Source organism: Dendropsophus ebraccatus, chromosome 11 (assembly GCF_027789765.1).
Source record: "Dendropsophus ebraccatus isolate aDenEbr1 chromosome 11, aDenEbr1.pat, whole genome shotgun sequence".
Lineage (NCBI taxonomy): Eukaryota > Metazoa > Chordata > Amphibia > Anura > Hylidae > Dendropsophus > Dendropsophus ebraccatus.
In genome coordinates, this window is record NC_091464.1 from 10,227,266 (window position 1) to 10,299,354 (window position 72,089).

General features: G+C 49.0%; 1 protein-coding gene across 3 annotated transcripts; it reads left to right on the forward strand.

Moving 5' to 3' along the window:
- Positions 1-3,816: 3,816 nt before the first annotated feature.
- On the forward strand, positions 3,817-36,357 carry PIGR (polymeric immunoglobulin receptor). 3 transcript variants are annotated; one of them, XM_069944439.1, is made up of 12 exons: positions 3,841-3,921; positions 4,082-4,130; positions 15,183-15,277; positions 20,285-20,629; positions 21,259-21,582; positions 23,122-23,448; positions 23,908-24,219; positions 25,634-25,721; positions 27,316-27,431; positions 29,682-29,801; positions 30,633-30,655; positions 32,981-36,357. In XM_069944439.1, exons 3-12 carry the CDS (start codon positions 15,196-15,198, stop codon positions 33,056-33,058), a joined length of 1,815 nt encoding a protein of 604 aa, XP_069800540.1. In that variant the 5' UTR covers positions 3,841-3,921; positions 4,082-4,130; positions 15,183-15,195; the 3' UTR covers positions 33,059-36,357. The 3 variants fall into 3 exon arrangements, with proteins under 3 accessions (XP_069800539.1, XP_069800540.1, XP_069800538.1); XM_069944438.1 differs by lacking the exon at positions 4,082-4,130 and having other exon boundaries at positions 3,817-3,921; XM_069944437.1 differs by lacking the exons at positions 3,841-3,921; positions 4,082-4,130 and adding an exon at positions 7,387-7,565.
- The last annotated feature ends 35,732 nt before the right edge of the window (positions 36,358-72,089 follow it).

Consider the following 72,089-nt stretch of genomic DNA (forward strand, 5'->3'; position numbering starts at 1 on the left):
CCATTATAAAAATACAAAAAAATAAAATAAACTAAACATGTTATTTATCATAGCGTGCGGAATAGTCCGATTTATAAAAATATAACATTATTGTTCCCACACGGAACAATATATATTAAATTATATATTAGTAAAAAAATTTATAAAAAGCAATCAAAATTTTTCTGTTCCAATATGATATTAAAAACTAGAGATTATGGCGCAAAAAATTACCCCCCAAGCAGCCCTGTAGGTAGAAAAATAAAAGCGCTATGGCTCTTAGAAGGCGAGGAGGAACATTGCATTGATGGGCTTGGTCTTCAAGAGGTTAATGGCTGCCATACATTACTGTGTCTATAACTACCATGCAGCATGTTTTGTTTTTTTTTTTTTTTATTGTTTTCTAGAAAGTTCTCCTAGTCTTGTCAGCATAATCACTAGCAAAGTACTATATTAGAAAGCAGAAGTTTCTGCATGCTGCGATCACTTCTGTATCACATGTAGTCTGCCCAAAAACCAGGTGAAAATATATACTGACATCATTAACCCCTTCATGACCAAAGATCATTGATACTCGGACGTCCAGGTCACACTGAAGCAATGTTCCTTCTCGCCTTCTAAGGCTCCGTACACATGGAGCCTCCCTGTCATTATGGGAGTCTATGGGGGCTCGCGTGCCTCCTCTCTCCGTGCTGAAGAATGGACATGTTAATCCTTCAGCACGGAGAGAGGAGGTGCGCAAGCCTCCCGTGGACTGTCATTATGACAGGGAGGCTGGCGGGATTCTGCGGCGAAGGAATCCGATGCAGAATTCCACCACTTTTGCTCCGTGCTGGGTTCACACTGTGTTTTTTCAATCGTTTTTTTTTATCCGTTTTGTGCCAAAAACAGATGAAAAAAACAATGCATTTGTGTGCATCTATTTTGATCCATTTTTCAGTTGACTTCCATTATAAAAAAAGATTTAAAAAAACTGATTAACAAGCATCCTTTTCTTTTTTACGTACACAAAAATGTGGTCAACCATGTTTTTGTGTACGCTAAAAAAAGTATGCATTTTGATCCGTTTTTTTTTTTTTTTTTTTATATAACGTAAGTCAATGGAAAAGCGAATCAAAACACATGCACACAAATGCAAAAAATGGATTTTAAACACGCAGTGTGAACCCAGCCTAAGAGCCATAATGCTTTTATTTTTTCACCTACAGGGTTGGGCTAATTTTTTTCACCATGATCTCTAGTTTTTATTTCAATCATATTGGTGTAAAAGTTCCTGTTTTATTATTTCCCCTCTTTTTGTTTACCCTGCTCACCATGCGGAAACCATGCGCACTTTGATATCAAATGTTTATTTAAAGTTATTTTTACATATTTTTATTTGTATAATGGAAAAAGGGGTGATTTAAAGAGGTAGTAAGGCATAGGGGTAGGCGTTTAACATTTTCACTATATAACACACATTATAATAAGTTATACAACTTTGTAATGTGTGTTATTTAAGTGAATGGCCCCTTTCCCTGTGTTCCCCTCACCCCGGAAGCGTGGTGCATTATACTTACTCAATTGCTGTCGACCCAGGCCGCCGTCTTAGGTCGACCGCTCCAGCCCTCCCTCATGCCGCCCCCCCCCCCTCTGCCGCGTCATCAGCTGCTCAGCCGCGATTGGCTGAGCATAGTTAATAAATGTTAAATGCCGCACTACCCCGTTAATATTTATTGGGGGAGGTTTTTTTTTCCATTTACACTTTGTTTTCCCCTAGGGGACTTATAAAGGCAAACATTAGATTACATATACTGATCAGTTTTATCTGCGCTCTTCTCATAGAGTCTGCCTGAGGAGGCAGACTGTATGAGATCACCGATCCGACACAACAGACTTATTATAGCCCCATCTGTCAGGGAAAGTGATCAGGATCACAATTGCTATATATTCTGGAGTTAATGTAATTAAAAATACCACACCAAAATAAATCTTTGTCTTTTTATAGTAACTATTAACTTTTTATAACATAATAACACAATAATATAACATAAAGTTAGAATATAAAGTACAAACCCCAATGTTGTGAAGATGGGGAGCATTGCTTCATAGCATGTGTGGCTTACATAATCAGGAATCATATCACCACATGACAACATTACACATGACACATAACCCCTAACGACCGTGGGCGTAAATGTACGCCTCCCACAGCCCGTGCCTTATTAGCCCTCTTTAGCCCCTTTGAACCCTGATTTACCTGATCGCTGTGTGTACCCACACAGCGATCAGGTAATGATGGCCTGCTATATACATAGGCCATCTCTCCCTGTTAACCCCCCCCCCCCCCGATCGCTGCTATTGGCTGATTAGTTCAGAACAGCCAATAACAACGATCTTCAGCTTTCCGGGTCATTGGTGACCTGGTGACCCGGAAGGCAATGGCGGTCGGTGCTGTCTGAGACAGCACCGACCACCATTACTGTTAAAAGTAATGGTGGCCACGGTGCCACGTCCCAATCGCCGTCATCGTCCGGACCCAGGCGGCTGATCACGGCAATAAATGTCCCCAAAAAGTGTAAAATACCTGCTCTGGACACCCCAGCTAGGTACTGGGATGATCTTTTCTGAGACCAGAAAGGTTGGTCTATAAAATGAGGATGCTGGGATTGGTTACAAGGGGGGTACCCCAGGGTTCCGTATTGGGGCCATTTCTATTTAATATTTTTATTAACGACCTTGAGGGGCTACAGAGTAGAATCTCCATTTTGCTGATTACAGTAAACTGGGTGAAGTAATCACCACAGAGGAGGATAATATATTACAGAAAGAGATTTAGAGAAGCTGGAGGCTTGGGCAGATAAATGGCAAATTAAGTTTAATGTGGATAATGTAAGGTAAGGCAATAGAAATAATAAGTACAGATATCTGCTAAAAATAAAACATTGGGTAAAAAAGGACACAGCTGAACTGGAGCAGGTGCAGAGGAGTTGACCAAGGTCTTTAAGGGAATGGGTGGGTTTCAGGAGCAAGACAGATTATCAAGCTTGGGGTTATTTATTTTAGAAAAACAGATGTCTTAGGGGCGATCTGATCACAATTTACAAATATATGACTGGACAGTACAGAGATCTTTGTGGTGATCACCTTACACCTAGGCCGGTAACCATGACAAGTGGACATCCTCTACGCATAGAGGAAAGAAGGTTTCACCACAAGCACAGATGTTAATTCTATACTGTAAGAGCAGTGAGATTATTGAAGTCTCTATATTCTTTAGTGTAAGAGCAGTGAGACTATGGAATCCTCTATATTCTTTAGTGTAAGAGCAGTGAGACTATGGAATCCTCTATATTCTTTAGTGTAAGAGCAGTGACACTATGGAACTCTGTATCTTCTTTACTGTAAGAGCAGTGACACTATGGAACCTTCTATATTCTGTTCTGTAAGAGCAGTGACACTACCGAACTCTATTCTTTACTGTAAGAGTAGTGAGACTATGGGACTCTCTGCCACATAATGGTGCCATGGTTAATTTATTATGAAAGTACAGGGGAGGCCTGGATGCTTGTCTCTATAAATATAATATGACAAGTTATGTGCACTAGATTACATAGGATGATAGGACGCTGATCCAGGGATTTATCCAGGGAGGTTTTTTTTTAACCATATAAGTACTGACCAACTTTATGTCGAATGGCATACCTGTCTCCAGTGTTCCTTATATTATAAACCAGGAATTTTTAAACAATTGTGGAGTTGGGTGAAGGGCAGAGAAAGTCGTTGGTCTTTGTTATACCTGTGAGTGGCATCATGAGGAGGGCGTACCTGGGCACACTTAAGACAAGAGAAGGACTTAATGCACTTTCACTTTATAGAGAAGCCAGAAGAGTGCAGGGTGCAGAGATAGGAGGAGAGGAATAATCTCTGATCTTCTGGGGAAACAGAAAACAAGGGTCCCTTGTAAGTAAATCTGCGTCTTTGAGGGATTATTATGCATTCATCATCATATGATATATATATAGCTTTGGATTCCCTGTTAGTGTCATTCTTTATGTACTTTTCACTTTCTTTTTTTTACATTATTACCATATGTTGTCCCTGGCATTGTGTTTTTTTCTAGAATTTATTCTTGCGGGTGGTTTCACATACAGGCAAAAACTGCATTGTCCGTAAGTAGCCTATACTTATAGGTATAGATTTACAGGCTGCAGTATCAGTAATCATTTGTTCTAGCAGCTTGTGCATGGATTTCTGAAGGCCCCATTCACATAAATGGGACGGCCGCAGACATATCAGCAACTAATCTGCTGAGTGTGAATTTACCTCAAGGCCACATGTTTTTTTTGGTGCTTTTTTCAGCATGGAAAAACATAAAGTATGTTACTGTATACAGAGATGTGTCATATTACACTGGGAATATCAACCAGGTCACACTATGATTTGCATTTTTTTGGAGGGGTACTTGTTCCGAACACATGTACAATAAGTGACCGTATTGTAGAATATTTCAGAAATTACAATTCATAGCAAGCCTGTGAATTTTGGTAAAATATAATAGTATTTATTCAGTGCAATGAGAATAATCCACTATACAGTCTGAGGCAAGATCTGAGAATGTGGGAAAATGTGGAATATGCTGCAGTTTTAGAAAACGTTCACATAGGAATCAAAAGAATCAATTTATAATTTGGATATTACAATTCCCAGCACACAGTAAGTGATGGACACCAGTGATCATGCTGATGTCTGCTATTATCTCCTTAAAGTGGATCCATAACAATCGCAGCATCATTGACAGGGGGGGCTCCTGCGACCAATCAGAAAGCCCCACAACATGACTGCAAGGCAGTGGCGTAGCTACCATAGAGGCAGGGTAGGCAGCTGCTATGGGGCCCGTGCAGCAGGGGGGCCCCGGGAGAGAAGGTAAAAGTCGCCCTGTGTCCTTCTGCTTAACCCCTTATGTACTCCAGTGTGTAAGTGACCTAGTGTTCACTTACATGCTGCAACACAAAAAAAGAGTTAGCATGCAGAAAGCAAAGAGATCTCTGCTTCAGTGCTCTGATAACCGCTGACCTCTGTTCTTCACCTGTCAAGTAGGAAAATGTGCATAGCTCAGGGGTTATCAGTGCACCAGCAGTAAAGCAGATATCTTATTGTCTTCTGAACTTTGGGTCACTTACACACTGCAGTACATAAGGGGTTAAACTGAAGGTAGTCTGCTCCTGCACCTATGTATTTAACCATAAGGGCTTCTATGGGGTTATGGTCGGTTTCCCTGACAGACAGAGGTCTCTTGTATACATCTGTGCTGTCCGATCACCAACTTGTTACTAGAGTCTGTCTCAAAGGAAAACATATAAAGGAGCACCCTGAATCAATAATCTCACAAATGTTTCCAGAAAAAGAAATATATTTTATGGAAGTCACAAAAATCTTCCAAACAGCAAAATTACAAAAGACCACTAGACAATAAAAACACTTTAAAAAAAACCCAAGAGGGGTGACACCAACACAGGCAGATGGGTGATAATACACACATATCCCACCAGAGAGCCGCCCAGTGTAAGTCTTTATATCAGAGCCCACATCACTGTCAGTATGTTAATGGATATACCAAAGCTCCCCCCTCTCCTATGCAAAGTGCAAATGCAAAAAAAAAAAATAATGATAACCATAGAATTTACTAAATTAAATGCAAAAATACAAAGGGGGACATAAAATGTGTAAAAAAAAAAATTACGTTTTTTTTTAAATTACAAAGCCCCCCAAAAACTTTTCAAGAAATGTTAAAAGCACTTCCATTTTACAAATAAAAATATGTAAAAACAAATAAATAAAATAAATGACAGATTTAGTATTGTGGTGAATCTGTGTCTCCATATAGTAATAGTGCCCCCTGTGTAGCTATAAAGTAAAAATGGCCTACATGACCCCATACATTAATATTGCCCACTGTGCCTCCATACAGTGATAATGTCCCCTGTGCCTCCATATTATAATAGTGCACCCTGTGCCTTTATACAATCATAATGTCCCCATAGATCACCATAGTAATAGTGTCCCCATGTAACCTTTAATGTTTCTTTAATAATAATAATGTCCCCCTGTGCCCCATATAGTATTAATGTACCCCTATGTCCCTGTACTAATAATGTCCCCCTGTGTCCCTGTACTAAAAATGTCCCCCTGTGTCCCTGTACTAATAATGTCCCCCTGTGTTTCTGTACTAATAATGTCCTCCTGTGTTCCTGTACTAATAATGTCCTCCTGTGTCCCTGTACTAATAATGTTCCCCTGTGTCCCTGTACTAATAACGTCCCCCTGTGTCTCTGTACTAATAATGTCCTCCTGTGTTCCTGTACTAATAATGTTCCCCTGTGTCTCTGTACTAATAATGTCCCCCTGTGTCTCTGTACTAATAATGTCCCCCTGTGTCCCTGTACTAATAATGTCCCCCTGTGTCCCTGTACTAATAATGTTCCCCTGTGTGTCTGTATTAATAATGTTCCCCTGTGTGTCTGTATTAATAATGTTCCCCTGTGACCAGTACAGGGCCGCAGCCATGATGACCTCATATTATTTGCCTGATAGACCTATGTCCCTCCTGCTCAAAGATTGTAGGCCTGAAGTGCCCGCAGCTTGTACATAAAAGGCAGAGCAAGGAACTGATTACAGTCCCAGACTGAGGCGGGAAGAGGGGACTGGGACTCAGTAGCCTGACAGTTGACTCTCCCGTGACAGCTGATATCAAGGTAGAGAGGGCTGACTCCACTAGCCATGTGTATGAGACAGTTTAAAGGGAATGTGTCATCAGAAAATGACTTATTGTATAAATAATGTTTTTATGTTATCGTGATATCTTGCAGTTTTCATTCTCACCACTGGGGCTAAAACTAAGATGAGACTTCCTGTTATGTCTGTGGTGATAAGAGGAGGCTGCTGTAAAGCGATCTGTACAGCATTGCAGCATCATGTGACACCAGTAGATAGAGGAGACAATAGCAGCTCCCTGTGGAATGACCTCTTCACAGGTCACAGAGCGCGCTCAGTAATGTCTCACATTCATCTCAAGGGGACACAGTCTTGCTGTAAAGCATGTCAATAAATGCTGTTAAAAATAGCTCAGGCAAGATCTATTGAGGGTGTATACGAGTGTATTATTGTGTGATATTGTGATGGCGTACGTGCAAGAAACGACCTGTATACAAGCATATTAGATGTCAGTAGTGAGAGATTGGAATCCTCTTATTCTCAAGAAATCGGTTTCTTATCACAATCTTACTACTCCAACTTATCAAGGTTAATGTTCGGCAATTTCCATGTCAGCAGAGTAAATAGGAGTGAAAAGATAGGACTGTGCTGGAGCTGCAGAACAGGTATGGCAGTGATCACACCAGCACCGTTTGTTTTAGTCTTTTTGGCTGCAAACATAATCATTGCCATGAGTACCGGTGTAACCAGGAAGGACGGACATTCTGCCAATGCAAATATAAATGATTATTCTCATGGACTGGAATGATGGAGTATGTGGCGGAACATGAAAGTCCTCGACTCGGCTACAATGAGGCCATTAAACATAGTAAAAGTGGGTTACAAGACACCAAGTAAGATTACAAAACCTTTCTGTTCTATGGACTTTGCCTCATATCTGCAAGTTAAAGGGATATATCTTGCGTATTTTATATTTGAGCAATATGTAACTGTCATCTCATGTTGTAATGTTTGATTCATTTTTGGGATAAAATTACTGCAGGGAAACATGAAGCACTTTCTAGTGTCTTCCTCCCTGTATGCACCAATGGCATGGTAGAGAGGATAACTTAAAGGGGTACTCTGGATATTTTTTCTTTCAAATCAAATGCCAAAAAGTTATATAGATTTTTTATTTACTTCTATTTAAAAGTCTCCAGTCTTCTAGTACTTATGAGCTGCTGTATGTCCTGCAGGAAGTGGTGTATTCTCTCCAGTCTGACACAGGGCTCTCTGCTGCCACCTCTGTCTATGTCAGGAACCGTCCAGAACAGCAGCAAATCCTCATAGAAAACCTCTCCTGCTCTGGACAGTTCCTGACATGGACAGAGGTGGCAGCAGAGAGCACTGTGTCAGACTGGAGAGAATACACCACTTCCTGCAGGACATGCAGCAGCTCATAAGTACTGGAAGACTGGAGATTTTTAAACAGAAGTAGATGACAAATCTGTATAACTTTCTGACACCATGCGCACTTCATCAGACACTGATGAAATAAAGTTTACACATCAACACGGTGAGTGCCCTTTCAACTTTTTTCTCCGCACAGGATTTATCTATGAACTTTTCTTATATCACAAGAAGCACCCCGTGGTTTGATTTTGTTGTATGCAACCTCACCCCACCACCTATTTAGTGCCTGAGAAGTAGTGCCTGTACTTTGTTCTCTGCTAAGATATCTATAAAATAGACACCATGTTAACCTATAAGTGACAGACGGCAATGCATAGTGTTCTTTCACAATAACCTTTGTCTGCTATAATATAGATACATATGTACAGACAGACAGGTAGATGTGTGAGAGCAGTGGCATAGCTACCATGGAGGCAGACCACGCAACTGCTATGGGGCCCCATTAAATCCTTGTTACGAGATTATGAGAGTGTAACCGAACTTGTCAGGTGGGAATTTGGCAGGTATCAAGAGAATTCCTATCAGACATCTGTATTTTTACACATTGATCGAAAAAGCAAGGAAATGCCACATTCATCTGGGCTGAATAAATATCTATGTAATCTATGGCCCATATCGGACCCTGGCAGGACCTTAGTCTGGAGCGAGCAGTAATAAAAAGGATGAGGTGTTATTACTTGGACATTGTACAAGGAAATAACGTGTTCCCGGGAATTACCCAACAAGCAAATTACTGCAAGACAACTTATTTGCTTTGTTAACTTGGCTCAGATTTCACAACCTTCTTCTATTCATGACATTTTTATTAATCCCGGGGATGTTTCCTGATGGGCAAATATTTGGGTCACTGACTTTGTTTTTTTCATTGCATTGTTTATTCATTAAAGGGGTATTCCCGTCACCTAATGCATAAGAAAGCATTGCTTTAGCAAAATTGCCCTTCTGGCCCCTTTGGCCCTTCTGTCTCACTGTCCTGTGGACAGCGGTTGCCTAGGATCCCGACCACCGCTATCAGTGCAGTGCTGTTTTTTTTTACTACTTTTACATCTCCCTCTGACATCCTACATTACTCCAAGGCTTGGCTTGGTCCAAGAGACACCCCCAACCAGGGCCGGCCTTAGGGTAGATGGAGCCCTGTACAGAATATTCTTTCGGCTGATTGTAGCCCATCCCAAGCCTATCTCTTGGAGACACACACTGTATATACTGCTTACACAGATAGATATACACATACAGACACACAGGGGGAGATTTATCAAACATGGTGTAAAGTGAAGCTGGCTCAGTCGCCCCCAGCAACCAATCAGATTCCACCTTCATTCCTCACAGACTCTTTGGTTGCTAGGGGCGACTGAGCCAGTTTCACTTTACACCATGTTAATAAGATAAATCTCTCCCACAGTGTATATACTGCTTACACAGACACATACAGACATTCAGTGTATATACTGCTTACACAGACACATACAGACATTCAGTGTATATACTGCTTACACAGACACATACAGACATTCAGTGTATATACTGTTTACACAGACACATACAGACACAGAGTATATATATCCTGCAAACACAGACACACATACAGTCACATATACACATACACACCACACAGGAGCATGCTGGGAGTTGTTGTTGTTATCCACACACAGCCGCACAGGAGCATGCTGGGAGTTGTTGTATTCCACACACAGCCACACAGGAGCATGCTGGGAGTTGTAGTTGTCCACACACAGCCACACGGGAGCATGCTGGGAGTTGTATTCCACATACAGACACACAGGAGCATGCTGGGAGTTGTTGTCCTACCACACACACAGGAGCATGCTGGGAGTTGTTTTCCTACCCCCCCCCCCCCACACACACACAGCCACACAGGAGTATGCTGGGAGTTGTTGTCCTACCACACACAGCCACACAGGAGCATGCTGGGAGTTGTTGTCCTACCACACACAGCCACACAGGAGCATGCTGGGAGTTGTTGTCCTACCACACAGAGCATGCTGGGAGTTGTTGTCCTACCACACACAGCCACACAGGAGCATGCTGGGAATTGTTGTCCTACCACACACAGCCCCCACAGGAGCATGCTGGGAGTTGTTGTCCTACCACACAGGGGCATGCTGGGAGTTGTCCTACCATACAGAGCCCTAACACACACAGAGCACACACAAACTCCACTAACACACAGACATACACACAGACAGAGACAGACATATATACTCACAGTCACACAGAAGGATCAGTGGAGGATGTCTCTGCCCATGAGGAGGTAGAGCGGAGGATCACACTGCTGGTGTCTCCATGGGGAGAGGGGGCGGGGTTATGGGCATCTGTGAGCTGGGAGACGCTGTGGGGGGCGGGGGATGGGGCCAGGCTGCAGTCACATGTCCGGGGGAGAAGGGCTTCTTCCTTGCTGTCTCTCAGCCAGGCTGCTGTGCAGAGGCAGGGACGGATTTATGGGCTCAGGGGGACGTAGGTGGCGCCCCCTCCTGCTGGGAGTGCACAGCGCCCTGTGCGGCCGCATTGCCGGCCCTGCCCCCAACAAAAGTCCTGCCAAAAATGTCCTATAGTGCAACACATAAACCAAAAAACAACAAAAGAAATTGCACACATAGAAATATAACAAAAGTCTTTATTTGGGAATATGAATTTATAAAATTACACAGAATGGAATATGGGATAAAAACACAGAGGTCAAAACCAAGCGGGGAGGAAGATATCAGTGTGGTAAGTAACAAACAAAGTATGACGAGGCTGAAGTTGGTTTCTTATTCAGCAGTTTCTTATTCAAAGGACTTTTTCCTGTTTTAGCCATTATTCTTACAGAAAATTGATAACATTCATTACCTGCCCATAACTGAGGGGCCCTGAGGGGACTGATGATAAAAATGGCCAAAAGGACCCCAAGGTTGGCATAAAAATGGGCATCAAAGTGAAAACACAAAATTATGATATAAAATTAAAATTGACTTCGGGCCACAGATCTCACACTGAAAATACACAGAGAGGGATGCCCGCATCATACCCAAAAGAGTCCAGCCTGGCCCAAAGTGGTTCTGGCTATAAAAACTGGCATCAAAGTGGGCACATAGGCATTTTTTCCTATTTTGAATAAGTAACAGTTGTTTTCAAAGGGTTAAATGAGTTCGGGCCACTGATCTCACACTGATAATACACAGAGAGGGATGCCCCGCATCATACCCAAGAGAGTCCAGCCTGGCCCAAAGTGGTTCTGGGTATAAAAACTGGCATCAAAGTGGGCAGATGGGCATTTTTGTCCTATTTTGAATAAGTAACAGGTGTTTTCAAAGGGTTAAATGAGTTCGGGCCACTGATCTTACACTGATAATACACAGAGAGGGGCCCCGCATCACACTGATAATACACAGAGAGGGGCCCCGCATCACAGTGATACTACACAGAGAGTAGCTCCAGTGCTCCTAAGGGTCTAACTATACAGTGGAGCAAATGCCAAACTGCACCACAACGGCATCGAGGATGAAGATAAGAGACATCACTTCATCCATGGCGTTTCCGCTGCAATAGGGACATATCAGCAGGTTAAATTACTCTCACCTCCAGAGAGTTCCCCTTTAAGGCCAGTTAACACAGAGTAAAATTGGCGCAATTCGGAGTCGGAACTCTCCGCTGCTGAATCCCGCCTGATATACAGTCTGTCTATGGGAGGGATCGCGTGCCTCCGTTCTCCGCGTCTCTCTGCTCAAACAATCTGTGTGAACTGGCCTTAAAGGGGAACTCTCTGGAGGTGAGAGTAATGTAACCTGCTGATATGTCCCTATTGCAGCGGAAACGCCATGGATGAAGTGATGTCTCTTATCTTCATCCTCAATGCCGTTGTGGTGCAGTTTGGCATTTGCTCCACTGTATAGTTAGACCCTTAGGAGCACTGGAGCTACTCCTATCAGTGTGATGCGGGGCCCCTCTCTGTGTATTATCAGTGTAAGATCAGTGGCCCGAACTCATTTAACCCTTTGAAAACACCTGTTACTTATTCAAAATAGGAAAAAATGCCTATGTGCCCACTTTGATGCCAGTTTTTATAGCCAGAACCACTTTGGGCCAGGCTGGACTCTCTTGGGTATGATGCGGGGCATCCCTTTCTGTGTATTATCAGTGTGAGATCAGTGGCCCGAAGTCAATTTTATTTTTAAATCATAATTTTGTGTTTTTACTTTGATGCCTATTTTTACGCCAACCGTGGGGTCTTTTTGGCCATTGTTATCACCAATCCCCTCAGGGCCCCTCAGTTATGGGCAGGTAATGAATGTTATCAATTTTATGTAAGAATAATGGCTAAAACAGGAAAAAGAAAAATCCTCTGAATAAGAAACTGCTGAATAAGAAACCAACTTCAGCCTCGTCAAAGTATGTGAGTAATATTAAATGAGGTAGATGTTAATACAACATCACCATCTAGTGGTCACTATTAGTATGGAAACCTGTACTTAAAGGGAACCTGTCACCCCCCGTGCCGGGGTGACAGGCTCCCGACCCCCCGCTACAGCCCCCTATACTCACCTGATCCTGCCGGGTCCCGCTTCTGTATCCGGTCGGGTCACGGAGATATCAGCCGCTGCAGCCCGGCGCGCGCTGAGAGATGAGTCCAACGCTCATAGAGAATGACGGAGCGCTGGACTCTCCTGTCATTCTCTATAAGCATTGGACTCATCTCTCAGCGCGTGCGCCGGGCTGCAGCGGCTGATATCTCCGTGACCCGACTGGATCCAGAAGTGGGACCGGGCGGGATCAGGTGAGTATAGGGGGCTGTAGCGGGGTGTCGGGAGCCTGTCACCCCGGCACGGGGGGGGGGGGGAGGTTCCCTTTAAAGAGGATGTACCACCTGGGGATGTACCAACGGGGGCAGAGAAGTTGGTCCACCTACGATCAGATCACTCTCCGGGGGAGAAGACGAACTCGGGAGCACCGGAGCAATCGGGTCCCGGTGAGACACTGGCATCGGAGACAGGCCCTTCGTCAGGATCGGCAGGAGCCGGGGTGGAAGCCCGACTGAGACTTTCGCTGTTTGATGGTGTGGAGCCCCAACTAGTGTCGCTGTCGGAGGGTAGCGGCACTAGCAGACATGCGGGATCAAGAGGAGGCAAGCTCTCAGGTAGCTCAGGCATCACAGGCGCTGTGGCCGCAGACAGGTGCCCTGCGTAGCTCGCCATCTTGCTGCGCACTGGCGGGCTTTTCTGGAAGAGGAAAGAGGAGCGAGAGGGCAGGGAGCTCGGTTCTCTAATCTGCCCAGCAACTGTGACGTCAGCGAGCTCGGCTGGCCAATAAGAGTGAGCGGCAGCAAAGTCTATGGTGCCTGGCGGTTCCCGCGCTTTGGTGGCGCAGCCGTAATAGTAATAGTTCATGTTGGTTGATCGATAAAGTCGTTTGTCTTTCAACATGTTGAAAAACAAACGACTTATATAGCAACAATCTGCTGCTATCACTCTGCGGAACAGGAGCGTCGGGAGCAGACCGACGCTATATCCTCTATAGGCTGCCCGGACGATCAGCTATCACCCAGGCAGCCGCCCCGCAGCTCCCCCTGGCCCTCCCTACACTCACCCACTTGCTGCTGCCGTGTGGAGTAGCGGCAGCAGCGAGCGGGTAACGAGGAGCAAACAAGCGCTGACAGCTCTCGTTTGCGCCTTACTGTCGGCCCGTGGAATACGGCCTTTAGATGTATGGGGACCTCCTGGCTCTCCCTGATGTCAGGGAAGAGAAAGGTGGTGTATGATATATTACAACTGCCAGACCCTTTTGTTTTTAGAGAGATAAGCTGCCTGGGAGTGGCTTACCCTCTGTGCCACATTCATGTGTATGGGAGAGTTAGGGAGAGATAGCTGTTGTTGGCCGACATCTGTGGAAGGTGTATGGTTGCCTTTTAGAGTAAGAGGTTATTTTCTACTTTTTTCAGGGGAGATAATTAGCATATTTTATCCCCTTAAAGGGGTACTGCGGGCAGGAAGGCTTTTTTAACTATGGCCACAAAGGGGGTGGGTAAAAGCAGCGACATCCACTCACCCCCCCCCCTCCGCGTTTTGGCGCTGGGTCCTGCATCGTACTGCTCCAGTCTCTGGTCTCCGGCCACTTCCTGGTGTATAAAGCGGCTTGAGACGTGATGTTTTTATACCCACTCAGTCACTGAAGTCCCACCTCTGCCGCAGTTCTTTTTTTGTCACCAGTGTGATGCATTTTGAGAGATTAGATGACATAAAAGAGAAAACAATCAATTTGATAAGGGCTGAAACTGGCGATAATCAGCCAAAGTAAAAAGAGCCAAGGATCGGCCAATGAACAAGAAATTGCTCGTTCTTCAGCTGATCCCATCTTTTAAGCAGGTTATTTAGCCACCATACTAATGGTGCCTGGTCCCCACTAATGGTGCCTGGTCCCCACTGACGGTGCTTGGTCCCCACTGACGGTGCCTGGTCACCACTGACGGTGCCTGGTCCCCACTGAGGGTGCCTGGTCCCCACTGACGGTGCTTGGTCACCACTGACGGTGCCTGGTCCCCACTGACAGTGCCTGGTCCCCACTGACGGTGCTTGGTCACCACTGACGGTGCCTGGTCCCCACTGATGGTGCTTGGTCCCACTGACGGTGCCTGGTCCCCACTGACAGCGCCTGGTCCCCACTGATGGTGCTTGGTCACCACTGACGGTGCTTGGTCCCCACTGACAGTACCCTGGTCCCCACTGCTCACTAATTCCTGGTCTCAATGCAAGAATATGGCTGCTCTGGCAGGTTACCTCTCATCATGCTTTTTATGATGGATTCTATACAAATCAGACTGAAAAAAAGTCGTAGCATGTTCCATGAGATGCTGCATTACATACTGTGGGGATCCTCTCGTAAAATGTTTGCGTTTGCATTTCGGAGTGAATACTTCTGCAATATCCCCATGCATGCACCCAGTAATGCTCTCACGTGTCCAGGATGCAAGGTTTACTGCGAGTATCTGTCATTTCGTTGAATGTATGTATTCACCATTGAAAACACCAACCTGTCACCAACCTGTTTTATTCTTCTTGCTACAGATGTGATTACCTGATGCAGAAGAAACAACCACTTTCCACAATGGCTCCTACAGTTTTCTTGTTCGGTCTAGCTTGTGCCTTAATTCAGAATGTTGGTAAGTCATCCAGAATGATCCAGCCAAGGGAAAGTTCTAAGAGGAAGTAGACACGGTGCAGACTCGTGATAAGCAACTACTAAGAGTCACTTCGACAATTAGACCAAAGTAAAGGTATCGTTGGTCAAGGTCCTAGAGGGTAACACCAAGGGGTAGTCCAAAAATTTGGGAACCGGAAAAGTGCGAACCACGAATATACGCACGTAGTTTTGAGGTTGATGCGTTCGCTTGAAAGTATACGATATACGCCCGCACAGTGCACACTACGTTTGAGCTTACGGCCGGATCGTATGCGGCGCCGTGAAAAATGAACAAGACCATTGTTTGAGGACGGAAATGTTGAAACTCACGGCCGTGGATTTCCATGTGGTCCCGTACGGAGTACTTATTTCAGCCAAATTGAACTTGATTTTTCGATCCAAAAGGTTCTGTGTGGTTTACAGGGCTGGGCGAAGATTTCCAAGTAAATGACCTGTTTCAGATCGCTTCGAATCAAGCTAGGGAAGCATAACTGTACTATGGGCGTTTGTTCGCGGTTCGCCCATATGTTCGCAATCTGCCCGTATGTCGTTTTTTTCCACGCCCGTAGTTTCAGCCGCACATGTACGGCGGTGTACGAAATGCGGCCGGACTCATACGCAGTGTGAACATAGCCTAAAGGGGTATTTCAATCTCTTAATTCCCCTCCAACCAATTTTTGTCCTTTGAAAGCAGCCTAAGCAGAAGTTATAAAAATTTGCCTATCTCCCACTGAGTTTAATGTTATGAGGCTATACCGTATGGAAGTGCTAAAAAATTTTTTTGAATAGTAAATTAATTATAATATATTGATTATGTAAAAATTTTTTGCATGGACATAGTCAGACACTGTGCACTTAAAATTGATCTCTGAGGGTCTCATATTTAATCATCCGTTTTCATCATCTTTGAGATGATTTTATTGATTGAAGTCACCTGTGGTAACTTCATTTGATTGGACTTGACAGGATGAGGTATGGTCCGTTTACATGAAGCGATAATTCGCCCAATTGATCGTTTAACGGATTTTGAAGCAACAATTTTGTTTTTATAAGCATCAGCGTTTAGATGAATATATCGTTAGAAAAATCGTTATTGTGATCGTTTTTAAGATGTAAGTTATTGCAAAAATTCAAACGATAATCGTTCCGTATAAATGCACATTAGGCTCTGTTCATACATAGAATTTAACGCGCATTTAATTAGCCCTATTATGCCGGGCATTATGCAATTCACAATAAAATCTCAATATTTTTGCTGCGATTCCGTCAAAATCGCAGCAAAAATTGCAAATTTGTGGCAAAATAGAACTAATTAATTCATGTTTGATCATAACCTAATCTATGTCTATGCCTTTACACAGAGATTTATCTGACAGATTTTTGAAGCCAAAGCCAGTAATGGATTTGAAAAGAGGAGAAATCTCAGTCTTTCCTTTATGACCTGTTCTCTGTTATAGTCTGCTCTTGGCTTTGGCTTAAAAAAATCTGACAGAAAAATCTCTGTGTAAAAGTACTCTTATGCTAAATTTACACGGAGAGATTATCAGGCGAATTTTCGCGATAACGATTGAATTCGAACGATAATCGTACGTGTAAACGCGGTGAACGATCGAAAAATCGTTCATTTAGATCTTTTAACATGTTCATAAATCGTCGTTCGTAGTTCGCAAAAAAAATAGCCGATCGTTCTGTGTAAACAGTCGTCGCGCGATAGTCCGGCAGCCCCGCCCTCCGCCCAGCCCCCCGCTCGCAGCCCGGCCCCCTGCTCATCTGCAGCCCCCTGCGACGGCTCGATCACCACCCTCGCCGCTCCGATCGCCACCGCCGATCCGATCGCCACCCCCACCCGGCGCCGTTCCGATCGCCCCTCCCCGGCGCCGCTTCGATCGCCCCCCGGCTCCCCACCGCCGCGGCAAAGAGCATACATTACCTGCTCCGTGCAGCAGGTCTTCGAGATACCCAGCTCCCCTCTTCAGCGCATTGATTGGTTGAGGAGATGAGCCGGGAATTTCAAACGGCTCCCCTTCAGCCAATTAGTGCTGCCTTGCATTGATTGGCTGAAAAGGGGAGTCGGGAATTTCAAACGGCTCCCCTTCAGCCAATCAGTGCTGGGAGAGGAGCACTGATTGGCTGAAGAGGAGCTGTTTGAAATTCCCGGCTCATCTCTTCAGCCAATCAATGCGCTGAAGAGGGGAGCCGGGGATGTCCGAAGACCTGCTGCGCGGAGCAGGTAACGTATGCTCTTGGCCTCAGCGGTGGGGGAGATCGAAGCGGCGGCGGTGATCGAAGCGAGGGGGGGGGGGGCGATCAGAGCGGCGGCCGGGGGGCGATCAGAGAGGCGGGGGTGGCGATCAGAGTGGGGCAGGGGGCTGCGGTTGAGCGGGGGTGGGGGGGTATGGCGGGCTGCGGGCGCGCAACCGCAAAACGATTTTTCCGTACGATATATCGTACAGTCAAAACGCTGATCGTTATAAAAAAAAAATCGTTACTTCGAAATCGTTAATCGTACGATCGGGCCAATAATCGCCTCGTGTAAACTTAGCATTAGGGTCCATTTACACAGAAAGATTATCTGACAGATTATCTGCCAAAGATTTGAAGCCAAGGCCAAAAATGAATTTGAAAGGAGGAGAAATCTCAGGCTTTACTTTATGACCTGATCTCTGTTTATAGTCTGTTTCTGGCTTTGGCTTCAAATCTTTGGCAGATAATCTGTCAGATAATCTTTCTGTATAAATGGACCCTATAACATATTCTATATATTAACAACATCAATGAAATATTCTAGTTTTTCCTTTTCGGTAAATTAGGCCGGGTTCATACTGGGTTTTTGCAGTCCATTAAACGTAGAAAAAAGGAAATGTCTGATAAGATTCCAAATGAATTGTACAATAATAATAATAAAAAATAAAATAAAATAAAAATAATATTATAATAATAGTTATTTGTATATCCTCAACTGATTCCGCAGTCCTTTTTTTTAATATTATATTATATATATATATATATATATATATATATATATATATATATATACACACACACACACACACACACACAATACAGGGGTTACATTTACATGTTCTAGGATAAAATAATTAAAATAAATAAAGGTACAAAGGGAGTGAGAGACCTGCTGGCAAGAGCCTATAGACTAGAAGGACTGGGGGGGGGGGGGGACACAAGAGCTTACACACTAGGAGGACTGGTGGGGACACAAGAGCTTATACACTAGGAGGACTGGGGGGCACAAGAGCTTATACACTAGGAGGACTGGGGGGGCACAAGAGCTTACACGCTAGGAGGACTGGGGGGCACAAGAGCTTACACACTAGGCGGACCGGGGGGATACAAGAGCTTACACACTAGGAGGACTGGGGGGGGCACAAGAGCTTACACACTAGGAGGACTGGTGGGGACACAAGAGCTTATACACTAGAGGGATTGGGGGGCACAAGAGCTTACACACTAGGAGGACTGGGGGGATACAAGAGCTTACACACTAGGAGGACTGGGGGGATACAAGAGCTTACACACTAGGAGGACTGGGGGGGGGGGCACAAGAGCTTACACACTAGGAGGACTGGGGGGGGGATACAAGAGCTTACACACTAGGAGGACTGGGGGGGCATAGGAGCTTACACACTAGGAGGACTGGGGGGACACTAGAGCTTACACACTAGGAGGACTGGGGGTGACACAGGATCTTACACACGGGGAGGACTGGGGGTGACACAAAAGCTTACACACGGGGAGGACTGGGGGTGACACAAAAGCTTACACACTAGGAGGACTGGGGGGACACAAGAGCTGACACACTAGGAGGACTGGGGGGACACAAGAGCTGACACACTAGGAGGACTGGGGGGGACACAGGAGCTTACACACTAGGAGGACTGGTGGGGATACAGGAGCTTACACACTAGGAGGACTGGGGGACACAGGAGCTTACACACTAGGAGGACTGGGGGGACACAGGAGCTTACACACTAGGAGGACTGGGGGGACACAGGAGCTTACACACTAGGAGGACTGGGGGGACACAGGAGCTTACACACTAGGAGGACTGGTGGGGATACAGGAGCTTACACACTAGGAGGACTGGGGGACACAGGAGCTTACACACTAGGAGGACTGGGGGACACAGGAGCTTACACACTAGGAGGACTGGTGGGGATACAGGAGCTTACACACTAGGAGGACTGGGTGATACAAGAGCTTACACACTAGGAGGACTGGGGGTGACACAAGAGCTTATACACTAGGAGGACTGGGGGGACACAGGAGCTTACACACTAGGAGGACTGGTGGGGATACAGGAGCTTACACACTAGGAGGACTGGGGGACACAGGAGCTTACACACTAGGAGGATTGGGGGGACACAGGAGCTTACACACTAGGAGGACTGGTGGGGATACAGGAGCTTACACACTAGGAGGACTGGGGGACACAGGAGCTTACACACTAGGAGGACTGGGGGTGACACAAGAGCTTATACACTAGGAGGACTGGGGGGACACAAGAGCTGACACACTAGGAGGACTGGGGGGACACAAGAGCTGACACACTAGTAGGACTGGGGGGACACAAGAGCTGACACACTAGGAGGACTGGGGGGACACAAGAGCTTACACACTAGGAGGACTGGGGGGACACAGGAGCTTACACACTAGGAGGACTGGGGGGACACTGGAGCTTACACACTAGGAGGACTGGTGGGGATACAGGAGCTTACACACTAGGAGGACTGGGTGATACAAGAGCTTACACACTAGTAGGACTGGGGGGACACAGGAGCTTACAGACTAGGAGGACTGGGGGGGGGGGGGGACACAACAGATTACACCCTAGGAGGACTGCGGGGACACAAGAGCTTACACACTAGGAGGACTGGGGGCACACAAGAGGCAACAAGGGCTTAGTAAGAATTTCCAGTAAATTCTAACTGTAAAACATGTAATTTTTTGTTGAATTTTTCTTGTACAGCATCTGATACAATTGCCTGCCCAAGACATGTGACTGGAAAATTGGAAGGGTCAGTAAGCGTCACTTGTGCGTACTCAACCGTAACTAAGGCCAATAAGTATAGCCGCAAGTATGTCTGTCAAGAAAAAGGATGGCCTGGAAAATGTAAAAGTACAATCACATCTACAAATGGCTACGTGCATCCAAACTATGTCAACCGGGTCTCAATACAAGATGATCCAGCTGAGGGCTTGATTGTCATTACATTGTCTGACTTAAGGAAAACCGATGAAGGAACTTACATATGTGGCTTGGGCACAGATACAGATAGGATGAAAGCTGTATTTACTGTCGCTGTCACTGAAGGTAATGAGGCCACATAATCCTTCCAGTTATTACCAATAAGTTATATTTAAATTTCCCCGTTATTACAAGTAAATACAAAAATGAGCTGCAAAGAGTAAAAAAAAAGGACTATAGCATTTCACATGCACTATTTTTTCTGTATTTCTGGTAATTTAACCAACTTAAAGGAGTACTCTGGCAAAAAAAACTTCTTTCAAATCAACTGGTTATAGAAAGTTATATAGATTTGTAATTTACTTCTGTTTAAAAATCCCCAGTATTCAAGGAAGTGGTGTATTCTTTCCAGTCTGACACAGTGCTCTCTGCTGCCACCTCTGTCCATGTCAGGAACTGTCCAGAGCAGGAGAGGTTTTATAAGGAGATTTGCTGCTGCTCTGGACAGTTCCTGACATGAACACAGGTGGCAGCAGAGAGCACTGCGTCAGACTGGAGTAAATAAGCCACTTCCTCCAGAACTTACAGCAGCTGAGAAGTACTGGAAGACCGGAGATTTTTAAATAAAAGTAAATTCTGAATTTTTTTGACTCCAGATGATTTAAATTGCCCCTTAAGGTCATTAGAGGTATGATTTAATTTCTTCTGAATTTGTAATAGTATTCCATGTGCTTCTTTAAATATTTCCTTGCTAGATTCTGTCATTCCAAATGAGGCCAAACTTGTCTATGGTCAGCTGAGGGGAGCAGTGAGCTTCTACTGTGAATTTGGAGATGGACATGCTACACAAAGGAAATATCTGTGCAAAATAGAAAGAAATGGCTGCAAAAACATTCTAGACAGTTCCGGAGCAGTTGATCCCGCTTACCTCGGAAGAACCCTCCTGCAAAGTGAGAAAGGAGGTTTTACAGTCAAAATTATACAACTGCGAAATGAAGATTCCGGCATGTTCTCGTGTGGTTTGGGTCACTATGGAGAAGAAGGAGACAATAATGAGTTTGATTTGAGGATCAATCAAGGTGAGTAGATAGATAGATAGATAGATAGATAGGAGATAGATAAATAGATAGATAGATAGATAGATAGATAGGAGATAGATAGATAGATAGGAGATAGGAGATAGATAGGAGATAGATAGATAGATAGATAGATAGGAGATAGATAGATAGATAGATAGATAGGAGATAGATAGATAGATGATAGATAGGAGATAGATAGATAGGAGATAGATAGATAGATAGATAGATAGATAGGAGATAGATAAATAGATAGATAGATAGATAGATAGGAGATAGATAAATAGATAGATAGATAGATAGATAGGAGATAGATAGGAGATAGATAGATAGATAGATAGATAGGAGATAGATAGATAGATAGATAGGAGATAGATAGATAGATGATAGATAGATAGATAGATAGATAGATAGATAGATAGATAGATAGGAGATAGATAGATAGATAGATAGATAGTAGATAGATAGATAGGAGATAGATAAATAGATAGATGATAGATCAATAGATAGATAGATAGATAGATAGATAGGAGATAGATAAATAGATAGATGATAGATCGATAGATAGATAGATAGATAGATAGATAGATAGAAGATAGATAGATAGATAGATAGATAGATAGATAGATAGATAGGAGATAGATAAATAGATAGATGATAGATTGATCGATCGATAGATAGATAGATAGGAGATAGATAGATAGATAGATAGATAGATAGGAGATAGATAGATAGATAGATAGATAGACACACACACACATTTTTAACTAATCTGTTTTCATTAGAGGAAATAGAAAATACACAGCCCCAAATGGTAAACAATGCATCACAATAACGAAGAATTGGGGGTTGGGGGAGTTAGAGAGTAAAGGCCCTATTCCACGGAACGATAATCGGCCGTATTAATCATCACGTGGAATAGGAGGTAACGATAAGCCAACATCGTTCTTGTCGGCTGATCGTTAAAGTTGTTTGTCTTTCAACATGTTGAAAGACAAATGACTTATATAGCGGCGGTCTGCTGCTGGCGCTCCGTGTAATAGGACAGGCGTCGGCAGACCGCCGCTATTTCCTTTGGGCTGCCTGGACGATCAGCGATCACCAGGACAGCCCACTCCCAGCTCCCCCCCGGACTCACCCGCTCGCTGCTGCCACGTGTAATGGCGGTGGCAGTGAGCAGGGAACGGCAAGCAAACAAGCGCTAATAGCGCTGGTTTACTCCTCTCTGTCGGCCCGAGGAATAGAGGCAAGCAGGAGCTCTGAAATAGCAAATTGTGCTTTTATTTAGGGGGCGGCGGGGAGGTGTGTGTGTGTGTGTGTGGGGGGGGGGGGGGTGAAGGGGGAGGGATGTGAGGTTTAAAGGGAAAAGACACAAAACATCCTTGGATCCATACTGGATCAAGCCAGCAGTAAACTGATGGTGGGTAAGGGCACCAGCATCTCCTTTAAGATATATTACACATAGGGAGCACAAATAGTAATGGGGTGAAACCACAGGTTCCCGATCACCAATAACAGAGCTGTGGGTTTCTTTTTTTACAGAAAGTGATATACCACAAGGATCTAGATCACTATCAGCAAGATTGGGTGGTTCTGTATCGGCTCAGTGCAACTACGATCCTAAAAAGAACTACACGTCAAAATTCTGGTGTAAATTGGAAGATTCCATCTGTAATCCACTCATCAAAACAGACGGCTTCGTCAATGGGTATTTTGAGGGAAGACTTGTTATTCATGATAATCCCCAAAATGGCACCATGCAGGTCCTCATGAACCAGATAAGCAAAGAAGATGAGGGCTGGTACTGGTGTGTGCTCACCGATGGAAAACACGATCAGACTTCAACTGTTCAAGTGAAGATTTCTGAAGGTACGCTGAGAGAAATGCCATCTATTACGTCTTTACTTAAAGGGGCACTCCAGCAAAGATATTTCTCTTTCAAACCAAAGTTATGAGATTTGTAATCTTACTTTTATTTAATAATTATTTTTTTTTAATAGAAGTAAATAACAAATCTCTTGGCACTTTCTGGGACCAGTTAATTTGAAGGAAAACCTTTTTTGGTGAATGACCCCTTTAAACATAGAGTTTCTTTAAAGGGGTTATCCAGCGCTACAAAAACATGGCCACTTTCCACCTACTGTTGTCTCCAGATTAAGTGGGGTTTTGAAACTCAGTTCCATTGAAGTAAATGGAGCTTAATTGCAAACTGCACCTGAACTGGAGACAACAGTAGGGGGAAAAGTGGCCATGTTTTTGTAGCGCTGGATAACCCCTTTAATCCTACGGATGTTTGCACTGTTTCAATAATCTCTTCAATTCTTTTAGGAAACCCTGAAGGATTGTCTGGTGGCAAAACGGTGACTGTAAAGAACGGGGAAACAGTGAAAATCCCGTGCTCCTATCCATGTCGATATAAATCCTATGAGAAATATTGGTGCAAAGTGGGAAACTCTAATTGCGTAGACGTCACCTCTCACACTGATGAGGAGGAGAAGGGTCTGAGCGTATCATGTGAGACTCAACAGCTGATCCTCACCATCCAATCAGCTACTCAGAAGGACAGCGGATGGTACTGGTGCGGAGTCAAACTCTCTGGAAGATATGGAGAGACTATAGCAGTGCAGCTTAAAGTGGAAGGTTAGTTTGTACTAGAAAGGGACAACCTGTGTGTATTTCTGTGGTGTAGCACTGATTGATGGATGTTATACGTTCTGCTGTACAGCTCAGCCAAAGATGGTATAGTCGTGACGCCAGAGCTAGTCCAGCACACAGGTGTGGTGGTGGTACCTGCTTTGTGTTGTGATTGGCTGTACTACCCTAAAATGGTCTGTAACCTGCCAGGCTGTGATGGGTCCCTTGGGCTCTTGTCACGGTAGTCCTAAGAGGCAATTGACCCACCCGGACTATCGTTGCCGCCACCCACAGAAAGGGGAAAAATAACCCAAGGTGTATGGCTAGTGTGTATAGGTGCTGGTGCAGAGGAAGAGATGACTGAGTCCCAGGGATATAAAAATATACTAGCTTTACTGCGCAGTCTCTTAGTAATACAATACACTTTTGTAGAAAATAGATAACTCTTTATACAGGCTTTAGAGCTTGAACTCGTTTGTGCTGGAGGAGGTGCTTGAAGAAGTAGAGTATAGGTAGTTGTAGTGGTGCTTGAAAAGATGAAAGTAGAGTAGAGTAGCTTAGAGGAGAAGAGTTTGTCAAGGGAGTCCAAACCAAATGTAGTAATGTAGACTTTAGTGTCGAGTTCCCCATCCTAATAGGGTGATACAAGTCCCAGTCGTCGTTACCTGGGTAAAGCTAAGCTCCCGGGGTGTCCAGTTACCTGCACTGCGAGATAGGATACATGGAACTTCTGGTAGCTTTGTCCTATAAGGGCTAGTTCCTCTTTTTTTTATCAGGATACTGCCCTTCACTTTTTAGACTGGTTCATGGCGTGGGCTATGATGTTCCTAGACTCTTCTCCCGTTGTAGTGTTTAGCACTGTATAGTAGATATAGTATAAGTACTGAAGGAACTAGTTGTCTCTAGCTGCCCTGGCTTGGCTACAGCAGGGACTGTGGTTCTGTGTTTCCTTCTCCTACGAGAATCTGAATCTGAAGAACTGAAGCTACACTTCTTCCCACCAAGTGACTACTTCCTACAGGGCTAAGTAATCTACTCTGTGAGTGGTGGAAAAGAGTGTGTGTGAAAGAAAGAAAAGAAGAAATAGGCTAGAAATAAAAAGAGCATCTCCTATAGGTCAGCAAAAGCACATGGGACATATAAAACAGTAACCCATTCCTAACTTCAGCTGTGCAACACATAAGAGCATACATATAAAAATTACTGACATCTAGTGGTGAAACTTTAAAGTGCACTTCATCTTCACTTAACCTGGAGTAAGAAGCTTTTGCGACAGGTGTACAAGAGAAAAGAACACTAGTGGTGGGACACCACATTTCCAGTAGCGATGGAGTCTACACAGCCAAGAGCACAGGAATAACCTGACCTTATAAGACCAGAGAATCTCACAATCTATATTCTATCCTATTCTGTATCCTAGAGGCGACCATAGATGTGACATCTGACAGAAAGAAAAATGCTAATGTAGTCAATAAGAATGTGATGGCTGTGACTGTGACCCCTTCAAGGTGAGTATTTAGTAGACTCCTGAAATTACTACGAATCAAGTTCCATACTTAGGGACCGTTCACACTACGGAATGAGCGCCAAAATTCTGCGCGCCCCCTTGGGCGCGGACTCGCCACTGAATTCTACCTGCTATCTGTTTAAGTGGGAGGGCCCGCGCACCTCTGGAGAGGCATGGAGAGGGGATGCGTGCGAAGAGGGGGCTCCACATGGAATTTCAACGCCGATTCCTTAGTATGAACGGGCACCAAAATATCTATGTCATATCATTATATTCTTAATGCATTATTATATTATATCATTTAATTTTGTATTTATTTCTCCAAGAAATGCAGCAATGCCTTCCTGGACTATATATGAAATGAATTATATTTAAAGGAGAAGTCCGGCCAGGAACTAAAAAAATCATTACGCCATCAAAATAATGATCATGTCAATTATTTCCGGCCGTTGTCCATAGACTTCAATGCAATTTTTATTAAAACAATGGCTGTTGTGTGATCCTCAAAACAACGGCCATTGTTTTGAGTGTCAAATAATGGCCATTGTTTATACATTGTGTGAACATAGCCTAAAGGAGAATTCCGAGCAGAGACATTTTTTTCAAAACTGTGGCGACGGGGTAAAAGACAAAACGCACTTACCTCCCCGGCGCTGGTGCCCACTGTTCTCTGTTCCAGTCCCTGCCGCTTCATGTTCTACAGAGGGGATGTGATGTTCCAAGTTGGCTCCGCCAGTAAGTGGTTGTAGCTGTGTCCCACCTCTGCCGCTGACTGGCTGAGCACGCCTGACATGTCCCAGGTACCCACTAAAACCTAGAAGTGGCAGGGACCAGGGACCGGAACGAAGGAGAGCACCAGTGCTGGAGTTGGGAGGTAAGTGCATCTTGTTTTTTTCACCCATCCCGTCCCCGGCTGTTTTGAAAAAAATGTCCCAGCCTGCATTCTTTTTTACAGGGGTACTCCAGCTATCAATTTTTTCCTTTCAAATGAACTGGTTTAAGAAAGTTATATAGATTTGTAATTTACTTCTGTTTAAAAATCTCAAGTCTTCCAGTACTTATCAGCTGCTGTATGTCCTGCAGAAAGCGGTATATTCTTTGCAGTCTGACACATTGCTCTCTGCTGCCACCTCTGCCCATGTCAGGAACTGTCCAGAGCAGGAGAGATTTTCTATCGGGATTTGCTGCTGCTGTATTGACAACGGCCATTGTTAGTAGTGTCAAACAACGGCCACTGTCTTGCATGCTAACTCGGCAGATACTGCAGATGAACATTATTTCTATTTGGATTGCCGGCAGCCCTATTTTACATCGTGTGCACAGCTATTTTCTACTTCTGCTGTTCACCAAGCTGCTACTGTAGAAAATAGACATGTTCATTATTTTTTCGGCCGCAGTTCAACAACGGCCGTGGTGTATACTGTGGCAGCAGACCTCCACTATCGCCTATGGGCTCCCAGGACGATCCAAAGATCGTACGGGGAGCCCCCCTGCCCCCGCAATTACCCACTAGCTCAGGGTGCATGTAATAGGGGCTTAAAGGATAAAAAAAATTTCTAGGAAGTTCTGCTGACTTGTCTTCTCTTTTCTTGTAGCATTGGTGATAACAGACATAACACTGTGGTGGCTGCCTCGCTGTCAGTATGCGCCGCTGTCCTGGTGGTAGCTGCTGTTTTCCTTATCATTAGACTAAAAAGAAAGAAGATTTCAGGTATGGAAACTGTATCAATATCAATGGTGTTTTAATAACATATCAATATGAGCCCTTTAAAGGGGTACCCCAACAAAAACAATTTTCTTTCAAATCAACTCATTTCAGAAAGTTATATAGATTTGTCATTTATTTCTATTTAAAAAATCTTCAGTCTTCCAGTACTTATCAGCTGCTGTATGTTCTGCAGGAAGTGGTGTATTCTTTTCAGTTGGACACAGTGCTCTCTGCTGCCACCTCTGTCCATGTCAGGAACTGTCCAGAGCTGGAGAGGTTTTCTATGGGGATTTACTGCTGCTCTGGACAGTTCCTGACATGGACAGAGGTGGCACCAGAGAGCACTGTGTCAGACTGGAAAGAATACACCACTTCCTGCAGGACATACAGCAGCTGATAAGTATGGGAAGACTGTAGATTTTTAAATAGGAGTAAATTACAAATCTATATACCTTTCTGAGGTCAGTTGATTTAAAAGAAAAAGACTTTCGCTGGAGTACCCCTTTAATGGCAGTAAATGGGTAGTCTCAGTACATTATTGCAGTAATGGATAATCCTATTAGCTTAAAAATTTACATAAAGGCGAAAAAGGGGATGAAATTGCTCTAGAATTATGATCTATGACTACTGACCTACCTGTTAGTGAAGGTTATAAAAAAAAAACAATAATTCTACAAGCACCTGTCACCAATGATAAGTGGCTGCCAATACATATATCTCCTACAGTAAAAAAAAAAAAAGTCAGCTCCACAACAAAGCATTAACAAAAACATCTGTACTTTATTATATCAAAAAATACATAAAATCTTACAATCCCCAAACTTGACAGACATGCACAGATTTCATAACCACCAGATATGTTGCTGCCCATGATGAGACTAACAATTCCTTTCAAAAGACAAAAAAATCTGTGTGTGAGCCTTTCTCTCTGTCTCTTCCACTTCTGAGACGGCTAATGTAAACTAGTCCCTGGCTGGCTGTATCTGTAACATCGTAGCTTCTTTGTAATACCGAGAGGGTTATTCTGAGGTCAAGATGCTAATGGAGTCACTGATCATTTTCCCAGCATTACAGAGTGCAGATAAAGACTTGTTTACATCAGCCGTCTCAGAAGGGGGGGGGGGGGAGGGGGAGACAGAGAGAAAAGCTCACAAACAGATTTTTTTGTCTTCAGCAGAAAGCAGCAGGTGAGAACTGGGGGGAAGGAGACTGACTAGATAATAACAAGTATGGAAGAAATTGTTAGTCTCACCATGGGCAGCAACATATCCAAAGTGTGAGTGGAGTACCCCTTTAAATGGTAGGTACACTGTTAGGAACCGGACAGCAGAACAAGACAAGACAGTGAGCCCTAAGCTCAGCCCCGCCCACTGTCCTCTACCTACTTGCCACAATCCGCCCTATGATGGCAGCGAGCAACTGGGCGGCAGTCCCTGCACTGGCTAGGTGGGACACAAAGACAAGACAGACAAAACACAATGAAGAATAGTCGACAGTCCGGGTCACAACAATAGGGCAGCACAGTACGAAATCACAATCCAATAGCAGAGTCAAAAACAAGCAATATGATCAGGGGCAGGCAGCAAGCAAGGGTAGTCAGAAAACAAGGCAAGGGACAGAAAACCAGAGGTAACGCAGATAGATGCAGGGAGAGCTGGAATGCAGGACAGGGAAGCTATACTGAATAACCAGCAATGGGAACACAGACTGGGGTTAGTATATATAGGAGGCCAGGGTTCTGGTCCAGAACGTAATTGGACCATCCCCCTGATCTCCAAGCACAGACACCTGAGAACAAAACAGATCCACTGGTAGGATGACCTGTCAGTCACAGCAGAACCAGAACACAGATTAACCCTAACATGGCCAGACAGAACTCAGCAGGTGAATTCGGGTGTGTCTACCAACAAAGGTGAGCATATAAACCAGAGTTCACACACAGCAAACAAAAACACAGAAACAGAATACAAGAATATCAGCGCCTTCTCGGCCGCACAGCACGAGCCGAGGGGCGCATAATGCTCTGCAAAGATACCATCCTGACATACACATTAAGAAATAGGGATGTGGTTTTGGCTGCATTCAAAACGCTTTCTGAATGTAAATGTGGAGATATATTCAGCTTCAGGAGCAGACGGTGTGTAAGACTTAAATGCGTTTAGCTGGACAGAGAAATAGATCAGGTTTCAGGCGATGATTGTGCTAGGTTTTACATTCACTGATATTTTAGTGGTTTTTCCCTTTTATTACCAGATTTGGTTTCTATTGGAAGCTACAGGACTGACATAAGCATGACTGACCTGGATAAGGACGTAGGAAAGGATAACGCTGCCGTAATACACGGCCAGGAAGCTGATATTGGCCGCTCAGAAGGTAAGAAGAAAAAATTATTTTATCTGAAACCTTAAAGGGAATGTGTCAGCACCCGGACGGGACCTGAGGTGCTGACAGTGTAGTATAGATGTTTGTCCGCTTGTGTGCCTGGTCCGGTCTTCAGAGCCTCCGTGCAGGAGATTTTTCACACTCTCTACAAACGCCCTGTAATATATTGTCAAAGAGGCTTGGCCTTTGTGCGGCACCTTGGCACGCCTCACCAATACTTCCTCCTCCCCATTTTCCTGCATATTAACCCACTTGCCTGCCTCCCGCTCCCGTTATCGTTATGTTGCTGCACGCATCTGCCAGTGCTGGTAAGGACTGAAGGACTTGCCAGTTCGCGTCTGTGCCGACAATTCCCTTGGCGCCCTTCTGGTAACGCCATTAGCGAATGCGCCATATGGTGGAAGAATGTGACACACATTGAACTTCCCAACTGAGGCGCTAATGGCGTTACCAGGTGCGTGCAGTCGTCGGTGTGTAGCTCTCGCCAGCAACAACGCATTTATGCAACAGCATGACAACAACGGGGAGCAGGAGGCAGGCGAGTGGGTAAATATGCAGGAAGATGGGGAGGAGGTAGTGGTGAGGCGTGCCGAGGTGCCGCACAAAGGCCAAACCTCCACTCCTCTTTTACACTTGGTTAGAGTGCGTTTGTAAAAAGTCTACTGCATACAGGCTCTGAAGACAGGGACCATGCACACAAGGGACAAGACACCTACACTACACCTACCTCCGGTCCCAGACAGGTGCTGACAGATTCCCTTTGAAAAAGGACAGATTTTATTTTTGTTATAATGTAAAATATTCTCCTTCTTTATTTTGTAGATGGCGGAAAGAGCAGGAAAAAGGTAAATGATATAAAATGGGACCTTTACAAAACATACACCGGATTACTAATTCATTGATGGTCTACTCTCTTGTCCATATGTTCACAAGACGTTTTCTCTGGCCGTTGTTTAATAGTCAACATTATTCTGGCGCAAATACAAAGTTGGCCCTTTGGGTGTGTCTATAATAATACAAAGGGATGGTAAAAAGGACAGTGAATTCAATGTACAGCGTGTGAACGGTCTAAAATAATGGCTGCAAATAAATGGCATCAACATTAATTTGACGGCCACTGCGAACAATGTTATTCACATCAACTATAACTCTGTAATAACGGACACCTTTTTTTTTTCTAAATAGCAGCCGTGTTTTCTTTTTGACATAATGTGAACATAGCCTCTGTGTGCACATCATCTGTGTGCACATCCTGTGTGTACAGCCTCTGTGTGCACATCCTCTGTGTGTACAGCCTCTGTGTGTACAGCCTCTGTGTGTACAGCCTCTGTGTGTACAGCCTCTGTGTGTATAGCCTCTGTGTGTACATCCTCTGTGTGTACATCCTCTGTGTGCACATCCTGTGTGTACAGCCTCTGTGTGCACATCCTCTGTGTGTACAGCCTCTGTGTGCACATCCTCTGTGTGTACAGCCTCTGTGTGTACAGCCTCTGTGTGTACATCCTCTGTGTGCACATCCTGTGTGTACAGCCTCTGTGTGTACAGCCTCTGTGTGTACAGCCTCTGTGCATACATCCTCTGTGTGTACATCCTCTGTGTGCACATCCTGTGTGTACAGCCTCTGTGTGTACATCCTCTGTGTGTACATCCTCTGTGTGTATAGCCTCTGTGTGTACATCCTCTGTGTGTACATCTTCTGTGTGCACATCCTGTGTGTACAGCCTCTGTGTGCACATCCTCTGTGTGTACAGCCTCTGTGTGCACATCCTCTGTGTGTACAGCCTCTGTGTGTACAGCCTCTGTGTGTACATCCTCTGTGTGTATAGCCTCTGTGTGTACAGCCTCTGTGCATACATCCTCTGTGCGTACAGCCTCTGTGTGTACATCCTCTGTGTATATAGCCTCTGTGTGTATAGCCTGTGTGCACATCCTGTGTGTAAATCCTCTGTGTGTATAGCCTCTGTGTGTATAGCCTCTGTGTGTACAGCCTCTTACTGTTCAAGAAAATCATGATACTGTATGTCACATGAAGTTCACGTGAACTTTCTATAGACCGAATGTTGTAAGAAATGTTAAGCTTTCAGCTGTCGGCCTATGGGTGTTAAGAACGATGTCAAACATTCATCTCACATCTTCCTCTTTATCTATCTATCTATCTATCTATCTATCTATCTATCTATCTCCTATCTATCTCCTATCTATCTCCTATCTATCTATCTCCTATCTATCTATCTCCTATCTATCTATCTATCTATCTATCTATCTATCTATCTATCTATCTATCTATCTATCTATCTCCTATCTATCTATCTCCTATCTATCTATCTATCTCCTATCTATCTATCTATCTATCTATCTATCTATCTATCTATCTATCTATCTCCTATCTATCTCCTATCTATCTATCTATCTATCTATCTATCTATCTATCTATCTATCTATCTTCTATCTATCTATCTATCTATCTATCTATCTATCTATCTCCTATCTATCTATCTATCTATCTATCTATCTCCTATCTATCTATCTATCTATCTATCTCCTATCTATCTCCTATCTATCTATTATCTATCTCCTATCTATCTATCTCCTATCTATCTCCTATCTATCTATTATCTATCTCCTATCTATCTATCTCCTATCTATCTATCTATCTCCTATCTATCTATCTCCTATCTATCTCCTATCTATCTATTATCTATCTCCTATCTATCTCCTATCTATCTCCTATCTATCTATTATCTATCTCCTATCTATCTATCTCCTATCTATCTATCTCCTATCTATCTATCTATCTATCTATCTATCTATCTATCTATCTATCTTCTATCTATCTATCTATCTATCTATCTATCTATCTATCTATCTATCTATCTATTATCTATTTATCTATCTATCTGTCTGTCTGTCTGTCTATCTATCTATCTATCTATTATCTATCTGTCTGTTTGTCTGTCTGTCTATCTATCTATCTTCTATCTATCTATCTAAAATTCGTGAATGAACTTTTTTATTATATTTTTTATTATTATTATTATTATTATCAGAAAAATCAGTGTTGAGTGTTACTGGGCACATGAGAGTATGGGGGCGCACTCTGTAGTTACTAGTATGGAATAAATCAATCATACGCAGCAGTTTTTTCATATTATCCTTTTGCATTATAACAGGGATCTCAGGAGGATCTGGATTATTCCAGCTTCCTTATCCATCACAATGGGTCTCCAAACGAAGAAAATACTGTCTGAATCATCTTTGGGAAATCAGAACAAGTGCCACCTGCGTCTGCACAATCCACCAGCCCTGACATTGCAGCTACAGCCGGGATTATTGGTCTCCATATCTGGGACGCTCTGCATTTCCTTCCTCTAATATTTGCCTTGTTTATAAGCAGGATATATTATATATAGGTTATATTCACTGGCCCCGAGCATGACTAGCGGCACCACAAGGGGACAAGCAACGGGCCGTATCTGGCATCAACCACACATTACATTGCTTACACAATTATTTGGAGACATTAGTTTAATCATCACTTTACATAGAAAACAGATATATATCAAAGATACATAAAGAAATATATATATATATATATATATATATATATATATATATATGTATATATATATAAATCCGCTCAGCTGCTCCTGCTCTATAACCTGATGCTGATAGCTTCGGTAGTATTTTCATGGTGACAGATTCCCTGATTACAGATTAAATAAACGAGACCAACTATTCCCCTTATCAATGATCCAAGTCACAGAACAGCCATTGGAAAACATCTGTTATGTAAGGGTTCATATGAAGGTTCCCATAGATGATATGACAAGCAACAATTTCAGCCAAAAAGTTTACTTCTTGACTATTTCTTTTTCACACAACGTACTTTTTCCATAAAACAACGGCCGTTCTTGTTGGGTAAAACAATGGCGGTTGTTTTCTAGCATGGATCTTTTCCATGGTAAACAATACTCATCAGAGCCACAAAAATAATTATGTCAATTTTTTTTTGTGACCCGCCCTTGCAATGTCATCCGCTAAACAACAGCCGTTCATATAGCGTGTAAATATAGTTTAAAAAAATAATCGTTTCAGCCAATAAATGATCTTACGGCGGCGGTCCCGGCCTGTGATTGGCTGAGTGGTCTGTCAGCTGATAGTTCATAGCTGATAGCTGTAAGAACCCAGTGCGGTGGGCCAGGACCGTACGTCTGTTTCTAGGCTCCACTTGCAGCCAATCTACAGCGCTTTCTTTCAGAAATTGTAGTTCGGCTCATATTAAAATTTAACTCTTCTTCTTCCTACCCGGCACGATACATTAGGGAGGAGAACTATGGTGTTTTATATAGATCTACTGTAACGGATCATTACAAAGTATATTTAATCCCGATGCGTGAATTGTTTGCAGAGACTTTAACCGTTTCTTTTTAATAATGATAAGAAATTAAATGAATTTTAAAAATGTGATATGATGAAAGAACTCAGTAAAGACTTAGAACAGATTAAAGCACAATCCGTTTAATTTTGTCAGACATTATAACTTAAAGGGGTAATCCGGTGGAAAAAAAAAGTCTGGTGGCAGATTTGTAATTTACTTTATTTCAAAACTTCCAGTGTTCCAGTACTTATCAGCTGCTGTATGTCCTGCAGGAAGTTATGTATTCTCTCCAGTCTGACACAGTGCTCTCTGCTGCCACCTCTGTCCTTGTCAGGAACTGTCCAGGGCAGGAGAGGTTTTCTATAGGGATTTGCTGCTGCTCTGGACGGTTCCTGACATGGACAGAGGTGGCAGCATAGAGCACTGACTGCAGAGAATACATAACTTCCTGCAGGACAAACAGCAGCTGATAAGTACTGGAAGACTGGATATTTTTTAAATAGAAGTAATTTACACATTTATATAACTTGGAGCACCCCTTTAAACAGTTATACAGTATAATCCTAGACAGTGTAGAATTATTTGATACCAATAAAAGTCACAGAAAGGAGGAAAACCAGAAAATATTTTTTTCTTTTTCATTTATTATTTTTTTTAAATGACATCTTTTATTTTGCGTTTTAGCCGCCCATCAGTGCAATGGCGGCTGTCGGTCCATTATTCTAGGTCAGGTGGACCGATCACCTTTCACTTTCATTGAAACTTTAATCACTTTGATCACTCTAATTGAAAGTCCATTGAATTTAATAGTAAAGACGGTGAAAAAAATATAAACTGTGTGTGAATAACCACAAAATAACGTCCGGTGTTTGCAAAAGGAGTCCAGGAATAATTGTCGTAAATGTCACCACAGACAACGTCCGTTATTTAATAAACTGTGTGCATTGGACGGCCGTCATTACATTGGGGTCAATTAAAATGTGATAATAACAGATGTCATTTTAAAAAGAAAAAGTGGACGCCTTTTTTTTTTTTTTTTAACTTAGTGTGAACCTAGCATTTCTCCATGTTATGGGAGCATAGACTGATATATGAAAGGTACCATGTGTCTCCCTGACCTAACAGCTTCTAACGGTGTCAGCAGTTTGGAATGTGAATTGCTGATGACCGATTCACTGCAAAGAGTGTTTCCAAATAGGCCACAGCAACAGCTTATTTCTGAGCCCAGTAACCAGTTGTTAAAGTTGGTCTTTAAAGTGAATGTATCAGCAGTACATTCGCTTTAAATTTCTCACATGAATAGAACAGTGCCGACCCGGGAAATCCGGTGCCACGGTCCATTTTTTCAAACGCGGCCCAGTTCCTGTGTACGCCGCTGATCTATTTACGGGGACCAGACGGGGGTGAAGCACTGGAGGCCCCTCTATGATGCAGCTGCATCATAGAGGGGCGGGGGTTTCCTCCCACTGGGGGTGGGCCGGCCCTCCTCCAGAACTTCACCCCTGGCTGGTGCCCGTAAATAGAATGGCGCTGTATGCGGGAATCGGCTTCCCCGCGGCGGCACTGTGAGAAACCTAAAGCGAATGTGTTGCTGGTACATTCACTTTGAGGCCTGTTTACATGGGCCAATTATCGGCAACAAGCCATTCCTAGAAATGCTCATTAGCTGACAGCGATCAGCCGGGGAGAGGGAAAACATCTTTTGTGTGGCTGTAAATTCAAATAATAAAAATTAATGTTAATGGACACAGGAGCGATGCAGTGATGGTTCGTGCGGCCATGAGGTTCATTGTGCCATTAAAAGGTACTGAAGAAATAGCTGATCTCCCTGATCTGCACTTGTTTGTGGCTGCAGAAGGTAGATGTGTAGATTGTGGGGTACATTGCGGGGTACATTGCGGGGTAGATTGCGGGATAGATTGCGGGATGTAGCTTATCCTCTTTTAAAAAAAAAAAAAAAAAATTAGAGCATTAAAGAAATGACAATTGTGTTTTTGTGTTTTGGGTTCAGGCCTCTGTTCTTCACAGGTTAATCACTCTTTGTATTGTTGCCGCCATATGATGTAACAATGTACAGCCAGGTGTTCCGGCGTCCTTTGTTCGCTTATTTGCTTCATTTGTTTTGATTCTGGACAACGATAAAGAAATAAACGTTTAAAAAGATTCAAAGCCTTTGTAGATTTCCATTCATTATGCAGGATTAGGGCTCGTTCACACTGAGCAAAAGTGGCATAATTTCAAGAATTGACTTTGGGCAGAGAGCGGAGCTGAACAAGAATTCCTATTGAAACAATGGGACAGGCAGGATTTCAATCAGCGTCCAAGGAATCAGGCTCCACTAGGAATTCTGCCACTTTTGCTCAGTGTGAATGGGTCCTTACTTCATCTTGTATGTTGTCCAGGTACTTGTCCATATGTCAGACATATTTAAAACAAATGTCCCATCAGGTATATACACTTTAAAGCGGCACTTTCAGCAGGTTCGGGCCTGTGAACCTGCTAATATGCGCCAGCCGCTAATTACCGTGCGGTAAAGTAAAGGGCCTGGTTGGATGCCCAGGTGCAGGCTATCCTGGCTACCCCTGCTCCTTCACTGGCGGCCGGCTCTCCTTTTCGGTCTGCCTTGGACCCCACAGCTGTGGTGTCCCCTGATCATGGGCCGTCTCCTGGCCATGCGTCCTCCCCTGCTCCGGACGGCTCTCAGGAGGTGGAGGTGAGCCCGCCCCTTCCTGCCTGGCAACGGAGCTCGCGGCGCTCCATGCCTCCAGCCCGCCTAAGCCCGACTTTTACCCCTAGATCCCGGCGCAGGAACCCCCAACGGGGACCCTCCAGGTCGGGCTTCCCTCCCCACACCCGGGGTCGGGCCGCCCGCTCTGTGAGTAAACCGGGAGCACGTTCAGTTTCTGCAGGCCGGTGGAGCGCTCCGCCCCCATCTCCAGGCCTCATCCCCCTGTCCGGACGTCACCTGCAGCTGTTTGCGGCAGGCGGCTCTGGTGATGACCAGGCCGGGCCGTCTGCCAGTCTTGCCCCCGGCCTTCAGATCTACCAGGTTTCTATGCGCCGGCCGCAGTCGGTGGCCGGGCGCTCCAGCGATGACGTCATCAGCAGCGGAGGTGCACGCGCTCCCCTGCGGCCCTCGGTGTACCAGCCTGCCAGCGGTCAGCACTCCGGGGGGGGGGGGGATGATCTCTCCTGCCTCTGTTTCGTCTTCCCTGGCCCGCAGTCCTGAGTCGTTGGAGGCATGTCCGGTGCCCGGTCCCAGTGCCCAGATGCAGAGTCAGCGGATGGATCTGGAGTCTCCGGCTGTCGGGCCCACAGCACCCAGGCAGCCCGGTAAGTCTCTGTCTTCTGTGTCTTTGCCTGCTAGCGTGTGGGGAGGGGGGGGGGGGTTTGGTCAGGAGGGTGTGTCTGCAGCTGGGGTTGGTCAGGGGGATTAGGCCCTTGGGCGGGTATGGGAGCTGGCTGGCTGGAACTCCTGTCTGGCCTCAAGGCTATTGTGGCGGGGGGTGTAGCGGGTCAGGGGGGGGGGGGGCGCCTGCGCGGGTTGTTGAAGGGCAGGAGGCGGTGGGTCCTTCAGTTGTGGCAGAGTCCGGTATTGCGTGGGCGCCAGTTGCTGCATGGGTGGGGGTTCCGTCGGTGACTCCGTCACCAGCTGCGTTGGGGGGGGCTGTCTGTGGGTGAGCCGTCGGGGATGGCAGTGTCGGTTCAAACTGATCGTGAGAAGGAGCTGGGTGCAGCTGGACGATAGGGCGAGGGGCGAGGTGTACGTGTTTTTCGAAGGGCCTTTGGGGGCCCATTTGAAATAGTATGTTAAAGACAAAATCTGGCAGGACGAATATGTGGAGATTTTCTCCCTGCTCTCGCTGGAGAAGTTTAATTTGGATAAGGGTAAGCGTTTTGAATTGAAGAAGGAGGAGGAGGAGAAGCGCCGGTGGCGGCTGATTCCTCAGACGTTTACCAACTGGCTCCAGGCGTTTGCTATTTTGGCGAGCGTGATTGGGGAAAAGGCTAATTGCTCGGGGCTTTTTTGCTATCTGGACTCAATTGGAGAGGCATACCGGGTCTACGGCGGTCAGGCGTGGCTCCGGTATGACGAGCAACTCAGGCAGCGGAAGGCGGTGCAGCCGAGTATAAAGTGGGACCAGAAGGATATTGGTCTTTGGTTGCGGGTCATAAGGGCCGTTGCGTCAGGGGCAGCCCTTTCAGGGGAGGGGGGGGGACGGCGTGTCCGGCCAGTCTTCATCGCAGGGGCAGTTTTCCCAATCTGGGGGGAAGGGGAGGTGGCCCGGCTTGTGTTGGCAGTTTAATGACGGCCAGTGCCAGTACAGGACGGCCTGTAAGTTCAGGCATGCTTGCGGGACGTGTGGAGAGACCTCCCACAGTTCCGCCCGATGTTTTCGGAAAGGCAGGGGCTGTGGTGCTAGACAAGGGGGTGACGCCGGTGAAGGTGGGCGCGATGCGCCCCTTTCTAGGTGGGTGTCGGGTCGTTTCGGGGTCCCCCTTGCTAGGGAAAAAACGGAGGGTCCGGCGACGGTGCTCCAAGTCTTGGGAATCACTATTGATTCCGGTCGGATGGAGTGTCGGTTGCCTGAGGATAAGCTTGAGGCTCTGAAGGTGGAGGTGAGGCGGGCTCAGGTTTTGAAAAAGATCCAGTTGCGGGAGCTTCAGTTGCTTCTGGGCAAATTGAATTTTGCCTGTCGCATTCTGCCGATGGGGAGGGTGTTTTGCCGGCGGCTGGCGGGGGCGCATGATTTTGTCCGTTTGACTCAGGAGTTGCGGGACGATTTGGGGGTGTGGTCTTCCTTCTTGGACACGTATAATGGGAGGTCGTTGGTTCTGGCCCCGATGGTGGATAGCTTTGATTGGGAGCTTTTCACGGATGTGGCTGGGTGTGGGTTTTGGGGCTTACTGCCAGGGTCGGTGGTGCGCCGGGTTGTGGCCCAAGGAGTGGGTGGAGGCAGGCCTCGTGCAGAACCTGGCTGTCCTGGAACTTTTTCCCATTGTAGTTGCGGTGTCAGTGTGGGGGGACAAGTTCCGGGACAGAAAGGTCCGTTTTCACTGCGATAATCAGGCGGTGGTTTCGGCCATCAATTCAGGTTCGGCTTCTTCCCCTCCGGTGGTTCGCTTGCTGCGTCATTTGGTCCTTAGTTGTTTGGCCCTTAATTCTTGGGTGGTTGCGGTTCATGTCCCAGGTGTTAGTAACTCAGTTGCGGATTCTGTTTCTCGCCAGCAGTGGGATCGGTTCCGGTCGTTAGTCCCGGAGGCGGATACAGACGGGGTCGCCTGCCCGGAGCATCTGTGGAGGCTTGTCTGCTGAGGGCGGGAGAGCTCATGCGGTGTTCACTGGCGGAAAGCACCTGGAAAGCGTATTCAACAGTATGGGAGGAGTGGCTGTCTTGGGAAAATGGTTGGGGTGATGTGCGGTCAGATCAGGAGCGAGTGTTGGCGTTTGGGGGTTGGTTGGGCAATGCAGCTGTGGCGGGCTGGTCAGTGGCACGGGTGAATCGCTTTGTGGCGGAGCTTGGTTTTGGTTTGAAGTTGCGCGGGCTTTGTGACGTCACAAAGGATTTCATGGTGGGCCAGGCCCTTAAAGGCTTTCGGAGAGGAAGGATGCAGGCTGATGCGAGGAGGCCGGTGTCTTTTGTTTTGTTGGAGAGGCTGGGGGCTTGCTTGGGGTCAGTTTGTAAGTCGGCAGGGGAGGTTTACTTGTTTAGGTTGGCTTTTTCGTGGGCGTTTTTTGGGGCATTGAGGGTGGGTGTCCCCGTCTGCTAGGAGGGCTGTTGCGGGAGGATGTTTGGCTGGAGGCGGATAGGGTGGTCTTCCGGATCCGTCGATCTAAGACGGATCAAAGGGGTAGAGGGCGGGAAGTCATGTTGCATGCTGTGGGGGAGTCTGAGATGTGTCCGGTACGTTGTCTGGCGGCGTTTCTTTTGTTTGCAGGGATGGGGGCTGGCCCCTTGCTGAGGCATGGTGACGGTTCCTTTTTGTCCTGGTATCAATTTTCTGCGGTTTTCCCGCAATGTTTGGGGTTTCTGGGGCTAGATGGGACAGGCTTCGCTCCTCATTCCTTCCGAATAGGGGCAGCAACTTAAGCGGCGGGCTGGGGGTTGAGTGCGGAAGTGGTGCGCCGTATCGGTCAGTGGTAGTCCGGGTGTTACAGGTCATATGTTAGGCCTCATTTACTGCCAGTTTAAAGGGGGTGTGTAGTTTGGTTGCGGGGGTTAGTTGCTGTTTTTTCTGTGTGGTTTCATCCCTCCTTTTTCCTTGTTTCTTTTGTTCTTGCAGGGATCGGCCCCGCTCTCGTGTGGATTATGGGGCATTCTTATGTCTGCAGGGATGCGCAGAGGGCGGCAATGCGCCCGGATGGGCGTCAGCTCGGGTTTTCCAGGAGGACGGCAGTCGTCCAGTGGCTGGGGGTGAGCGGAATGGGGTGGAACCGTGTACTGGCTAAGTTTAATAGTTTTGCGCGGCTGGACAGGCCCCCAGATATACTGGTTCTACACGTGGGTGGCAATGATCTGGGGGTCCGTTGATTTCGCGAGTTAATCAGGGTCATTCGACACGACATCTTGCGCCTCTGGAGGACGTTTCCGGGGGTGCTGGTTGTCTGGTCTGACATTGTGCCAAGGAGGGTATTGAGAGGGCCCTTTGTTTGTGGAGGAGCTCGCACGTTTGAGGTGGTCAAAGGTGCTCGTTGTGGCGTGGTAGGGGGTCCTTGGGGTTGGCTAAAATGGATGGAAAAGGGGTACACGAAGAGTGGTGCACCCCTCTTTAGTTAATGGATCATCGGGTTACTTGGATGATTTTGGGCTCCTGGCAGGGTGGTGTCCCGGGGAGTATTTGGGTGTTATGCATAATCGGCCAGGGTAATTGGAATTGGGCTCCTGAGCCTGGGGTAACCGGCTGGGGGCAGTATTTACAGGTATAGCACTAATGGAGAGTGCATTGCTTTGGGTGGCCGGTTATGTTTTTAGCTTCAAGGACCCCCTCCCGTTTACAGAAGCTTGGGATAGTTTGGGTAGCATATGTATTGCTATTGATATTTCATTACTGTTATTTTATGTATGTATTATGTTAATAAAGCTTTGTTATCCCCTCACCAGCTCTGCCCCCTTACCTCCTCACCAGCTCTGCCCCCTCACCCCCTCTGCCCCCTCACCAGCTCTGCCCCCTCACCTCCTCACCAGTTCTGCCCCTCACCAGCTCTGCCCCTTCACCTCCTCACCAGCTGTGCCCCCTCACCTCCTCACCAGTTCTGCCCCCTCACCTCCTCACCAGTTCTGCCACCTCACCAGCTCTGCCCCTCACCAGCTCTTCACCTCCTCACCAGCTCTGCCCCTCACCAGCTCTGCTCCTCACCCCCTCACCTCCTCACCAGCTCTGCCCCCTCACCTCCTCACCAGCTCTGCCCCCTCACCTCCTCACCCGCTCTGCCCCTCACCAGCTCTACCCCCTCACCTCCTTACCAGCTATGCCCCCTCACCAGCTCTGCCCCATCACCCCCTCACCAGCTCTGCCCCTCACCAGCTCTGCCCCCTCACCCCATCACCAGCTCTGCCCCTCACCCCCTCACCAGCTCTGCCCCCTCACCTCCTCACCAGCTCTGCCCCCTCACCTCCTCTGCTCCCTTACCTCCGCACCAGCTCTGCCCCCTCACCAGCTCTGCCCCCTCACCTCCTCACCAGTTCTGCCCCCTTACCAGCTCTGCCCCTCACCTCCTCACCAGCTGTGCCCCCTCACCTCCTCACCAGTTCTGCCCCCTCACCTCCTCACCAGTTCTGCCACCTCACCAGCTCTGCCCCTCACCAGCTCTGCCCCTCACCTACTCTGTTCCCTCACCTCCTCTGTCCCCTCATCCCCTTACCAGCTCTGCCCCCTCACCTCTCCTCACCAGCTGTGCCCCCTCACCTCCTCACCAGTTCTGCACCCTAACAAGCTCTGCCCCTCACCCCCTCACCAGCTCTGCCCCCTCACCTCTCCTCACCAGCTGTGCCCCCTCACCTCCTCACCAGTTCTGCACCCTAACCAGCTCTGCCCCCTTACCTCCTCACCAGTTCTACCCCCTCACCAGCTCTGCCCCCTCACCTCTCCTCACCAGTTCTGCCCCTTCACCAGTTCTGCCTCCTCACCAGCTCTTCCCCCTCACCTCTCCTCACCAGCTCTGCCCCCTCACCTCTCCAGCTCTGCCCCCTCACCAACTCTGCCCCCTCACCAGCTCTACAGGAGGGTATTGAGAGGGCCCTTTGTTTGTGGAGGAGCTCGCACGTTTGAGGTGGTCAAAGGTGCTCGTTGTGGCGTGGTAGGGGGTCCTTGGGGTTGGCTGAAATGGATGGAAAAGGGGTACACGAAGAGTGGTGCACCCCTCTTTAGTTAATGGATCATCGGGTTACTTGGATGATTTTGGGCTCCTGGCAGGGTGGTGTCCCGGGGAGTATTTGGGTGTTATGCATAATCGGCCAGGGTAATTGGAATTGGGCTCCTGAGCCTAGGGTAACCGGCTGGGGGCAGTATTTACAGGTATAGCACTAATGGAGAGTGCATTGCTTTGGGTGGCCGGTTATGTTTTTAGCTTCAAGGACCCCCTCCCGTTTACAGAAGCTTGGGATAGTTTGGGTAGCATATGTATTGCTATTGATATTTCATTACTGTTATTTTATGTATGTATTATGTTAATAAAGCTTTGTTATCCCCTCACCAGCTCTGCCCCCTTACCTCCTCACCAGCTCTGCCCCCTCACCCCCTCTGCCCCCTCACCAGCTCTGCCCCCTCACCTCCTCACCAGTTCTGCCCCTCACCAGCTCTGCCCCTTCACCTCCTCACCAGCTCTGCCCCTCACCAGCTCTGCTCCTCACCCCCTCACCTCCTCACCAGCTCTGCCCCCTCACCTCCTCACCAGCTCTGCCCCCTCACCTCCTCACCCGCTCTGCCCCTCACCAGCTCTACCCCCTCACCTCCTTACCAGCTATGCCCCCTCACCAGCTCTGCCCCATCACCCCCTCACCAGCTCTGCCCCTCACCAGCTCTGCCCCCTCACCCCATCACCAGCTCTGCCCCTCACCCCCTCACCAGCTCTGCCCCCTCACCTCCTCACCAGCTCTGCCCCCTCACCTCCTCTGCTCCCTTACCTCCGCACCAGCTCTGCCCCCTCACCAGCTCTGCCCCCTCACCTCCTCACCAGTTCTGCCCCCTTACCAGCTCTGCCCCTCACCTCCTCACCAGCTGTGCCCCCTCACCTCCTCACCAGTTCTGCCCCCTCACCTCCTCACCAGTTCTGCCACCTCACCAGCTCTGCCCCTCACCAGCTCTGCCCCTCACCTACTCTGTTCCCTCACCTCCTCTGTCCCCTCATCCCCTTACCAGCTCTGCCCCCTCACCTCTCCTCACCAGCTGTGCCCCCTCACCTCCTCACCAGTTCTGCACCCTAACAAGCTCTGCCCCTCACCCCCTCACCAGCTCTGCCCCCTCACCTCTCCTCACCAGCTGTGCCCCCTCACCTCCTCACCAGTTCTGCACCCTAACCAGCTCTGCCCCCTTACCTCCTCACCAGTTCTACCCCCTCACCAGCTCTGCCCCCTCACCTCTCCTCACCAGTTCTGCCCCTTCACCAGTTCTGCCTCCTCACCAGCTCTTCCCCCTCACCTCTCCTCACCAGTTCTGCCCCCTCACCTCTCCAGCTCTGCCCCCTCACCAACTCTGCCCCCTCACCAGCTCTGCCCCCTCACCTCTCCTCACCAGCTCTGCCCCCTCAACTTCTCACCAGCTATGCCCCCTCACCTCCTCACCAGTTCTGCCCCCTCACCTCCTCACCAGCTCTGCCCCTCACCTCCTCTGCCCCCTCACCTCTCCTCACCAGCTCTACCCCCTCACCCGCTCTGCCCTTCACCTCCTCACCAGTTCTGCCCCCTCACCTCCTCACCAGCTCTGCCCCCTCACCAGCCCCACCCACCCTCCCTATATATTTTGGTACTTTTTGGTTGTGTTGACCTGGGGGATGGGGCCAGGGGGTCGTTTTTTGTTTGTCATGGCAGCGTGGTGGGGTAGGGGTCCTTGGGGTTGGCTAAAATAGATGGAAAAGTGGTACACGAGGAGTGGTGCACCCCTCTTAAGTTAATGGATCATCAGGTTACTTGGAGGATTTTGGGCTCCTGTGGTGGTGTCCCGGGGAGTATTTGGGTGTTATGCATAATCGGCCAGGGTAATTGGAATTGGGCTCCTGAGCCTGGGCTATCCGGCTGGGGGCAGTATTTAGAACAATACAGGTATAGCACTAATGGAGAGTGCATTGCTATGGGTGGCTGGTTATGTTTTTAGCTTCAAGGACCCCCTCCCGTTTAGAGAAGCTTGGGATAGTTTGGGTAGCATATTTATTGCTATTGATATTTCATTACTGTTATTTTATGAATGTATTATGTTAATAAAGTTGGCTGCTGTGGCCAGATTTTTCCAAACTGGGGTCGGTGTCTTTATTCCTTAAGGGGTAAGCATAGAGTATAAGTGGGGGGCCACGGCGGGATCATTTTTCCCAGCCTGGTTCTGAAGCACTGGGGGCGGTCTATTAACAAGTACCGTCCCGTTCTGAAGTACTGGAGGTGGGCCGCCATTCATGTAGTAGAGAGATAACAAAGCTAGAGGAGCGGGTGGAATAGGTAGTCAGACACATAGGATCAGCCTCAGACTGGGCCACTACGGGGCGGGGGGTTTCCTGGTGGACCCCTCCCCCTTCCTCCCTGTTCGTAGGCCCCTGCTAGGATGCCAGGATGTTCAGGACGCTGCATTTCTGTCACCAGCTCTGGCCACTCACCTCCTCACCAGCTCTGCCCCTCACCCCCTCACCAGCTCTACCCCCTCACCAGCTCTGCCCCCTCACCCTCTCACCAGCTCTGCCCCCTCAACCCCTCACCAGCTCTGCCCCTCACCCCCTCACAGCTCTACCCCCTCACCTCCTCACCAGCTCTGCCCCCTCACCAGCTCTGCCCCTCACCCACTCACCAGCTCTGCCCCCTCACCTCCTCACCAGCTCTGCCCCTCACCCCCTCACCAGCTCTATCCCCTCACCTCCTTACCAGCTATTCCCCTTCACCAGCTCTGCCCCATCACCCCCTCACCAGCTCTGCCCCTCACCAGCTCTGCCCCCTCACCTCCTCACCAGCTCTGCCCCCTCACCTCCTCTGCTTCCTTACCTCCTCACCAGCTCTGCCCCCTCACCCCCTCACCAGCTCTGCCCCCTCACCTCCTCACCAGTTCTGCCCCCTCACCAGCTCTGCCCCTCACCTCCTCACCAGCTCAGCCCCCTCACCTCCTCACCAGTTCTGCCACCTCACCTACTCTGTCCCCTCACCTCCTCTGTCCCCTCATCCCCTCACCAGCTCTGCCCCCTCACCTCTCCTCACCAGCTCTGCCCCCTCACCTCTCCTCACCAGCTCTGCCCCCTCACCTCCTCACCAGTTCTGCCACCTCACCAGCTCTGTCCCCTTACCTCCTCACCAGTTCTACCCCCTCACCAGCTCTTCCCCCTCACCTCTCCTCACCAGTTCCGCCCCCTCAACTCTCCTCACCAGCTCTGCCCCCTCACCTTCTCACCAGCTATGCCCCCTCACCTCCTCACCAGTTCTGCCCCCTCACCTCCTCACCAGCTCTGCCCCTCACCTCCTCTGCCCCCTCACCTATCCTCACTAGCTCTACCCCCTCACCCGCTCTGCCCTTCACCTCCTCACCAGTTCTGCCCCCTCACCAGCTCTGCCCCCTCACCAGCTCTGCCCCTCACCCCCTCTGCCCCCTCACCAGCTCTGCCCCCTCACCTCCTCTGCCCCCTCACCAGCTCCCCCCCTTACCTCCTCACCAGCTCTGCCCCTCACCTCCTCACCAGCTCTGCCCCTCGCCTCCTCTGTCCCCTCACCTCCTCTGCCCCCTCACCTCCTCTGCCTCCTCTGCCCCCTCACCAGCTCTACCCCCTCACCTCTTTTGCCCCCTCACCTCTCCTCATCTCCTCAGCCCCCTCACCTCCTCAGCCCCCTCACCAGCTCTGCCCCTCACCAGTTCTGCCCCCTCACCAGCTCTGCCCCCTCACCTGTTCTGCCCCTTCACCAGTTCTGCCCCCTCACCAGTTCTGCCCCCTCACCTCTCCTCACCAGCTCTGCCCCCTCACCTCTCCTCGCCTGCTCTGCCCCCTCACCAGCTCTGCCCCCTCATCTCCTTACCAGCACCTCCCCTCACCTCCTCACCAGCTCTGCCCCCTCATCTCCTCACCAGCTCCTCCCCTCACCTTCTCTGCCCCCTCACCAGCTTTGCCCCCTTACCTCCTCACCAGCTCCTCCCCTCACCTCCTCAACAGCTCTGCCCCTCACCAGCTCTGCACCCTCACCCCCTCTGCCCCCTCACCAGCTTTGATCCCTCACCAGCTCTGCCCCCTTACCAGCTCTGCCCCCTCATCTCCTCACCAGCTCCTCCCCTCACCTTCTCAGCCCCCTCACCTCCTCTGCCCTCTCAACTCCTCACCAGCTTTGCCCCCTTACCTCCTCACCAGCTCCTCCCCTCACCTCCTCACCTGCTCTGCCCCCTCACCTCCTCACCAGCTCTGCCCCTCATCAGCTCTGCCCCTTACCAGCTCTGCCCCCTCCCGTCCTCTCACCAGCTCTGCCCCTCACCAGCTCTGCCCATCACCTTCTCTGCCCCCTCACCAGCTCTGCCCATCACCTCCTCTCCAGTTCTGCCCCTCACCTCCTCTGCCCCTTCACCTCCTCTCCAGCTCTGCCCCCTCACCTCCTCACCAGCTCTGCCCCCTCACCAGCTCTGTGCCCTCCCCTCCCCCGCTCACCAGCAGTCCCCTCTGACAGAAGTTGTATCAGGGCACAGTCACCTCTATAGCTGCTGCTGAACGGTGAGGTAGAGGTTAGAAGTCAGCCCCCCTCCGTCCTCTGCTGTCCTGGGGTCTCAGGAGGAGGAAGCTCCAGGGATATAGCCAGGTATGGTGGGTAATGGGAGGTCTGACATGTGACTGGAGGTGCAGGGTGACTATACTGTATGTGTGACTGAATCTGCAGTGTGTGTATATAGATATAGTGTGTGGGGGTACAGAGTGTATATATGTGTATGCAGGGGCGGTCTTGGCATTTCTGGGGCCCCAAGCGAAGTTATATCTGCCCCCCCCCCCCCCTCGACACGCACTCCACAACAATAGACCACTGTGTGCTGCCCCCAGTGGTATATACCCCTTGTGCGCAGCCGCCAGTAGCATATACCCCTTGTGTGTTTCCCCTCAGTAGTATATACCCCTTGTGTGCTTCCCCCAGTAGTATATAGACGCCTTGGTGTTCCCCTAGTTATATATAGCCCCCCGTGTGCTCCCTCAAAAGTATATAGACCCCCTGTGTGCTGTCCCAGTTGTATATAAACCCCCTGTGTGCTGCCCCCAGCTGTATATACCCTGTGTGCTGCCCCCAGTTACATATACCCCCTGTGTGCTCCCCCACTAGTATATAGACAGACAAAGATTGGATATGCAACATTGAAATAAACAATAAAAACGTAAACATTATTCTCCAACGAGAGAAAAAGTGAGGCAAAAAAATACTCTAGACTCCTTGCAGGACTCTTAAGCTTATCAATATCCCCTCCCCCTACCCTCCCGCACAGGTCAAAATAACATGCTGGTGTATAAGTTCCCGTGACCAAAAATCATAACCAAAATGGTTAGGCACTTATGCTTGAACAAACGTTGCAACACTCTCAAAACAACTTGCAGAGCTTGCCAAAGTTAGGGCAAGGAAAGCTTGTCAGCTCACTAGACAGTGCATCATAACTTCGCACACTCAGTCATGCTGTCTCAGTACTCTCTCGTTGTTGTCCAGCCATTGTAGGGCAGCTTTAGTTCTCAGAATGTTAGCAGTATGCAGAGGCAGTGTCGGACTGGGCCACCGGTGGACCGGGGAATTCCCCGGTGGGCCCCGAGCAGGAGTAGGCCCCGCCCCCCAGTCAGGGGACACAGGGCTGGAGACCACAAGAATGTGGTCTCCACCCAGTAAGCCCAGCGGGGGCCCCCGTGCTCCTAGGGGGCCCACTCAGCCGCCGATTGCCGCACCTTCCCTTTTAACTGGAAGCGATCGAAACGATCGCTTCCAGTTAAATGTAGCAGTGTTCCGATTGACAGGGCGAGAAGCCATTGGCTTCCCGCCCTGTCAATCACTCTTGTGACCGCAAGCAGCTTCTTGCTTGCGGTCACAAGCGTGGTGCTGCCGCCGCCTCCCCTGACAGATGAGCAGCTGCTGGTCCCGGGCAGCGTCATCACCAGAGAGCTCCGTGCGCAGTGCGGCAGCGGGGACTTCCGGTTTACGTAAACGCATACCGGAAGTCCCAGCCGCTGCGGTGCACACAAAGCTCTCTGGTGGTGATGCTGCCAGGACCAGGAGCTGCTCGTCTGTCGGGGAAGAGAAGAAGGGGCCCGCGACCGTCGGGGGAGCGTGGTGACAGGTGAGTTGGGTTTTGTTGTTTTTTAACAGCACTGGGGGCTATAGGGGGGATGGCCAGCACTGGGGGCTATAGGGGGGATGGCCAGCACTGGGGGCTATAGGGGAGGGAGGGGGATGGCCAGCACTGGGGGCTATAGGGGGGATGGCCAGCACCGGGGGCTATAGGGGAGGGAGGGGGATGGCCAGCACTGGGGCTATAGGGGAGGGAGGGGGATGGCCAGCACTGGGGGCTATAGGGGGGATGGCCAGCACTGGGGGCTATAGGGGGGATGGCCAGCACTGGGGGCTATAGGGGAGGGAGGGGGATGGCCAGCACTGGGGCTATAGGGGAGGGAGGGGGATGGCCAGCACTGGGGGCTATAGGGGAGGGAGGGGGATGGCCAGCACTGGGGGCTATAGGGGAGGGAGGGGGATGGCCAGCACTGGGGGCTATAGGGGAGGGAGGGGGATGGCCAGCACTGGGGGCTATAGGGGGGATGGCCAGCACTGGGGGCTATAGGGGGGATGGCCAGCACTGGGGGCTATAGGGGGGATGGCCAGCACTGGGGGCTATAGGGGAGGGAGGGGGATGGCCAGAACTGGGGGCTATAGGGGGGATGGCCAGCACTGGGGGCTATAGGGGGGATGGCAAGCACTGGGGGCTATAGGGGAGGGAGGGGGATGGCCAGCACTGGGGGCTATACGGGGGATGGCCAGCACTGGGGGCTATAGGGGGGATGGCCAGCACTGGGGGCTATAGGGGGGATGGCCAGAACTGGGGGCTATAGGGGAGGGAGGGGGATGGCCAGCACTGGGGGCTATAGGGGAGGGAGGGGAGGGGGATGGCCAGCACTGGGGGCTATAGGGGAGGGAGGGGAGGTGGATGGCCAGCACTGGGGGCTATAGGGGAGGGAGGAGGGGTGGATGGCCAGCACTGGGGGCTATAGGGGAGGGAGGGGGGGGGGGGATGGCTAGCACTGGGGGCTATAGGGGAGGGAGGGGGATGGCCAGCACTGGGGTCTATAGGGGGGATGGCCTGCACTGGGGGCTATAGGGGGGATGGACAACATAAGGGGGGCTATAGGGGGGATGGACAACATAAGGGGGGCTATAGGGGGGGATGGACAACATAAGGGGGGCTATAGGGGGGGATGGACAACATAAGGGGGGCTATAGGGGGGGATGGAAAACATAAGGGGGGCTATGGGGGGGATGGGCAACATAAGGGGGCTATGGGGGGATGGAAAACATAAGGGGGGCTATGGGGGGGATGGGCAACATAAGGGGGCTATGGGGGGGATAGACAACATAAGGGGGGCTATAGGGGGGATGGACAACATAAGGGGGGGCTATAGGGGGGATGGACAACATAAGGGGGCTATGGGGGGGATAGACAACATAAGGGGGCTATGGGGGGGATGGACAACATAAGGGGGGCTTTAGGGGGGATGGACAACATGAGGGGGGCTATATGGGGGAATGGACAACATGAGGGGGCTATATGGGGGAATGGACTACATAAGGGGGGTATCTATATTGAAGAAGGACAACATGGAGGGGCTATATATATGGGGGACTGAACAAAGGACCATCTATAAGGTGCCTACACAGAGGGGACCATATACTATAAGGGAGATATATACACATAGTGTCAGGGCTACCCACTAAATGAGGGCATAAAGGGGCCAATACAGATGTGCAGTGTGTATAGAGATGAGGATGGTGACAGAGTGAGGAACCTAATATATTTCTCTGGCAGATTCTGTGGATTCGTGGCTCATAGAAGTTCTCATAACGGCCCAGGACAGATGGAGAAGAACTCTGATTAGAGAAGACGTCCCCTGTGAGTCACCTGCTATAACTGCACTGTAATGTATATGGTGTACAGAACCTGTGTAGAGCTGAGTCTACCTCTATATGACTGGATGAGGTGATGGTGATCTGTGTACAGAGGATTATTCAGTAGCAGCGGTGGTGTTAGTCAGTATGTAGTGGTTTTAGTCAGTAGCAGTGGTGATGTGAGTCAGTATGTGGTGGTGTTAGTCAGTCGCAGCGGTGGGGTTAGTCAGTATGTGGTGGTGTTAGTCAGTATGTGATGGTATTAGTCAGTATGTGATGGTATTAGTCAGTATGTGGTGGTGTTAGTCAGTATGTGGTGGTGTTAGTCAGTATGTGATGGTATTAGTCAGTATGTGGTGGTATTTGTTACTTGTAATCTGGTGCAGTGTTCATTGGTCTTAGTATACTGGTTCTGGTCAGTAACAATATGGTGGAGATGGTATTGGTTGTGGTGTGACGGTAATATTTCCCCCTTGTATACTGTTATTATTGGTAATATTGGTATACAGGATCTGGTCAGTAATAGTATGGCAGTAATATGTATGGTGATAATATTTCCCTCCTATATACTGGTATTATTGGTAATATTGGTATACAGGATCTGGTCAGTAGCAGTATGGCAGTAATATGTGTGGGGATGTTTGCTCTTTATATACTGGTGTTATTGGTAGCATACAGTAGTATACAGTGTTATCATGCAAAGAAAATTGTCTTATAGCCCAATTACATCGGCCAATTATCGGTAACAAGCGCTCCTAGGAAGCCCCATGTAACAGTGCCAGAGATCAGCTGACAAGCAAATGCCCCATAGTCGGCTGATTAGATCTTTTGTGCGGGTGTAATAATCATTGCTGTCGGCCGCACATCTCTATATACTGCCCCCTATCACGCCGTGTAACTGGACCCTTATTAATGTTACCATAGATAAGTATAGTGGCAGAAGGGTGGGCCCCAAGAACGATTTCCCCTGGTGGGCCCAAGGACTCCAGTCCGACACTGTGCAGAGGTCTATATTGGCCCCCAAAATATAGAAATTAAATGGTTTGATCTACACCTGCCTGCACTTACCTTGCCAGCTACCTACCTACTGTATGCTACCTACCTGGTTGCAAGCCTGGCTGCAACTAAGCTGCCTGCACCTATATATGCACTTATATATGTCATCGCTGCCTTAATGACATCACGCCAGCTAGCTGGGTATGACCTTTGCCCTATGAGCTGGCTGGATACGAACTTTGACTTGTGTTGCCATGGCAACCAAGATAGGTCAATACATTAGCAATGCCGCCACCTTGTGCACGCCCCCAGGGAGCAGATAAGAACGACCAGAGTGGCATGCACACACTGCTGCGCACCCAGCAAGGGCTTTATTTTGGGTGGGGTAAGATGTTTGGGCATGCATGCATCCACCCATCCATATAGTAAATGACTACTGTAAAAAAAAAAAAAGGAGGCAACTTCTCAGAATGTTAGCAGTATGCAGAGGTCTATATTGGCCCCCAAAATATAGAAATGAAATGGTTTGATCTACACCTGCCTGCACTTACCTTGCCAGCTACCTACCTACTGTATGCTACCTACCTGGTTGCAAGCCTGGCTGCAACTAAGCTGCCTGCACTTATATATGCACCTATATATGTCATCGCTGCCTTGATGACTTCACGCCAGCTAGCTGGATACGACCTTTGCCCTATGAGCTGGCTGGATACGAACTTTGACTTGTGTTGCCATGGCCATTGATCGATTCACCAAGGAGACAGATAGAAATAGTCTACTACATTATCTTAGCTGTCATCCCTGTCACACAAAAAGATCTCTACCGAGATCACAATACAAGAGGGTAGAAAGGATCGTTTCTGATCCAGTGAAACTTGAAAAGAGACTTGATGAAATGACAATGAAATTTAGACAACGTGGATATCCCCAGCATATGTTGGATAGGGAGAGAACAGAATTGAAAAAGCCACCTAGACCCAAGGACAACACAATTAAGAGATTAGTTTGTGTTACAACATACCATCTCCTAACACCTATGATACAAAAAGCCACAAAGAAGTATTGGCACATTCTTCATGCCAATTTTCCACAGATAGAGGAATTCAAATCACTTCCACTAAAATGCTACAAACGCACCGGCAACAGATTGTTAAAGCAGATATTGGCACACTAGGCCCTCAGAAAACACAGATGGTCCTAAGACCCCAGAAAAATTGAACTTTTCCATGTTTATCTTGTAGCAACTGTTCTTCGGTAATAAAGGGAGAATATGTAATGCACCCACAGACGGGCAAAAAAATACCCATCAAAGGTTATTTTACATGCAATTCGAGCTTTGTAGTTTATCTACTGAAATGCCCTTGTGGTTTAGCTTATGTAGGTGAAACTACTCAGAGAGTGAAAGAACGCCTCACAAAACACAAGTCAACCATTAGGTGCAAAAACACCCTCTTACCTGTCCCCCAACATTTCATTGAGAAAGGTCATTCCATAGCACAACTACGGTATCAAGTCCTGGAACATGTTTCCCCCCCCCCCCCCCCCTGAGGAGAGGAGGGAATAGAATTAACTTATTAAAGCAGCGTGAATCCTTTTGGATCCACAAGTTACAGACATTGTCACCACAAGGTTTGAATAGAGAATGCGATTTCTATATCAACTTGTGAAATAACAATGATTTTCTTTAAAATATTCTCTTTCCCCCAGATATGTCCTGACCTGAGTAGACATTTTCCATATGGATGGCAGTTGTCATACTTACCTACAGCATCCTCTTCGTTGGGTTGGTAGTCACGTGGTGTCTTTATATGTAATCTTTTGTCTATATACTTTTCTATATAGTCTTCTACATTCTACTTTAATTTTTATTTTCAATCCTTACAATATTTCATTTCACTAGACTTTTTACTACTACATAATCTCATTTATTTCACATATCGTTTTTTTATCACTAATGTTAATCCATATGCAGTGTTTGACTCACTATGTACGCTGGTTTTTACCAACAATAGGGCTTTACAGACGTTTACCTATACACAAACATGATATAAGATGATTACATAGTAGTTCTGACTCATAGTTTCCCTGCAATCACATTTATTTACCTATAATTCGGTTCAGGGAAGAAAAAGAGCGCTGCACCTCACACCTATGGCTGATACTAGTGCCCCTAGGCTAAATAAAAAACACATCAGAATTTTGTGTATGAATTGATCAAGCCATACTGCCCCATGTTCCTCGTGCCGGTATCTGATACACATGGGTCCCTACACTAAGTCCACACCGTGCCAGTCAGTGGCCACCAACCCCGCAGGCGTGCACAGTCAGGGAACGGGGGCCATGGGACGGCCCTGCGACCCCCATGCCACAGGACCAGACCCAAAAACACCACACCAGAACCCGGCCAGCACCGCCGGCGGAGAAGGTCGCCCCCAAACAGCACAAGTCTGGATGAGGTATTGCACTCACCATAGCTGCTGCAGACAGAATGGGAAAAAACAGGAGGGATTAAAACCATGTGCACTCAGGTGTCTCCTGCTAACTTATTTACCTATAATTGTCTGTCAATGAACACATAGATGGCAATTCAGCCCTGGTATCATTAGTGCGCATGTCGGAATAAAAAAGGAGATATCTCGATATGCATCTATGCATTTTAACCTACTCTAAAACTGTCTCTGGGCCATAATATGTTTTCTATGTAATAAGGATATGATCACTGTACAATTTTTTCAAAATATATTGTGTACTCATTGCAATATGTATTTACCCTGCAGATACCAGTTGAAAAAGGTCGTATTAGACCGAAACGTCCCTTATGGTATATGTTCTATAGATGAATTGTTAAACAAGAATGCATGTGCTTAATTGCGGAGCCATTTTTGTGTATACATATTGGAATAAAATAAGAAAATACGAAAGAAGCAAGATAACTGTTTCCTGGTGTGCAATTAATATTACAACATGATTTATTGAAGTTCTAATTGCACCATATAGTGTGTACAGATATAATACTACCATTATTGTTGTATTTACTGCTGACTTGGGCCCGGAGGAGTAAGGGGTCAGACATGATATCTTCCTGCTGCTATTACAATCTTAGCCTCCCCTCAGTGATATGAATTGTCCGGTGGTTTATTTATATTTAATTTTAATGACTTTTATTTGACTGTTCCCTTTAAGGTTTTTGGACTGAGCACTGAGGTCTGCAGTATTGATTTGAGGGCCCGGGCAAATCCGAATATGGAAGGACTCCGCTTTCTCAGACCCTGAACGATTTTGTATGAAACTCCCCCTACTGGCTGCGGCTTAAAAGTTCCCCCACTGTTTAGTTGGGAAAGGTGCTCAATATATGTATGTGGTTTCAGCACAAAGGACTGGTTGGCTGTATGGTTGGCCTGTGCACCACTTTGCCCCCCCCCCCTTCTGCTGCTATAAAAATGTCTCTTAAATAAGAGAACTGGTAAGGGGACGTTGGTTAAAGAGGCAACTCCCCCCCCCCCCCCCCCCCCCCCCCCCCCCAAGTTTGGGAAATATTTTAACCTCCTGTTGCGGATAAGCTTGAACTCTCGTTAACTTCTTTAGAAGAGGAATCCTCCGCTTCTCAAACTAGCGCAGTGAATGGCGAGGCTGGACTAGCAACGGTTACTGATCCACCAGTACTCAATGAAATATTACCTCAAGTAAACAAATGTGGCCAGGCTATAGCCCAATTAACTGTTCAGGTTGGCACTGTCTCATCGATTTAATGTTGGTGCGCCAGGACTTTTCTAACATCCGTGATAAAATAACTGGTATAGAGAAAAAAAAAACTCCTTTGGAAGGCGCTATGGCTCAGGCCAAAAAGGAAATTGATATTCTTAAGAAGGACAATGGGGGTTTAAGAGACAAGTTAAATGATTTGGAAGATCGATCACGTAGATCTAATGTCCGTGTGGTGGGCTTACCGGAGGGGGAGGAGGGAGAATCCCCAACTGGTTTTTGTCAAAAGTGGATACTTGATTTATTTGGGTCATACGTCTTTTCGCCTCTATTTGGTGTGGAGAGAGCCCACAGGATCCCTGGAAACAGACCCCCAATTGGGAGTCCTTCTCGCACAATGTTAATGAAAATCCTTTGCTCTGGGGATAGGGATTCTTTGTTAAAGCAAGATAGAATGAAAGGTGAAATTTTTGTTAATGGATCTAAAATCTTTTTTTTTATCCCGATTTTTCCAGGGGTACGCATCTCAAGCAAGCTTCTTATAGGGAGGTGAAGAGACGTCTGACCAGTGCAGGGCTTTCCTTTTCTCTGTTATTTCTAGCCAGGATGCGCATTGTGCATAAAAACTCCATCCATTTTTTTAATTCTGCTCAGGAAGTGAATGAATGGCTGGAGTCGGAGGGCCTAGGTTGACCATTGTCTGTCTTTTGTGGGATCAATTGATTTGGCGGTTTATTGTTAATTTTTGAAATTACATCTCTAGCAGGGGAGAGGGGGGAGAGCACGTGGTAAGGTTAAGGATGAGTTGGCTTTGTTCTAGACAACAATGGGGGGGGGGGGGACTTGGACAGGGGAGGGTTATTTATTTATTTTTTTTTCTTCTTCTCTTTCTGAATGTCGATAGTAAGAATTCTGGTGTGGAACGTTAGGGGAATGGCCGACAAAGTGAAAAAGCATGCAATTATGGGAGTAGACGATAAACATCTACCAGTAATCATAGCATTGATTGAGACCCACTTCCCTAAAGATATGGAAATACGTAATAAGAACTGGGCCAAATATGAATTCCATTCTGCTTTGTCAATCTATTCCGCTGGCGTTTCGGTCTATATACATAGGCTGATTAATTTTGAACTTTGTAGTAAGAAAATTGATGTTAATGGTCGTTATGTATTTATACATGGTAGACTTAATGGAAGTTTGATTATTTTAGCTTTTGTTTATATTGCACCTCCTTTTAAGACTGATGTGGGTTGGACCTAACCAGATTTGCGGATAATAAGGTATATGAAGGTCTTTATTCATTGGGGGACTATAATTGTATGTGGGATAACCAGATGGATCGTAGGGGGAGGGGTCCTGGGTGGGGCCTTGGCCCAACCTTCCTCAGGAGGTTTTTCTCCAAGGTGGGCTGGGCTGATGCATGGTACGGACTTTACCCCGGTAAGAGGGGATTCACATGTTATAGTGCTTCCCACCAGGCCGCTTCAAGGATTGACCTTGAGCAAGCAAAGTCTTCCATTAAAAAAATCAATTGGAACCTCGATCACTCCCGGATCACATTCCGGTTATGGTGGAGGTGGAGCTGGATTCAAAACCTCCAGTATCCAAACCTTTTAAGTTAAACCCACATTGGTTGTCAGTATTGGATAAGGATGAGGCTTTCTTGAAAGAGGTGGAGTGGTTCTGGTCTTTTAATAAATCCTCAACCTCTTTGTCAGTTGCCTGGGATGCCATAAAGGCATACATGATGAGTTCTGCTCCAGCGGGGCTTCCTTTTGAGGAGGGATAAAGAGGCCGTTGGAGCTGCCATTGGCAAAAAGTCAGCGGCACCCGGAATTCTCAGCCAGTCTCCCACGCTGGTACTTGCCAGGCCTTAAATCATGTGCCAGTCTGCGATCTGACGAGGGCAGGCACCTCCAGCTTAGAATGGCCGATGACGAGATGTGCTCTAGCAGGGCTGCCTTTTGAGGAGGCATAAAGGGGCCGTTGGAGCTGCCATTGGCAAAAATCCAGCGGCACCTGGGATTCCAAGCCAGTGTCCCATGATGGTACTTGCCGGGCCTTAAGCCGTGTAGCAGTCTGCGATCTGATGAGGGCAGGCACCTTCAGCTTAGAATGGCCACTGATGAGTTCTGCTAAAGCGAGGCTGCCTTTTGAGGAAGGATAAAGGGGCCATTGGTGCTACCATTGGCAAAATGCCAGTGGCACCCAGGATTCCCAGCCAGTCTCCCATGCTGGTACTTGCCGGGCCTTAAGCCGTGTAGCAGTCTGCGATCCGACGAGGGCAAGCACCTTCAGCTTAGAATGGCCGCTGACAAGATGCACTCCAGAGGGGCTGCCTTTTGAGGAGGGATAAAGGGGCCTTTGAAGCTGCCATTGGCAAAAAGCCAGCGGCACCCAGGATTCCCAGCCAGTCTCCCATGCTGGCACTTGCCAGGCCTTAAGCCGTGTAGCAGTCTGCAATCTGACGTGAGCAGGCACCTTCAGCTTAGAATGGCCGCTGACGAGTTCTGCTCCAGTGGGGCTGCCTTTTGAGGAGGGATAAGGGGGCCGTTGGAGCTGCAATTGGCAAAAAGCCAGCAGCACCCGGGATTCCCAGCCAGTCTCCCATGCTGGTACTTGCCGGGCCTTAAGCCGTGTAGCAGTCTGCGATCTGACGAGGGCAGGAACCTTGAGCTTAGAATGACAGCTGACAAGATGTGCTCTAGCGGGGCTGCCTTTTGAGGAGGGATAAAGGGGCCGTTGGAGCTGCCATTGGCAAAAAAACAGAGGCACCCAGGATTCCCAGCCAGTCTCCCATGCTGGTACTTGCCGGGCCTTAAGCCGTGTAGCAGTCTGCGATCTGACGAGGGCAGGCACCTTCAGCTTAGAATGGCCGCTGACGAGTTATGCTAAAGCGAGGCTGCCTTTTGAGGAGGGATAAAGGGGCCATTGGCAAAAAGGCAGCGGCACCCGGGATTCCAAGCCAGTCTCCCATGCTGGCACTTGCCGGGCCTTAAGCCGTGTAGCAGTCTGCGATCTGATGAGGGCAGGCACCTTCAGCTTAGAATGGCCGCTGACGAGTACTGCTAAAGCGAGGCAGCCTTTTGAGGAGGGATAAAGGGGCCGTTGGAGCTGCAATTGGCAAAAAGCCAGCAGCACCCGGGATTCCCAGACAGTCTCCGATGCTGGTACTTGCCGGGCCTTAAGCCGTGTAGCAGTCTGCGATCTGACGAGGGCAGGAACCTTAAGCTTAGAATGACAGCTGACAAGATGTGCTCTAGCGGGGCTGCCTTTTGAGGAGGGATAAAGGGGCCGTTGGAGCTGCCATTGGCAAAAAACAGAGGCACCCGGGATTCCCAGCCAGTCTCCCATGCTGGTACTTGCCGGGCCTTAAGCCGTGTAGCAGACTGCAATCTGACGAGGGCAGGCACCTTCAGCTTAGAATGACCGCTGACGAGATGTGCTTTAGCGGGGCTGCCTTTTGAGGAGGGATAAAGGGGTCGTTGGAGCTGCCATTGGCAAAAATCCAGCGGCACCCGGGATTCCAAGCCAGTCTCCCATACTGGTACTTGCCGGGCCTTAAGACGTGTAGCAGTCTGCGATCTGACGAGGGCAGGCACCTTGAGCTTAGAATGGCCGCTGACGAGTTCTGCTAAAGCGAGGCTGCCTTTTGAGGAGTGATAAAGGGGCCATTGGTGCTGCCATTGGCAAAAAGGCAGCGGCACCCAGGATTCCCAGCCAGTCTCCCATGCTGGTACTTGCCGGGCCTCAAGCCGTGTAGCAGTCTGCGATCTGACGAGGGCAGGCACCTTCAGCTTAGAATGGCCGCTGACCAGTTCTGCTAAAGCGTGGCTGCCTTTTGAGGAGGGATAAAGGGGCCGTTGGAGCTGCAATTGGCAAAAAGCCGGCAGCACCCGGGATTCCCAGCCAGTCTCCCATGCTGGTACTTGCTGGGCCTTAAGCTGTGTAGCAGTCTGTGATCTGACGAGGGCAGGCACCTTGAGCTTAGAATGACCGCTGACCAGATGTTCTCTAGCGGGGCTGCCTTTTGAGGAGGGATAAAGGGGCCGTTGGAGCTGCCATTGGCAAAAAGCCAGTGGCACCCGAGATTCCCAGCCAGTCTCCCATGCTGGTACTTGCCGGGCCTTAAGTCGTGTAGCAGTCTGCGATCTGACGAGGGCAGGCAACTTCAGCTAAGAATGGCTGCTGACGAGATACACTCTAGCGGGGCTGCCTTTTGAGGAGGGATAAAGGGGCCGTTGGAGCTGCCATTGGCAAAACTCCAGCGGCACCCGCAATTCCCAGCTGTCTCCCATGCTGGTACTTACCGGGCCTTAAGCCGTGTAGCAGTCTGCAATCTGACGAGGGCAGGTACCTTCAGCTTAGAATGGCCGCTGACGAGTACTGCTAAAGCGAGGCTGCCTTTTGAGGAGGGATAAAGGGGCCATTGGAGCTGCCATTGGCAAAAAGCTAGCAGCACCCGGGATTCCCAGACAGTCTCCCATGCTGGTACTTGCCGGGCCTTAAGCCGTGTAGCAGTCTAATATCTGACGAGGGCAGGCACCTTCAGCTTAGAATGGCCGCTGACAAGATGTGCTCTAGCGGGGCTGCCTTTTGAGGAGGGATAAAGGGGCCGTTGGAGCTGCCATTGGCAAAACTCCAGCGGCACCCGCAATTCCCAGCTGTCTCCCATGCTGGTACTTACCGGGCCTTAAGCCGTGTAGCAGTCTGCAATCTGACGAGGGCAGGTACCTTCAGCTTAGAATGGCCGCTGACGAGTACTGCTAAAGCGAGGCTGCCTTTTGAGGAGGGATAAAGGGGCCATTGGAGCTGCCATTGGCAAAAAGCTAGCAGCACCCGGGATTCCCAGACAGTCTCCCATGCTGGTACTTGCCGGGCCTTAAGCCGTGTAGCAGTCTAATATCTGACGAGGGCAGGCACCTTCAGCTTAGAATGGCCGCTGACAAGATGTGCTCTAGCGGGGCTGCCTTTTGAGGAGGGATAAAGGGGCCGTTGGAGCTGCCATTGGCAAAAAACCAGCAGCACCCGGGATTTCCAGCCAGTCTCCCATGCTAGTACTTGCCGGGCCTTTAGCCGTGTAGCAGTCTGCGATCTGACGAGGGCAGGCACCTTCAGGTTAGAATGACCGGTGATGAGTTCTGCTCCAGCAGCGCTGGCTTTTGAGGAGAGCGAAAGGGGCTGTTGGAGCTGCCATTGGCAACAAGCCAGGCTCCCATGCTGGAATATGACGGGCTTTAAGCCGTGTAGCAGTGTGCTATCTGACTAGTGCACGCACCCACAGCTTAGAATGGCCACTGACGAGTTCTGTTAAAGCGTGGCTGCCTTTTGAGGAGGGATAAAGGGGCCGTTGAAGCTGCCATTGGCAAAAAGCCAACGGCACCACAGATTCCCAGCCAGTCTCCCATGCTGGCACTTGCCCGGCCTTAAGCCGTGTAGCAGTCTGCGATCTGACGAGGGCAGGCACCTTCAGGTAAGAATGGGCGCTGACGAGATCTGCTCCAGCGGCGCTGCCTTTTGACAAAGGATAAATGGGCCGTTGGAGGTGCCATTGGCAAAAAGCCTGCGGCACCCGGGATTCCCAGCTAGTGTCCCATGCTAGTACTTGCCGGGCCTTAAGCCGTGTAGCAGTCTGCGATCTGACAAGGGCAGGCACCTTCAGCTTAGAATGGCCGCTGACAAGTTGTGCTCTAGCGGGCTGCCTTTTCAGAAGGGATAAAGGGGCCGTTGGAGCTGCCATTGGCAAATAGCCAGCGGCACCAGGGATTCCCAGCCAGTGTCCCATGCTGGTACTTGCCGGGCCTTAATCCGTGTAGCAGTCTGCAATCTGACAAGGGCAGGCACCTTCAGCTAAGAATGGCCGATGACGAGATACACTGTAGCGGGGCTGCCTTTTGAGGAGGGATAAAGGTGCAGTGTCCCAGAACATACAGACTACTACTCCTATTATGGCCATTTCTATTTCTGTGTCAATGCCTGTTCTGGTAAGTGTTTGCACTGCAACTGCTGCTGGTTTTCCCCTAGTATTCTCTGGTAATGTGCATTTTCATGTGTATTGTCATGTATTCCTGTGTATTATTACAGTGTACAGTGGTATGCAAGGCTGTTGATCACGTGACCTGTAACCATGGTTCCTCCAATGGCCGACTAGTTCTGGCCAGGAGCAACCATGTGACCTCCCACTTCCTCCTAACAAGTTAGTCTTCCCCCTGCTTCCAAGCAAGGAGGATGCGTGTCGTCCCTCTCCTGCCTCAGAGGAGTTGGGCTTCTTCTCTGCAGCCTCTTCACCATAAGAAGAGTGACTGATTCTGCTGCTGTATTCAAGTCTTCGGCTGTATCTGCCTGCTCAAGTGTCCGGATTCTTCTCTCTCATCTGGGTGTCATTCCGTTATCTCTCCTCATCGCTGCAAGGATTCACAGCAAGTATTATTCTCAAGCTAATCCGCCCAGCAATGCTATTCCTCTCATACTCCTACTCCCATCATCCGGCACGTATTCTCACAGCCTATGCAGCACCACTCCTGCTTTATTTGTCAAAGCCTGCTATATACCCGGTTGCATCCGGACAGAACTGTTGCTACTAGTTACCTTATCTATAATAAAACCGCTGTTACTGAACCCTGGCATTGGTGTCCACTAACTGGTGCCCCGACTAAGTGCAGCAAAGAATCGCATGCCCATCATCACCCGCAGATTCCTCAGACCGGCCCTGCAGCTGTGCTGCCCTCAGGCCTATACCGTGACAAGTATAACCCCTGCAGCTGCCCCGGTCATTGCTCGCTCATAACACCAGCACTGCGGAAGTGGCCCCCAGGGGCCAGGGCATCGCAAAAGGGCCATTAGAGCTGCCATTTAGCAAAAAGCCAGCGGCCCCTGGGATTCCCAGCCAGTCTCCCAAGCTTGTATTTGCCGGGCCTTAAGCCGTGTAGCAGTCTGCGATCTGACGAGAGCAGGCACCCTTAGCATAGAATGGCCGCTGACAAGTTCTGCTAAAGCGAGGCTGCCTTTTGAGGAGGGATAAAGGATCCGTTGGAGCTGCCATTGGCATAAAGTCAGCGGCACCCGGGATTCCCAGCCAATCTCCCACGCTGGTACTTGCCGGGCCTTAAGCCATGTAACAGTCTGATATCTGACGAGGGCAGGCACCTTCAGCTTAGAATGACCGCTGACAAGATGTGCTCTAGCGGGGCTGCCTTTTGAGGAGGGATAAAGGGGCCGTTGGAGCTGCCATTGGCAAAAAACCAGCGGCACCCGGGATTTCCAGCCAGTCTTCCATGCTAGTACTTGCCGGGCCTTTAGTCGTGTAGCAGTCTGATATCTGACAAGGGCAGGCACCTTCAGCTTAGAATGGCCGCTGACAAGATGTGCTCTAGCGGGGCTGCCTTTTGAGAAGGGATAAAGGGGCCGTTGAAGCTGCCATTGGCAAAAAGCCAACGGCACCGCAGATTCCCAGCCAGTCTCCCATGCTGGTACTTGCCGGGCCTTAAGCCGTGTAGCAGTCGGTGATCTGACGAGGGCAGGCATCTTCAGCTTAGAATGGCCGCTGACGAGACCTGCTCCAGTGGGGCTGCCTTTTGAGGAGGGATAAAGGGGCCGTTGTTGCCGACTGTATTGGGCGTAAGCCGGTAAGCCCCACCGCCATTGCGGTTAGCCCCGCCCCCATAGCCGACCCAATGCTATGCAATTCACTCCAATGCAATTAGAATGGGGGAATGTTAAAAAAAAATGGCGGTGCTGTTCATGAGAAGTAACAGCCGCCCCAGTGCCAAAAGTAATGAAGTGTTGCGTCTGCTGTAGAGGTGGCAGTAAGCATTGCATGTTGCCATAGTTGCACACTGTACCGGACATGACGCGGTTAGCCCCGCGCCCCATCGTGGTAAGCCCCGCCCCCTGGCGCTGACCCAATGCTATGCAATGCACTGCGATGCATGTTGCCGACAGTACCGGGCTTAAGCCGGTAAGCCCCGCCCCCTGGCGCCGACCCAATCCTATGCAATGAACTGCGATGCATGTGACCAACTGTACCGGGCTTAAGCCGGTAAGCCCCGCCCCCCGGCGCTGCCCCAATGATATGCAATGCACTGCGATGCATGTTGCCGACTGTATTGAGCTTAAGCCGGTAAGCCCCGCCCCCATCGCGGTAAGCCCCGCCCCCATAGCCAACCCAATGCTATGCAATTCACTCCAATGCAATTTGAATGGGGGCATGTTAAAAAAAAAATGGCGGTGCTGTGCATGAGAAGTAACAGCCGCCCCAGTGCCAAAAGAAATGAAGTGTTGCGTCTGCTGAAGAGGTGGCAGTAAGCCTTGTATGTTGCCAACTGTATCGGGATTATGCCGGTAAACTCCAACCCCATCGCAGTAAGCCCCGCCCCCCACCCAATAGCCGTGTAAATCACTGCAATGCACTTTTTTTTTATTTAATGTTTGTTTTTGGGTGGTGAAGGAAATCGGAGTACCCAGACGGAACCCACGCAAACACGGAGAGAACATACACACTCTTTGCAGATGTTGCCCTTGGTGGGATTTGTACCCACGACCCCAGCGCTGCAAGGCTACTGTGCTAACCACTGAGCCACCGTGCTGCCTCTACTGCATAGCAATTTTAATGGGGGCATGTGTGAAATAAAACGGCGTTGCTATGTCATGAGAAGCAAGAGCTGACCCAGCGCCAAAGGAAATGAAGCGTTGCGTCTGCTGAAGAGGTGGCAGTAAGCATTGCATTATGCCATAGTTGCACACTGTACCGGGCATGACGCGGTTAGCCCCGCCCCCATAGCGGTAAGCCCCGCCCCCGGCGCTGACCCAATGCTATGCAATGCACTGCGATGCATGTTGCCGACAGTACCGGGCTTAAGCCGGTAAGCCCCGCCCCCCGGCGCTGCCTTAATGCTATGCAATGCACGTTGCCGTCTGTATTGGGCTTAAGCCGGTAAGCCCCGCCCCCATCGCGGTAAGCCCCGCCCCCATAGCCGACCCAATGCTATGCAATGCACTGCGATGCATGTTGCCGACAGTACCGGGCTTAAGCCGGTAAGCCCCGCCCCCCGGCGCCGACCCAATCCTATGCAATGAACTGCGATGCATGTGACCAACTGTACCGGGCTTAAGCCGGTAAGCCCCGCCCCCCGGCGCCGACCCAATCCTATGCAATGCACTGCGATGCATGTGACCAACTGTACCGGGCTTAAGCCGGTAAGCCCCGCCCCCCGGCGCTGACTTAATGCTATGCAATGCACGTTGCCGACTGTATTGGGCTTAAGCCGGTAAGCCCCGCCCCCATCGCGGTAAGCCCCGCCCCCCATAGCCGACCCAATGCTATGCAATTCACTCCAATGCAATTTGAATGGGGGCATGTTAAAAAAAAAAAAAAAAAATGGCGGTGCTGTGCATGAGAAGTAACAGCCGCCCCAGTGCCAAAAGAAATGAAGTGTTGCGTCTGCTGAAGAGGTGGCAGTAAGCATTGTATGTTGCCAACTGTACCGGGATTATGCCGGTAAACTCCAACCCCATCGCAGTAAGCCCCGCCCCCCACCCAATAGCCGTGTAAATCACTGCAATGCACTTTTTTTTTATTTAATGTTTGTTTTTGGGTGGTGAAGGAAATCGGAGTACCCAGACGGAACCCACGCAAACACGGAGAGAACATACACACTCTTTGCAGATGTTGCCCTTGGTGGGATTTGTACCCACGACCCCAGCGCTGCAAGGCTACTGTGCTAACCACTGAGCCACCGTGCTGCCTCTACTGCATAGCAATTTTAATGGGGGCATGTGTGAAATAAAACGGCGTTGCTATGTCATGAGAAGCAAGAGCTGACCCAGCGCCAAAGGAAATGAAGCGTTGCGTCTGCTGAAGAGGTGGCAGTAAGCATTGCATTATGCCATAGTTGCACACTGTACCGGGCATGACGCGGTTAGCCCCGCCCCCATAGCGGTAAGCCCCGCCCCCGGCGCTGACCCAATGCTATGCAATGCACTGCGATGCATGTTGCCGACAGTACCGGGCTTAAGCCGGTAAGCCCCGCCCCCCGGCGCTGCCTTAATGCTATGCAATGCACGTTGCCGTCTGTATTGGGCTTAAGCCGGTAAGCCCCGCCCCCATCGCGGTAAGCCCCGCCCCCCATAGCCGACCCAATGCTATGCAATGCACTGCGATGCATGTTGCCGACAGTACCGGGCTTAAGCCGGTAAGCCCCGCCCCCCGGCGCCGACCCAATCCTATGCAATGAACTGCGATGCATGTGACCAACTGTACCGGGCTTAAGCCGGTAAGCCCCGCCCCCCGGCGCCGACCCAATCCTATGCAATGCACTGCGATGCATGTGACCAACTGTACCGGGCTTAAGCCGGTAAGCCCCGCCCCCCGGCGCTGACTTAATGCTATGCAATGCACGTTGCCGACTGTATTGGGCTTAAGCCGGTAAGCCCCGCCCCCATCGCGGTAAGCCCCGCCCCCCATAGCCGACCCAATGCTATGCAATTCACTCCAATGCAATTTGAATGGGGGCATGTTAAAAAAAAAAAAAAAAAAATGGCGGTGCTGTGCATGAGAAGTAACAGCCGCCCCAGTGCCAAAAGAAATGAAGTGTTGCGTCTGCTGAAGAGGTGGCAGTAAGCATTGTATGTTGCCAACTGTACCGGGATTATGCCGGTAAACTCCAACCCCATCGCAGTAAGCCCCGCCCCCCACCCAATAGCCGTGTAAATCACTGCAATGCACTTTTTTTTTTATTTAATGTTTGTTTTTGGGTGGTGAAGGAAATCAGAGTACCCAGACGGAACCCACGCAAACACGGAGAGAACATACACACTCTTTGCAGATGTTGCCCTTGGTGGGATTTGTTCCCACGACCCCAGCGCTGCAAGGCTACTGTGCTAACCACTGAGCCACCGTGCTGCCTCTACTGCATAGCAATTTTAATGGGGGCATGTGTGAAATAAAACGGCGTTGCTATGTCATGAGAAGCAAGAGCTGACCCAGCGCCAAAGGAAATGAAGCGTTGCGTCTGCTGAAGAGGTGGCAGTAAGCATTGCATTATGCCATAGTTGCACACTGTACCGGGCATGACGCGGTTAGCCCCGCCCCCATAGCGGTAAGCCCCGCCCCCGGCGCTGACCCAATGCTATGCAATGCACTGCGATGCATGTTGCCGACAGTACCGGGCTTAAGCCGGTAAGCCCCGCCCCCCGGCGCTGACTTAATGCTATGCAATGCACGTTGCCGGCTGTATTGGGCTTAAGCCGGTAAGCCCCGCCCCCCGCGCGGTAAGCCCCGCCCCCATAGCCGACCCAATGCTATGCAATGCACTGCGATGCATGTTGCCGACAGTACCGGGCTTAAGCCGGTAAGCCCCGCCCCCCGGCGCCGACCCAATCCTATGCAATGCACTGCGATGCATGTGACCAACTGTACCGGGCTTAAGCCGGTAAGCCCCGCCCCCCGGCGCCGACCCAATCCTATGCAATGCACTGCGATGCATGTGACCAACTGTACCGGGCTTAAGCCGGTAAGCCCCGCCCCCCGGCGCTGACTTAATGCTATGCAATGCACGTTGCCGACTGTATTGGGCTTAAGCCGGTAAGCCCCGCCCCCATCGCGGTAAGCCCCGCCCCCCATAGCCGACCCAATGCTATGCAATTCACTCCAATGCAATTTGAATGGGGGCATGTTAAAAAAAAAAAAAAAAATGGCGGTGCTGTGCATGAGAAGTAACAGCCGCCCCAGTGCCAAAAGAAATGAAGTGTTGCGTCTGCTGAAGAGGTGGCAGTAAGCATTGTATGTTGCCAACTGTACCGGGATTATGCCGGTAAACTCCAACCCCATCGCAGTAAGCCCCGCCCCCCACCCAATAGCCGTGTAAATCACTGCAATGCACTTTTTTTTTTATTTAATGTTTGTTTTTGGGTGGTGAAGGAAATCGGAGTACCCAGACGGAACCCACGCAAACACGGAGAGAACATACACACTCTTTGCAGATGTTGCCCTTGGTGGGATTTGTACCCACGACCCCAGCGCTGCAAGGCTACTGTGCTAACCACTGAGCCACCGTGCTGCCTCTACTGCATAGCAATTTTAATGGGGGCATGTGTGAAATAAAACGGCGTTGCTATGTCATGAGAAGCAAGAGCTGACCCAGCGCCAAAGGAAATGAAGCGTTGCGTCTGCTGAAGAGGTGGCAGTAAGCATTGCATTATGCCATAGTTGCACACTGTACCGGGCATGACGCGGTTAGCCCCGCCCCCATAGCGGTAAGCCCCGCCCCCGGCGCTGACCCAATGCTATGCAATGCACTGCGATGCATGTTGCCGACAGTACCGGGCTTAAGCCGGTAAGCCCCGCCCCCCGGCGCTGACTTAATGCTATGCAATGCACGTTGCCGTCTGTATTGGGCTTAAGCCGGTAAGCCCCGCCCCCATCGCGGTAAGCCCCGCCCCCATAGCCGACCCAATGCTATGCAATGCACTGCGATGCATGTTGCCGACAGTACCGGGCTTAAGCCGGTAAGCCCCGCCCCCCGGCGCCGACCCAATCCTATGCAATGAACTGCGATGCATGTGACCAACTGTATCGGGCTTAAGCCGGTAAGCCCCGCCCCCCGGCGCTGACTTAATGCTATGCAATGCACGTTGCCGACTGTATTGGGCTTAAGCCGGTAAGCCCCGCCCCCATAGCGGTAAGCCCCGCCCCCCATAGCCGACCCAATCCTATGCAATGAACTGCCTCTTTAACAGATTTCGCTTTAGCAGATTTCGTCAGTAGCTATTCTAAGCTGAAGGTACCTGCCCTCGTCAGATCGCACACTGCTACACGGCTTAAGGCCCGGCAAGTACCAGCATGGGAGACTTGCTGGGAATCCCGGGTGCTGCTGGCTTTTTGCCAATGGCAGCTCCAACGGCCCCTTTATCCCTCCTCAAAAGGCAGCCTCGATTTAGCAGAACTCGTCAGTGACCGTTCTAAGCAGAAGGTGCCTGCCCTCGTCAGATCGCAGACTGCTACACGACTTAAGGCCCGGCAAGTACCAGCATGGGAGACTGGCTGGGAATCCCTGGTGCCGCTGACTTTTTGCCAATGGCAGCTCCAAGGGCCCCTTTATCCCTATTCAAAAGGCAGCCTCGCTTTAGCATAAATTGTCAGCGGTCATTCTAAGCTGAAGGTGCCTGCCCTCATCAGATCGCAGACTGCTACACGGATTAAGGCCCGGCAAGTACCAGCATGGGAGACTGGCTGGGAATTCCTGGTGCCGCCGGCTTTTTGCCAATGGCAGCTTCAACGGACCCTTTATCCCTCAAAAGGCAGCCCCACTGGAGAAGAACTCGTCAACGGCCATTCTAAGCTGAAGGTGCCTGCCCTCGTCAGATCGCAGACTGCTATGCAGCTTAAGGCCCGGCAAATAACAGCATGGGAGACTGGCTGGATATCCCTGGTGCCGATGGATTTTTGCCAATGGCAGCTTCAACGGCCCCTTTATCCCTCCTCAAAAGGCAGCCCCACTGGGGCAGAACTTGTCAGCGGCCATTCTCAGCTGATGGTGCCTACCCTCGTCAGATCGCAGACTGCTACACGGCTTAAGGCCTGGCAAGGACCAGCATGGTAGACTGGCTGGGAATCCCGGGTGCCGCTGACTTTTTGCCAATGGCAGCTACAACGGCCCCTTTATTTATTTTCAAAAGGCAGCTTCACTTTAACAGAACTTGTCAGCGGCCATTCTCAGCTGATGGTGCCTACCCTCGTCAGATCGCAGACTGCTACACGGCTTAAGGCCTGGCAAGGACCAGCATGGTAGACTGGCTGGGAACCCCGGGAGCCGCTGACTTTTTGCCAATGGCAGCTCCAACAGCCCCTTAATCCCTTTTCAAAATGCAGCCTCGCTTTAGCAGAGCTTGTCAGCGGCCATTCTAAGCTGAAGGTGCCTGCCCTCGTCAGATCGCAGACTGCTAAACGGCATAAGCCCCGGCAAGTACCAGCATGGGAGACTGGCTGGGAACCCCGGGAGCCGCTGACTTTTTGCCAATGGCAGCTCCAACAGCCCCTTAATCCCTTTTCAAAATGCAGCCTCGCTTTAGCAGAGCTTGTCAGCGGCCATTCTAAGCTGAAGGTGCCTGCCCTCGTCAGATTGCAGACTGCTACATGGCTTAAGGCCCTGCAAGTACCAGTATGGGAGACTGGCTGGGAATCCCGGGTGCCGTTGTCTTTTTGCCAATGGCAGCTTAAACGGCCCCTGTATACCTATTCAAAAGGCAGCCTCACTTTAGCAGAACTTTTCAGCGGCCAATTTAAGCTGAAGGTGCCTGCCCTCGTCAGATCGCAGACTGCTACACGGCTTCAGGCCCGGCAAGTTCCAGCATGAAAGACTGGCTGGGAGTCCCGGGTGCTGCTGGCTTTTTGCCAATGGCAGCTTCAATGGACCCTTTATTCCTCGTCAAAAGGAAGCCCCACTGGAGTAGAACTTGTCAACGGCCAATCTAAGCTGAAGGTGCCTGCCCTCGTCAAATCGCAGACTTCTACGCGGCTTATGGCCCGGCAAGTAACAGCATGGGAGACTGGCTGGATATCCCTGGTGCCGATGGCTTCTTGCAAATGGCAGCTTCAACGGCCCCTTTATCCCTCCTCAAAAGGCAGCCTCGCTTTAGCAGAACTTGTCAGCAGCCATTCTAAGCTGAAGGTGCCTGCCCTCGTCAGATCGCAGACTGCTACACGGTATAAGGCCCGGCAAGTACCAGCATGGGAGACTGGCTTGGAATCCCGGGTGCCGCTGGATTTTTGCCAATGCCAGCTTCAACGGACCCTTTATCTCTCCTCAAAAGGCAGCCTTGCTTTAGCAGAACTCGTCAGCGGCCATTCTAACTGAAGGTGCCTGCCCTCGTCAGATCGCAGACTGCTACACGGCTTCAGGCCCGGCAAGTTCCAGCATGAAAGACTGGCTGGGAGTCCCGGGTGCTGCTGGCTTTTTGCCAATGGCAGCTTCAATGGACCCTTTATCCCTCCTCAAAAGGCAGCCCCACTGGAGTACAACTTGTCAACGGCCAATCTAAGCTGAAGGTGCCTGCCCTCGTCAAATCGCAGACTTCTACGCGGCTTAAGGCCCGGCAAATAACAGCATGGGAGACTGGCTGGATATCACTGGTGCCGATGGCTTCTTGCAAATGGCAGCTTCAACGGCCCCTTTATCCCTCCTCAAAAGGCAGCCTCGCTTTAGCATAAATTGTCAGCGGTCATTCTTAGCTGAAGGTGCCTGCCCTCGTCAGATCGCAGACTGCTACACGGCTTAAGGCCCGGCAAGTACCAGCATGGGAGACTGGCTTGGAATCCCGGGTGCCGCTGGATTTTTGCCAATGCCAGCTTCAACGGACCCTTTATCCCTCCTCAAAAGGCAGCCTTGCTTTAACAGAACTCGTCAGCGGCCATTCTAAGCTGAAGATGCCTGCCCTCGTCAGATCGCAGACTGCTACACGGCTTAAGGCCCAGCAAGGCCCAGCAAGTACCAGTATGGGAGACTGGCTCGGAATCCCGGGTGCCGCTGTCTTTTTGCCAATGGCAGCTAAAACGGCCCCTTTATCCCTATTCAAAAGGCAGCCTCGCTTTAGCAGAACTTGTCAGCGGCCAATCTAAGCTGAAGGTGCCTGCCCTCGTCAGATCGCAGACTGCTACACGGCTTAAGGCCCGGCAAGTCCCAGCATGAAAGACTGGCTGGGAGTCCCGGGTGCCGCTGGCTTTTTGCCAATGGCAGCTTCAACGGACCCTTTATTCCTCCTCAAAAGGCAGCCCCACTGGAGAAGAACTTGTCAACGGCCAATCTAAGCTGAAGGTGCCTGCCCTCGTCAGATCGCAGACTGCTACATGGCTTAAGGCCTGGCAAGTACCAGCATGGGAGACTGGCTGGGAATCCCAGGTGCCGCTGTTTTTTTGCCAATGGCAGCCTTGCTAGGTGCGTAGCAGTGTGTGCATGCCACTCTGGTCATTCTTATCCACTCCCTGGTGGCGTGCACAAGGTGGCGGCATTGCTAATGTTTTGACCTGTCTTTGTTGCCATGGCAACACAATTCAAAGTTCGTTTCCAGCCAGCTCATAGGGCAAAGGTCGTATCCAGCTAGCTGGCGTGATGTCATCAAGGCAGTAATGACATATATAGGTGCAGGCAACTTAGTTGCAGCCAGGCTTGAAACCAGGTAGGTAGCATACAGTAGGTAGGTAGCTGACAAGGTAAGTGCAGGCAGGTGTAGATCAAACCATTTAATTTCTATATTTTGGGGGCCAATATAGACCTCTGCATACTGCTAACATTCTGAGAAGTTACCTCTTTTTTTTTTTTTTTTTTTTTTACAGTAGTCATTTACTATATGGATGGGTGGATGCATGCATGCCCAAACATCTTACCCCACCCAAAATAAAGCCCTTGCTGGGTGTGTAGCAGTGTGTGCATGCCACTCTGGTCGTTCTTATCCGCTCCCTGGGGGCGTGCACAAGGTGGCGGCATTGCTAATGTATTGACCTGTCTTGGTTGCCATGGCAACACAAGTCAAAGTTCCTATCCAGCAAGCTCATAGGGCAAAGGTCGTATCCAGCTAGCTGGTGTGATGTCATCAAGGCAGCAATGACATATATAGGTGCATATATAGGTGCAGGCAGCTTAGTTGCAGCCAGGCTTGCAACCAGGTAGGTAGCATACAGTAGGTAGGTAGCTGGCAAGGTAAGTGCAGGCAGGTGTAGATCAAACCATTGGCTACTATGTGGGCACTATATGGGGCATTGGATACTTTGTGGGGCATATATGGGGGGATTGGCTGCTATGTGGGGCACTATATGGGAACTGGCCACTATGTGGGGCACTATATGGGGAGTGGCTACTATGTGGGGCACTATATGGGGAGTGGCTACTATGTGGGGCACTATATGGGGGATTGGCTACTATGTAG

Coding starts and splice junctions, on each gene's coding strand:
- PIGR (XM_069944437.1), top strand. CDS start 7,477: ATGATGGAGTATGTGGCGGAACATGAAAGTCCTCGACTCGGCTACAAT. Junction 23,449..23,907: donor TCAAGTGAAGATTTCTGAAG/GTACGCTGAGAG, acceptor CAATTCTTTTAG/GAAACCCTGAAGGATTGTCT. Junction 27,432..29,681: donor AAAAAGAAAGAAGATTTCAG/GTATGGAAACTG, acceptor TTTTATTACCAG/ATTTGGTTTCTATTGGAAGC.